Raw genomic sequence first — 63,544 nt, forward strand, 5'->3', positions numbered from 1 at the left:
GGCTGGGCAACGTCAATTCTGTTGACTTTCAAACAAAACAGAGAGCTAGCTCGCTACTTTCTCCCCTTCCCTCCCGTGCTGCTCCCGTGCAATTGAAACTCTCCTAAACGCACATCTCGTCTGTGATTTGCTGGAACAGTTTGTTATGTTTCCATGGGCTAGGTTTGCCCAGGTTGTTTTTGTTGCCGTTCTTGGAGCCTGGGCTGTCCACAGAGATCGGGTTTTTTTTACAGTGTATTCAGGACACAGACAGCTAGCGGTTGGTTAGGTGATGTGACATAAAGTGTTTTAGCCTAAAAAACGCAGCATCGCTTAGAGCACCTTTAACTTCACAGCCACGGTTAAAATCCTTAAATTCACAGACGTGTCTTGGCTTTACTTTTCAGGCAAAAAACGTAACAGCCGCCAGACTTTGATGAGACGTGAAATATCCACTGGAATTTTCAGAGTATAGCCCTATTCAAATTTATAGTGTGGTTGAAGTTTTTCATGGATTTCAATGACATTCACAAGGTTGAGGAGTTCATGGCCTCTTATATATATATCACTCATTGATTTCAGTTGTCGGGAAATCACGGAGCATGGACTTTTCCATGGACCAACTGAAATCAATGAGTTCATGGCCTCTTTTATAAGCCCGCCCAGGCCTATGCACGGTGGGTCTGTCAGAAGTCGGGATGGGAGAATACGCGCAGTTCAGATGTGCATAACTGATAAAAAAAAACTTAAGGGCAGACGGGCGAATCGGGCCCTTATAGCCTAGGATAATTTATTTCAGAGACTCAAAATCATCTTTTTCATTGTTATTGTTTTTGAGTTAAGGCTCATACATTGTTTTTCAGCATAGACTCATAGACCCTGCTTAAGCAAATCAAAAAACACCACCAGGCTACTTGCAAAAGGAAACCGGGCAGACCAGTAATAACATTTTGTTTGAGTTTGAGTGAGAGTAACAGACAAAAAAAAGAAAACCCAGGTGCAATCATTAGGCTAATGTGTGTTGCTAATGTGCTGTTTTAAATATTCATGTTACAGATCTTTCCCGAGTCTCTCTATTTCATCAAGACAAAAATCCATGTCTCTTTGAGAGGTCTGTGGAGACACGACAATCATGCGGAAGAAGTTGACCTGTCCATTCAATGGTTGATATCCCACCATCATTGTTCCCTCCTTCACCATTTTTTCCTTTATGGCTGGGGCCACCTGCCAATAAAGATTTGTGGAGTTATTACCATTTGTTTTAACAGTTTTTATTCCAAACAGATGCAAAATACACAAGGGATGTTTTTATCTCTGTCACAACCCCATGAAAGGGCGTATGTGGGTTGTTTGCTTATACTGCCTGCATTCTCTTCCCCTCTGCTCTGTTTTCTTAACAATGCTAAATTGAAACAGTCCAACATTCATGTGAAACATGTTCTGTTATGTTTGCCAGTCTATATGTTCAAACATGTTATTTTTGTCCCATAGTGTTCCCTTACCTTGGACAGTCTGTCTTGGTAATCGTCACTGTTCTCCTTCCCCCTCAGACTGGGTGGTATGTACCAAAAGCAAGTATTCACAAATGTTGGCTGGACAAAAGCAACAGGTAGAATAAGACAATGTTCTTCACAAAGTGACACCAGACTTGTATTTCTAGTTACTGGGAGTTTCTGGCAGATAACAAACCATCTTCAATAGCCATCTTAGATAGATAGATAGATACTTTATTGATCCCCAAGGGGAAATTCAGGAATCTTCATCAACCTGATGTAAACAGATGTGGAAAAAATATGTGTTGTTTTAGGCAGCTCAAGACATTCACCTCACTCAACAGTTGAAATCCCTCTCTTTTCTTGATTGCCTCTGCAAGGAACCTGTTTAGAGGAAAATAAAGAAATGTGGTTACTAGCAGTAAGATACGACAAGTTTATCCATATAGTGCAGTTCATACACAAGAGTAATTCAAAGGGCTTTACATAAACAAAAGCAAAGAATAATAGTAAAAGCATACAAGGGCATAGTTCAAATAGTTTAGAATGAAGTAAATACTATTAATAAGAATATTCATCCGATTAACAGGAATTGCTTTTGATCAGTAGCAGGAAATCACCTGAGAATAGTTTGTTCTTAAACCTATTTGAAACTGGCTATATTTATCGTTGGGGCATTTTTGATGTCATTTTTGTTCAGGAAGTTGGTTCCAGAACTGAACCACATGGCTTCATCAAGTTTACTTCTAAAAATATTTCTTCTCTCGACATCTCTCTGCGTCACCTTGTGCCGACGAGCGTTTTGGTTTAGCCAAGTTGTTGATGTCATCAACCGCCATTGTTCCGTCTGTCCGGCTACTGAGCACTTATTAGAGGGTTAGATCAATGCCGGCAGAAAAAAGGTTAGGTGATGAGAGAGGCAAAAGTTTTCAGTTAAGACTTTGGCCCCAATCCAACTGAGTTATGTGCTATTTGGTCTGAAATATTCTCTGCAATTCCAGAAAAGGTTAAAATTGTGCATTTTGTTTAAATCCAGTTTCAAGGTGATTTGCCATTTAGTTCTGAGAGGCTGACTCACGTAAAATTAATAACAGAATGTAACAGTAAAATTAATAACAGAATAATAAAATAACAGAATGAAAAAGAATAGAAATCGCCAGAAAGGATAGGTCAAGCAGCAGGAGTATGAAAAGCGCCCTACTCGCCTGAGTAAGAGGAAGCATTTCATTTAATGTCTTACATTTATTTATGGCTACATAACGTTTTTGCTGTAGATCATTATTGTTATTATTATTGTTATTATTATCATTATTGTCATTATCATTATTTGAAAGCAATACAAGTGTTACATGAACTGGACCTTGTGAGGGAAAGGGCTCTCTCTACCCTCTCTGCAAGGCCTTTGGTGCCAACTGCTTTCCACATCAGCCATAGTTTCAGACAGTCCACCTTTCGACTACATTGGATGGTCTTGTCGCCTGTGTCCAAGCTCATGTCATAGAACTTATCTTTTTGAAACAAGTATGTGGCACTGGCACAATGACATTTTTGAAGCAGATTCTGTCACAGAGGGGTAAAATTATGCTCAAAAACGGCTGTTCAACTGATGAGTAAAACTTTAATGACTTATCAGGGCTCTCTTACCGCAGTGTCCCTAACAAGGAATGCAGAACACTGCAGACCTGTTGTCAGCATCTTATGTTGGTTCCAAGTCACTGAGTTGGCTCTTGAAACACACACACACACACACACACACACACACACACACACACACACACACACATACCAATAACAAAATTAAAAATACATATATTTCCAAAATGTGTTCCCCAAACGTCTAACAATAAAAAGCCAATACTATAATAAAAACCTGTAATTCTGTCTCTATTCACCTTTCAATTCCTTTCACGAGATGCTTATGTTTTTTGGAGAAGAGCACACTACCGCCAAGAGCAGCCTGTCAAGGGATTACAAGAACAAGATTATAATCACTGAATTTAGGGAAGTATGATACACCCAATGGAACTAATGAAAGGGACTTACATCCACATGCATCCATAGGCAATGCTTTTCACAGATGTCGGCAATAGTTTCCAGGGGATCAAAAGCTCCACGTATAGTTGTGCCTGATGTTGCAGACACAATGAAAGGGACTGCACCCTGAAATATATGTAGATATCATGGATGCAATCAGATCTAGGACTACTGATGATACATTCTCCATGCAACATTACAATGACAGTATTCACAGTATAATACATCTACCAAAACATTTGAATGAAGGAATAATTGGCTACTTGATTCTATGCCATGAGTAAAACTAAATGCAAACAGTTGGGAATAACGAAAGACAGCAGATAAGAAGGATAGATGATCTTTTCATCAGACCACACATCACTTGTTTGATCAAAATGATGATCATTTTGTGACTCAGTTGTACCTGTGATCTGGCGAGCATGATTTTTACTTCAAGGTCCTGTGGGTCCATGGAACCACTGGATATGAGTAAGGCAATGACAAATATTAGAGCACAAACTATAGCACATTGAGAGTAGAAACATGGTCTGCTCTTTTTAACAAAGCTGTCAAATATGTTTTGAAAGATGGTTGTATATATTGAGTCATTGGATAAAATAGGACATATATACAAGGACATGGTTACCTCTGATCTGTTTTCACATGAAAAACATTGTCAGTCCCTATGCCAAGGAATGCTGCTGCCTTCATCACAGAATAATGACACTACAGAATGTAAAAGATTAACAGAATACTATAATCCAAGATTTCCCAGTTTATCTAAATGCTTTAAATGTTACTGTTTGGGCCAAAGGTCTTTATAATAAAATTGTTGTTCTTACTTCTTGAGAGGTGAAGACAGCAAGCCGTGGCAGAGCCCAGAGTCCTTGCTGTTTCACTTGAGGAAAGGCATGGTAACGTGCCACATTCATGGCAACCATGTTGGACATAGAGCCACCTGGACAGAAGAGGCCGTCGCCACTGGGCCAGCCCACCATTGAGATGAGTTTGGTGAGAACCACGTGCTCCATCAGAACAAACACTGGGGCCATCTCATATGTAAATCTGTGCAGAGATTAGATCACACTGAACATAATGTATATATGTGGAAAACAAGCAATGATGAAAAAGAGTAGCATGGGAGAATGGTGAAATCTCATACAACTGTTTCTCAAACCCCAATGCAACTCTGATTCAAAATGTGTGAATCAGACCACTGGCAAGCCAAAGTAGAAAGTTAAACGCAAACTGTAACTCATGATGTCTACCCAGGCTTGGTAAAAAAAATAAACAAATGTCACACTAAAATTACTAGCTCATATTTTGTGTCCTCATTTTAAGTGAGGTACACTTAAGGTACACTTGACAAATACTCATAGTGAGGTATTTCTAATGTTGGCTTATGTTTCTTTGCAAAGAGGGGAACTGGTTGGTGCCTCAAGTGCAGATGACATAAGTTATAATTTCTTACTGGCTTGTATTGAGAGTTTCTGACAGGAGTCGACCAGCCAGGGCATGGTAGTCAAGGCCAGAAAATAGCTGATTGAAGAACCGTGGATGGTCTGAGACAGAGAAAAAAAGTAATTTCACATAATTTAAACTACACAAAATCCCAAGAGCGAAAACATGTACATTCCTGAAAAAATGTAGGCTGTCGCCGTTAATGCTTGGCATGGCAAATTATTGTTTAGGCTCTAATAAATAGCACAATAAGTGATAACTGGTTGATTAATTGATTAATAGTAGAGTCATTCCATGTGAAATGAGCCAATGTTGGAAAAGTTGCCGCTCACATTTTCTTTATTCACTGATATTGTGGGCCTTAATTTAGCCATTTTGGAAATTTTAGACTAGCTTATGGCTAACGACTAACTTTTAGCCCCATATGACTGTTTTAACCATTGATTTGTGTGACTTTTAAGAAAAAAAATGGGCTTGCACCTCATTCTGTTCTTCCATGATGATTATAAAGATTTAGGCCACATTTAGGCCATCATCATTTGACAGGTGTCTGACACATCAATGACACTGTACAGTTGATTTGACATAGAATTAGCCAGCTTGAATGACCCAGTGTGAATCATCAGATGAACCAATTCATACATTACTATTGTGTGAACTTTTTGGCTTCATAAAGCACTTACTTTTCAGTAAATAAGTTAATTGTGATATGCCTATATTGTTTAAAATACAATTAAGTGCACTCCTGAAAATATCTCCAATTTAGTAGTCAGTCTTAGCAAGTACTAAGGCGTTCAATTCAAAATAAAAGTCACTAACTGGTCTTGACGCTGTATTTGGCGACATCTCGGACTCTGGAGAGCAGCTGGTCATGTGACTCTCCACTGTCTCTCAGCTCCAAATCCAGCAGCTCCTCCAACTGCTCTGGATCATGCCAATCACACACCTGCAAGATTATCACCACACACACACACACACACACAAAAACATCACTGCATGTAATCAGGGTTCTCTACCTTGTAAGGACATACAGTCTATGCAGTTAAAAGTGAAGGGGGGTGAAATCAGTTTCTGCCATTCTATACTAGTGTAGTGCCCATTTATACATGCTATTCCTGTAAAAACCTGTAGCCCGATTACATACCCGCAGGTAGGCGTGCTTTAAAAATAGGATGATTTTAAATAGGATTACTGAATGGGTAATACTAAATATTTTAATATTATAAATGTGCAGTGAGCAGCAGAGTTTCCGCTTTAAAAAAATGGTGCCGGTCGAAGTGACCGGCAGAGGTTTCGTTTTCCGGACATTTTGATGATACTCCGGTCAAATACCCTATTATCGCTTCTTAATTAGTCAAGTTGAGGAAAACTGGAGACAGGCTATGTAGCTTAAAGCTGCAGTTGCCAAGTCTGACAGATTGAGGGGACAAAATGTTGAATGTTTACAACTCTCATGCCCCTCCCCCACTACCACCGAGCACCCTCTCATCGAGTTTGTGCTCGTCAGTGCACACCAGACTGTACCAGACTGTGAATGACAGTCAGATTTTACACAGCCCTGCTCTGATTGGACCAGAAGAACTGGGTGCTGTGGATTTTTGCAAAACAAATAACAGGCTCTAGGTGGAGGTAGAAGTGCGGGTTTTTTTCTAAAACCGGCTGATTTATGTTGTTCTGTCAGAGCATAGTGTCGGTTTCAGTGAATATGATAAAAAAAATCTTGCCAACTGCAGCTTTAAAGAATGATATTATCAGGCCGTATAGAATGCAACATGTTCCTTAGCCTAACTTAAACATGCTTAAAGGGGTGGTTCAGGATTTTGAACATAGGACTTCATTTCCAAGTTAGCAAGTGTGATATTTATCAGAGGAGACCGTTTTCTACACGTTTTATCCAGTCCTTCTAGTTGCAGAGTTTGCAGGTGCTAGGCTAGCGCAAGTCATCAGTATGTGTGTAGCCTGCCACTAAAAACAGTCTTACCCACTCCAAAGTACACCCGAGGCAAATTCCAGACAATCGAAGAAGCATGTTAGTGTGTACTTCACCTCACTGTGTGTTCACTGTGTGCTCTGTGTGTTCTGTGTGTTCACTAATTCACAGATGGGATAAATGCAGAGACCAAATTCCTTGTATACACAAGTACACTTGGACTAGAAACCTGATTTACATTTTACATGCTATATGGCGCAGGAATCATCATACCACCCGCCTGCATGTCTCGAATAATTGCCTTTTTATAAGCAGCCTACATATCTACATGAACACGTATCCAACATGTGCCCAGAATAGGTGCAACATGTACTTATTCTGTTGGAACATGATGGATATACTCAGTACCAGTGTTGTAATGTAACGGACTACAAATACTTTGTTACTGTACTTAAGTAGAAATTTCACATATCTGTACTTTACTTCGTTATTTAAATTTATGTCAACTTTCACTTTTACTCCACTACATTTTCTAGATAAAATGTATACTTTTACTCCGTTATATTTCCACTAAGCATCTTTGTTACTCGTTACTAAAACATAAAATTAGAAGAAATGTGTGCGACTGCAATAAGGGAGGTTTGGCGAATCACTGCTCCTAGATTGCATTATGCACACTCCATACGCTTTGCAGCTCTATTTCAGCGCTTGTTTGTTGCTAAAGGAGGAGGACGCGCAACTGAAACCGCCATGGAAGCACAAGCACCTACTGGAGGACCTCCCGACGATAGTGGTGAACAGGGTAGTGGTGAAGAGAACGTCATACACCCGTGGCCGTATTTGCAAGAAATGTTTCTGTACATTGGCAGCTTCTGTGAAGCTGAACACTCCGCTACCTGCCTCAGCCTGTGAAAGGCTGTTTAAAGGCTTGTCTTCAGTCAAGAAGAGTAAGACTGAATCAGGCCCACATGTCTTCAGTCCGGTGGGCAGCTTCACTTTTGGGCGGTCGAGGAAAAAAATATTGACATTTGTCCGTTAGTCTATCTTTTCTTAAAGTAGGACACGTTCCGCATTCTGTGCATGACACCAATGCAATGCCTCTGCATGGGTTGTAGCCTACGTGAAGGAGTTCTCCCCTCCCAAAAAGAGTTGGTTGGGTCCATATAGCCCGTCTTTTCCAAAAAGTTTTCTCAGATACGGATAGCTGAGCTGGCCCTACAGGTCAGGAAGGATAGATGGTAGACAGAGGCCAGGAGAGACTGAGCAGCAGATCAACCAGTCGACCACTGAAAATGATGAGCCCGAAATTAGTGATGAGGAGGCCATGACTACAGGGACAAGTAGAGGGGATAAATTAAAGTTATTTAATGTAAGAAAGAGCAAACATGATACACCTATATGCCTTGTTTGCTCAGAAGAGGGTGTAGTAAAGGAGTAGGCTAAATTACCAAACAACAATATAGCCTACCCATGCAAAAAACATGTAGCCTAAACATTAGTTCAATATGCCTCTTTGTGGAAGCGTGGGATAGGCTACAGTACTGGCCAAAAGTATTGGCACCCATGCTAAAGTTGACTGAAAAGAGGAATATAAAATCATCTTTTGGAAATTGATCTAAATGAGGAAATATCTAACCTTTAAGGACACCAATTTTCTTAGTGAATGAATAATGTATCATAAATAAATAAATGTTCTTCCTTAAAATACAGGGGTCATAAGTATTGGCACCCCTATGTTAAATTCCCATAGAGACAGGCAGATTTTTTTTTTTTTTAAAGGCCAGTTATTTCATGGATCCAGAATACTGTGCATCCTGATAAAGTTACCTTGGCCTTTGGAATTAAAATAGCCCCACATCATCACATACCCTTCACCATACTTAGAGATTGGCATGGGTGTTATTAGCCTATTAGCTGGTTTGATTTGCATTGAGCTCAATGAGCATCAAACCAGCTAATAGGCTAACTGAAATAACACCCATGTGAAAGCCAAAATAAAGTTCAAAATAAAAGTTAAAAATAAAACCGCTTGCTTTTTACTTTTACTTCAAATACTTAAGTACATTAAATATCAGAAAATTACTTTTGATACTTAAGTATAGTATATATCAGATACTTTAAGACTTTTACTTAAGTAATATTCTAAAAGGTAACTTTCACTTCTACCAAAGTCTTTTTCTAGTACGATACTTGTACTTTTACTCAAGTATTGCTTTCTAGTACTTTATACAACACTGCTCAGTACCCTCCAGAATTATTCGCACCTCTGCTAAGGTTGACTAAAAACCGGTATAAAAAACAATCTGTTGGTGATTTATTGTAATTTCATAATGAAAAAAAATAGGAAAAATCCAACCTTGAAGGGAAGCAAATTTATCTTGAGAAAAAGGAAAATCTCATAAAGAAATAAATATTTTTAACTAAAACACGTTGCTCACACATATTGGCACCCTTGTAATACCTTCTTAAGCCTTTGCCAATAAAACAGTCTTCACAAAATCACCCCAGATTGTCTAGATTCCTAGGTCCACACTTGTGCATTCTCCTCTTTGACTGAGATGGCAATGTCCGAAACATGATTTTGTGTTCAGCAAACAATATTTGTTTTGATACATTTGAATAAATGTTAGTTCCCAACAGTTGGTGGGTATGGAAGCATATGTGTAGCTTAATTCAAATGAGAATGCAATCTCCAATATGCAATTCAAAAATACATTACATTATCCAATTGCCAATTCATTATGTAATTTAATATTGCAATTTGCAATAATTTCCAACAAATTGTATTTTAATCTGCAAAGTGACAATGCAATCCTAAAATCAATTTAAATAATTTTGGTTAAAAAATAGAATAAACATGGATTGAATTGCATTCCATTTTGCCATGGTACTTCAGTCTCAAAATTCAAATGGCAATTCATTTTGCATTTCAATTTTCAATATTCAGTTTCATCATTTAACTGTCAATTCATTTTGCAATTTAATATTCAAAGTGCAATGTAGGATTGCATTTTGAAAACATATTTGGCAAAACTGACAATGCCAGCCTGAAAACAATTATTTTGCCATCGTTTTGAGGCATTTTATTCAAATGGAATAGAAATAGTGCCCCCCGTGATTGCATTGCACTTTGCCACGCTCTTTGTGTTGCAAAATTCAAATGGCAATTCGATCTGTAATCTGTCAAGTCACTCGTCAAGGCGGGAACTAGGCTACGTCCCGTCTGTGTTTACGTCTTACCCAGTTAGCGTTTGCAATGGAGGAGTTTGCAGCTGCACTAAGGTCTCTGGCTGACAGACCCGGCTGTAGAGTACAGTGAAAGAGGGGGCATTTGCGATTTTCAAGGGGGCACAATTTTTAACGTGACCCTTGCTGAGGCCTAGTGTCTGCGAGACCCAGCTGTGTTCTTACATTATTGCTGTTACATTTGCTGCTCTTATTTTTTCATTATTATATGTGCCCTCTTATTTACTTATTTACTTACTTTTTGTTTTACTTGAATGTTATGTTTGTCTGTGGACTTAAATTGGTAAAATATGTCTTGTCTTCACCGTGGGATAGTGAGCTCTTTGTATGTCTGGAACATGTGAAGAAATTGACAATAAAGCTGACTTTGACTTTGACTTTGACTTTTATACAGTCTATGGGCTAGCCAGACCACGGAGGGGAGTCTCCGTTGTGTGTGTGTGTGTGTGTGTGTGTGTGTGTGTGTGTGTGAGCAGGGCAAGGAGAAGCTGTGTGAGTTTTAGCCTAACTAACGACAATGGACGACAGAGTGGGCGATCTAGCCCTACTTGTCCTGTGAACTCCAAAGAGCTCCCCAATCTCCTTATAGGAGAGGTAACCCTCTATTCCCTCCAGTGGTATATCCACAGAAGGTCTCCCCACCGGCTAGCACCCATTAGCTGTAAGGCCTCAGAAATCTTTGAACGGACCAGGTTGACATCAAATCGGACAAGTAGGGCCCACTCTGTTGTCCATTTTCAGTAATCTGTCCGTTGAGTCAGACTCGTTGACACGGTGGTGTTCTACATAATCAGCCAGAGACCTTAGTGCAGCTGCAAACTCCTCCATTGCAAACACTAACTGGGTAAGACGTAAACACGGAAGTGACGTAGCCTAGTTCCCGCCTTGATGAGTGACTTGACAGATTACAGATCGAATTGCCATTTGAATTTTGCAACACAAAGAGCGTGGCAAAGTGCAACGCAATCACGGGGGGCGCTATTTCTTTTTCATTTGAATAAAATGCCTCAAAACGATGGCAAAACATTATGTTTTCCAATCCTACATTGCACTTTGAATATTAAATTGCAAAACGAATTGACAGTTAAATGATGAAACTGAATATTGAAAATTGAAATGCAAAATGAATTGCCATTTGAATTTTGAGACTTAAGTACCATGGCAAAATGGAATGCAATTCAATCCATGTTTATTCTATTTTTTAACCAAAATTATTCAAATTGATTTTAGGATTGCATTGTCACTTTGCAGATTAAAATACAATTTGTTGGAAATTATTGCAAATTGCAATATTAAATTACATAATGAATTGGCAATTGCATGATGTAATGTCTTTTTGAATTGCATATTGGAGATTGCATTCTCATTTGAATTAAGCTACACATATGCTTCCATAGGTGGGAGCCCAACAGTATTGTTTCAGGAGCACAGAAGACTTTGATTTGAGTTAGCTTGGCATGGTAGTAACATGTTATGGCCCAGTGCTGATGAAAGTGGGTTATGTTCATTCTCCAGGTTAATAAATTGATTATTACAAAAATGTTATAGCTTTTATAGCACAATCTGAAAGACTTAATAGAGTGGTGCAAGACCACATACCTTCTCATTCACATCTGTGGCTTTACAAATAGCCTCCTCGAAGATAACTTTAAAGCCTCACTTAGAAAGTGCTGGCCCTTTGCATGGCTGAAGTCTGAAATATCTGCATCATGGCCATTAATTCCATTCATCTTCTGCTCTGGGTGCTTATGGAATGGAGAGAATGAGACAATTCACTGTAATTTACTGTAAATAACATTAATTGATTCACCACAATGTATGAACTATAAATAGACAAATGAACTGATAATGTGTAAAATGTCACATAAGTAAGATATTTTAAATGCCCAAGGAACCGCAGGCAACAGCCATTTGTAAAACAATATACATCCTCTATATGGAAATATTATAAACAAAACGATCAATGCCCTAGACATGCAAAAGTTGCTAGATAGTGACCAAGGTTGATTAAGTTCAAAGACAGCTAGAAGGTTATGAGCTGACTATCAATTCAGAGAACTTTTATTATATCTTATTCGTCATCAAGCACTCTGAACATCATTCATTGCACAAAAATATTCAACCAATTATATAACATTATAACCTTGCATTAACACATAGAAAGTGTTTAGTTGTAGCCCAAGATAATTGGTCAATATCCTATATGACAGAGATTAATTTATTTCCACTGTCTTAATTAAAAGATCCTCACCTGTCAATGTGTTGTGTAGTCAGCTGCTGGTGGTCCACCTGGTATAAAGGTATTAGAGCAGTGATAGATGGTGATCGATTCCAAATATAAATAGAGAACAGGGTAAAAAGGGTAAAAAACGTTTTGCTTTCAAGCATTCAATTGGGTTGAGATTCTTGGGGGAGTGACAAAATCTCCTGACAGTATCTCCTGTCTATGTCATGATATGTCATGTCTTATGCTGTCCAATAGCTTGGATTATTGCCCATGAGAAATGTCCTCACCAACCCTATGTTTTTTGCATTAAAAAGCCTATTAAGCACCTTTCAAAATCAAAATTCTGAGTGGAATCCTTAAATGACTGTGCAGTGTAGGGCAATCCAAGAGATGAGATCCTAGGATAGGTTAGTTAATTGGTAACTCTTTAGACAGTTCGCCTGCAGAGCAGAGACTATAGATCATTTATTGTGATTCAAGTTAATCTTGGCATCTGTAGGTACTCTACAGTAAAGGGAACTATCAAAGTAAAATGTGATCAACTTTTTTAAAACACTTTGTTCAATCATATTGTAAAGTCCCTAGACTATTTGAAGGTAGAGTCCACTTTTTGTGGAAAGTTTCTTCATGTTTGAACTTGATGTCCAATAAAATGACACCCTTACCCTCTAGTTGAGCTTGATGTACAATAGCCTACTTGTCTAGTTGAGCTTGATCCCCCTGTCCAATGACACCCTTACCCTTGGGCTACCCTCTGCTCCTAAAACATCATGTTGATTGGCTAGAATAGTTTATGGCTCAATCCAGTCTCTGTGCCATATACATGGGTGATCCATACACAATATAAAAGCTTACACTTATGCGTTGCTGGTGTTTTCCAGTGGGTTGGTGAATTTAAGTTACTGCCAAGAGTTCAAGGAGACTAGGACCCAACTCCCTCCACCACATCCACACATTATAATCACCACTATTAATGCTATCACACATCAGCAAAAAGCAAGATGGAAAGACTGTGATGTCATTTTTTTTCCCCATTGTAGGCCTATTGTTAGTTTGACTGCTCTTCACTGAGTTTTACATAAGAGTTGTGTAGGCTACAGCTGCATTCAAATTCTCAGATATCTGTTTCTGCGGCCTGGCATTACAGATGTAGCTTTCTAGGTTATACTCCAAGAGCTGTTAAAGGAGAACTCCTGGCAATTTTAACACGGAGCTCAGTTCACAGAATGCTGTCGGTCGGAAAAAACGTGGGGGGAAAACGGTGCTGTCTGACGCGAGTTGGCCGGCTAGCGGATATAGCAGCCAAAGTGAAGCTGTGGATATGTAGCCTACTGTGGCTGTGCCTGTGCCTGCTAACAGACACAACATGTCATGACAACATGATCAGGGTCCTTACATGACACCACTGCGCGTGTTAAACCCAATAATTGTGAACAGTAAAAATCCTGTGTTTATAAATTAGTCTGAGCTGTCGACCTACCTGTTTCTATAACGATAGTCCCGGTCCTGGATTACGATTGGTTGAATCGCGTTTGACGCGTTATAAAATCCAACACAAACATACACCTGACTTTGACCGCATTTCGTCCAACACGTAAGCTTAGGCCTACTGCATATTGTCACGGATGTGTATGGGTACAATAATGATGGTCAGAACAAAAGATTATTGCAGAACATCACTATCGGGACAGCAGAACTGAAAATGTTGTATCCCACTGATCATATTAAATTAGTAGGAGGTGACTGGAATATGACACCAGATGAATGGGTTGATAAGTGGCCTCCTGGCTTGGTTACATTGTAGGCTAATGTAGGCACGGCGCCAGGATTCCAGTTTTGGATGGGCCAGACCAATTATGGGTGGGCCTTAAAAAAAAACTGGCTGTGCTTTAGCGCATCTCTCGAATAGACCTCTCGAAGGCCTATAGGCTGTAAAAGTGGGAATCTAATATTTCCCCCAAACATAGTTTAGTTCTGTTTGTATAACATGAGGTCGAATATTTCATTTGTTTTAGGGTTTCAACAATACAGCTCAATCACACTACCCGACAGTTTCAATCAATATGCAGGGCAGTTGAAAACATTCGGGGCTTAGCCCATAGAGTCTAAACGGTTTTCATAATTCCCATTTTGCCTGACTTGCTGCTCACTTTTCATTAATTAATCCACTGACTCAAGCCTCATTTGCACCACATTGATTGAATATTACGGACAATGATATTTTCACAATTAGAGGATGTAATGACATTAGCTATCTTGACATTTTCTGTTTGCTATTAGAAACGAAGTATAGCCACCTAGCATCGTGGCTTTTAAATAGCAATATGCATTATGGTTTGTTATGCTTAGTTTAGGGAGAACGGAACATTGAAGACTCACTAATTCGAACTAAACAAAGTAGCCACCACTGTTTGGCCAGCTCCAGACTGTGGGCTAGAGGCTATAGAACCTGAACTTGATAACAAACCTGAACTTGTAGGCTAGCCTAAATGACCAGAACAGGATAACTCCACCACCACCTTGTCATCGATGACTTCATGATTTCCTTGTAACGTATACCACATATCAAATGCAAACAATGACATGCCCAACCTCGCGCGCGCACGTAGTCTACGTTCCAAATTATGTGTTATGTAAGGTAACGTTCATGTTAAATCTGCTGCATGAAGAAGAGTGAGTTCACCCGTGTTTGCTAAATGCGTAGGGTAGATGAGTACAGTTGAGACACTTTTTGCCCACACAAAATCAAACAAAAAATAGATACTGAAAAGAAGTGATTTTCCACACAACATTCCACATGCCATTTCCTTAGCTTGTAGACTAAAATATTATCAATCAATAATACCCATAAGTAGTTTATATTTTCCACAATTAGCTCATAAACATAAGGTGCATTTTTTGTCTTGACTGTTTCTCAACTGTACTCTATTACAGTTGAGACACCCATCTTTAATGATGTATAGTTAACTAACCGTTAGTTAGAAAGTTGAATAAATAAAAACCTAGCAATTGCAAAGTGTTTGTAGTTCAAATTCATTCATTTCATTTAAATTAGCGTTGGTTAAAAGGAATACATCATGAACAAAATGTGACACAGGAACAGATAGCCTAACACAATCCAATGTGTGTCTCAATTGTCCCCTGCTGACCACCTCACACATTTCTCTAGATTTTGCAACGACCTTACATAACACAATGCCATAAAATATGCCAGTTTTTAGGACACAGAATAATGTTTGTAATGATACCAGTTACGTTTAACAGTAACATAAGTGTAATGAGCTATTCATTGTCGAAGGTGCATGGTGAAGTGACATTCTTACTTTGGAAAAAAAAAAAATTTGCCGATATCCTTGGATGGGAGATACTTGGATGGGAGATGATCAAAGAGGGCACTAATACGCATGTGCATAGCAAAAATCACAACTTGGGCTTGCTGTGCAAGCAAGATATTTAAGGTGTCTCAACTGTACACATGTCTCAACTGTACTCAGTCTACATACATCTCATCTCAAAGTTTCAATGCGCGATCGGAATAATGCACTGTAAAAAATGGCTGTGAAATCTACAGTTATTTACTGTGGATTTCACAGTACCATTACAGTATATGATTTTTACTGTAGACTGTTGTAAAATTTACAGTAAACCCGTGTCCACATGACAAAATCACAGTAGTCTGAGTTACCGTACAAATCACAGTAGTCAAAGCATTACTGTAAAAATACTAAATACTAAAGTAAACTACTGTATTTTCCTTCTTTATCTTATCTTACACTCTTAAAAACATATTGGTTAAAAATAACTTTAGCCCCAAACATAGCAACATGTAGGCTTACCCTTTCTGGAACATTTATGTAGGCCTACCTTTTACAAATAATTCACAAAAAGGCCTAAACAGTAATGTGTCACTCAAATGTTGTTGGGGGAGGGGATTTTGGAGCAACCGTTACTTTTTTCTTCAAGTCAACTTCAGTCCTCACTCACTCACCAAGTGATGCAGCAACTTTCAACAGAGGAGCTTCTGGAGTGTGAGAGAAAACACGTTTGTAGGATGGAATAATCTTTGTGGAAGAGGAGGCACAGCTATTCAGAGGTATCAGATAAGGTTTAGTTTAAATGTAAGGAAATTCGGGTGGTAAATACTGTTAACTGAGCCAAATTATTAGCTAAAAGCTGTCGCTAACGTTAGCAACCTAGCCTAAGCTACCCACAAATTCTGATACTTCTGTACTCTTTAACATGCCTTCAATAATGCATGACTGTCATGATAGAGATAGAAATTAAGGAGGAGGAATCAGTTGTGTGTACCGATCTGTTCCCGTGTTATTTTTAAGTTTGTAGAACCCAACTAGCTAACACTAACGTTAGCCTATTATTTAGCTTCTAACTATAGCCAGAGACAGTTGATAAAGCTAAAGGATCTTTGCCATAGCCTAGCACTTTTAGCCATAACTAGTTAGTCCTAATTGAAAGTCCCCTTAGTGCAGATTAAAGAATCCTGTAAGCATTAACGTTAATATCTAAAAAAATAAATAAAAAATAGTTGAGCTGCCTATGTTGACCAGTTTGTCATGCAGAGAAACTTAGCTTGTCAGAGGTCTGTTTGTATAATACAGCTGTATTCATAAATCCAGTGGTGGACATTACTTGAGTACATTTACTCAATTACTGTACTTTCTGTAAACTTTTTTATGTATCTGTACTTGATTTGAGTATTTCAATTTTGTTAAACTTTTTACTTTTACTCCAGTACATTTCAAGGCCAAATATCTTACTTTTTACTCCACTACATTTTGTGACAGCTGAAGTTCCTTGTTGACCCCAATAATAATTCACAATATTGATGTTAATATAACAAACCTCTTGATGCCATCGAGCAAATGATAGACAATGATGGACAATCTGACATTATCAAACACAAAAGGGAACATCTTGATTTGGTCTGAAAGTGTAAAGCATTCAACAAAGAAAAATGTGGTTACTTTGAAGAATCTAAGATAAGATATCACATTAGTTTGTTTTACAATAATTATTAGCTGATTTTGTCCTTGAATGGAGGAGAAAGGCTCAATGAATGCCTATGTCTGTGCCGAATAATTTCAACAAAAGTAAATGCAACTGTATTCGTCAAAATACATTTCAGGACTTTTACTTTTGATACTTAAGTACATTTGAAGGCAAGTACTTTTGTACTTCCACTCAAGTGGAAATGTAAAAGGAGGACTTTTACTGGAGTAACATTTGACCATGTGTATCTCTACTTTCACTCAAGTACAGGATTTGTGTACTTCGTCCACCACTGCATAAATCTAACATTAATGTTTAACCTTCTCACAGGGTTCCCTCCAATGCAGAATATGGGCAGAATAAGTGCTAACAATGAAGTACCTGTCCAGAAGGATCTAACAGCTATGTAAGTTTACACACCTTTTTTGTAGTATAGTGTAGTATTCTTTTTTAATAATATTAAGCATAAGTACACATAAGTATTGCATTTATTAAATTAGGGTGCGTTCGTAAATTGGCACTCTGAGCGCTCTGAGCACACTCTGAAACTTTTTAACCGTTCGTAAATTCTGGGCACTCCAGATGAAGGGACAGAGTGGCAGAGTGTGTCGTCACACAGTAGATTGCAGGCTAGTGCTAGAATGCTTTCACATTACAAGCTAACTGTTGTTATTTAGTAGGTTAAAACAATTGCTTACACAGTCCTCATCATCACTGTCAAGAACTCTTGCATTAATGGAAGCTTGAGTTCTGAATGACACATAAACCCTGTTCCACAAGTGCTATAGTGATGTCCATATTGTAAACCATACTGTCTGTAATCCTAAGTAAATTCACAGGGAGTTAGAACGCTCATCTTTTTCGAACTTCAGAGCGTTATTTTATTTTCAGTGTCAGATTGAATTTCACGAACGCAGCCTTAGTCTTGAGTGTGATCAGGGCTCTACAGTGCGCCCATTTCACTCGCACATGCGAGTAAAAATGATGCCGTGCGAGTGCAAAAAAATATTTAGGCGCACTGGTGCGAATGACTTCTAACCATGTCAATGTTTGTCTACAAAATACACCGCAACATCGAGAAACATTACAGGTGCAAACCATAGAATCACGTCGCGAATGCAGCATAAAAACCTCCCATCACCTCCCATCAACGTTAGCAGTTTCGCGTTGTGACTCGCTAGTAGTCGCTTCTATAAAAGCGCAGAAAAAGCGGAAAGTTAGACAAGCTAGCCAAGATGCAAAGATTGAAGAAATTAGTTCTTCTATCCACCGAATTAATTGGATATAGGAGGAACAGGATGAGATTCTGATAATGCAGTGAGAGAATGAAAGGTAACCTAACATGCCTTTTAGCCCAGTTGACGTATTGGCTGCAATATGCAAAATATAGCTGTAGCGAACGAACCGGCACAAAACCCGTAATACTCCCATTTTATTCAAAGGTAGAACGCTACTGACAACTCCAGGCTTCTACGCATGTATGTTTGTTTACACCGAATACAAGCTGAAGTGCAAAACGAAAGTAGGCCTAACGTTTGCCTACTGCCCCCATCAATGCAGACATTTCAAATAAAAACTAAAAGTATAAAACATACATCCTTGATTAGCCTATGTTGGGTTTTGTGGAAGAGAAAATGGACTGTTTTAGTAGTAGTAGTAGTCTATTAGGCAGTATGCAGTCAGATAGGTCACCATGGGCATATTTGGATTAGCTATAGATTCACAAATAAATAAATTAGCCTACATTTGGCAGGATACTTGATATACAGACTAAATGCAAATATGGCAATGCATTATATTATTTTACATTAACAAAATGTAGGAAAATAGACTGAAAATAAAGTAGGCACTGATCTTTAAAATCCTGTTTCCTGTAGCCTAAATGTTGTCAGTCATTCTTAATATTCGCAATTGGTGCACTGGCATGTTTAACTGTTAGCTGCAGTATAATGTTAGATTATGTGTAAGTTAAGTACAGAACTGACTGTGCTCCCAAATTTTTGTCTGTGCTCCTAAATTTTTTAACTTGGGCGCACAAGTTATCCTGAAATTGTTTTTTAGTGTAGAGCCCTGGTGATGTTACATGCGCTCCAGTCCATATGGTCCCACCATGCCAAATGCAGCTCTTGCTTTTCCTATTCTCCTCTTTACATCTCCTTCTGATCCGCCATCACTCGCTACCTCGCTTCCCAGGTAAATGAAGGAGTTCACTTCCTCTAGTGGTTGGTGGGTAACCATCAAGCTGGATAGCATCTTTGCATTGGCCTTGAGCACTTTGGTCTTTTGTGTGCTAATGTAGAGACCTGTCTCAGCAGCCTTCTGTTCTTCCTCTCTCAATTTATCTTGCATTTTTGGTGGTTTTGGGACAGTAATGTCAAATCATCTGCAAAGTCTAGGTTGTCCAGTTGTGTAAACAGGGTCCATTGGGCACCTGTTGTCAGTGGCTGACAATGATCCAGTCGACCACTAACAGTGTTGGGCAAGTTACTTCAAAATCGTAATATATTATGTATTACTTATTACTGTCATTTCAAAGTAATTCATTACATTATAATATTACTGTCTCTGAATTGTAATGCATTACACTACTATTGTATTACTTTTAAGTTACTTTTACCAAAATATCTAGAAATATGGATTTGGAATTCTAAATGCAGTTTATTATGCTCAATGCAGCTCATTGCACTTCTAATGGAGGGTGATGTGGTACAACATGAGCTAGGCTTAAGGCTAACAACAGTAGAATGCAATAGGTGCAGTGATGGCTCATGATGCAATACAAGGAACAATCATAGCCAGAATTTTGTTAAAAGAAGACAAAAGGTCAAAGTCTGGTCAATTGTGATAGAAATGCTGTAACTTCAGGCTTAGGCCTACTCATTAAAATCAACAGAGAGCCCACTACCTGTATATTGTAACCCAAAACTTAAAGACATGTCAGGATAGGCTACACAGTTCAGCTACTGGCCATTTCGGTGCCCTAACTGGTGAAATACAGTATTAACCTAAGTATGTCATCATATGGCCAAATATAAAGATGTAATCCGCCTGTTCCCAGGGATGGGTAGTATTTCTGAAACATGTAATATGTGTTTCAAATGCAAAATAGTATTTTGTCATTTGTATTTTATTGGGTTGAAGGAAAGGGCTCTGTATTTTGTATCAAAATACTTTATTGGTGTGTATTTTGTATTTTAAAAATACTGCAAAATACTATATGTGAAAACACAAAAAAAGTAGATACTACACACAGGTGTAATGAATAATTGGTAATTAGGCAACAATGGTTTATGTTTATCACAATCAGCTAATGTGAGAACAGCTGTGTTCAACAACACTTACAGCTTTTCAGTATTGCTGAAGCATCAGCTCTGGTCTGAAGCACTGGTGTGAAGTGGTACATGAAGTAAAGATGAGCAAGTTTACCTGTGCAAGTTCACATAAGGACACTGACAAAGGCAACCATGTCCCATTGTCTCCATGCCAATCTTTAACAGAAAAATGTCAGATATCTCAACCACAATGACATCAATAGATGGTAAGGTGTTGAGTGTGTTTGAATTCCCTTCTAGATGACTAAATATAAATGTAAATTCTTGAATTATTCTTCTTAGCTCTGATCACACTACATGAACTTGCATACGGTATACGACAGGGGCCAAATTGTATTGTTTTTTACTATATAGTTTTAATAGGCTAAATGTTTGGGATAGAAAAAGCTTTTTTTGCAGTGCTTCCATACTTCCTTGAAAAAAGTATTTTGAGTATTTTCTAAATACAAAAATACAGTATTTTATTTTGATACATAATATGGTTAGGTCTACTGTATTTTGTAGTTTATTTTGATACATTAAAAATGAGGGTATTAGGTATTTTATTTAGAAATACATTCTGATGTATTTTTGCCCATCCCTGCCTGTTCCCAGCATTAGCACAACACTTTGCGATGATTAGCTTGTCACCTGTGACGATATATACTAGTGACTGACCTATCTGGGTATGTTTGGAGATGCCTGACGAAACCAGACATTGTTGAATCGGCATAATTACAGTGCATGAAAATGCACTGTTCTGTTATCCGAAGTCTTCTTCTTCTTCTTCTTCTCATTCTTCCCACCAAATTTCTGCGTCTAATTCAGCTTTAACCGTTTAATGTAGAAACTTCGTTCAACGTTTGTAACGTAGGTCTTGAAAAGGACACGTGGGGAATGTATTTTTCACTTTTGTAAACTTTATACTTTTTGAGATATTAATAAAAAACAAGCTTATTTTTCCCCATAGACTTAACATGGGCTGATGACATCACAATGGGCTAATTAACTTGATTTGCACCTGTATCAACTTCCAGCTGCTCACTACTAGGACCCATCAAAGGGCCAGTTAAACTGATTGCACCTGTATCAACTGCTTTCTGCTTAACTAGGCCAACTCTCTGTGTCTCTCCATTCTACAAGGATATAAGGCATATTCCATCCAACTCTCTATCCATTCATCCTCTTCAAACCATTCACTCATCCACCCATTAAACTATACATCAACATCCATTAAACAATCTGCCTATCAACATCCATTCAACTTTCTGTCTATCAACATCCATTACACTATCTAAATTTAACTTTTAAACTATATACTCTGTCTCAGGCTTTAAGCATACAATCTGGCTCTCCTAAAACTACAGATTCTGTTCCTATTTCCTCTGCCCACAACTGTTTCAAAATAAATGTCCTCACTACAATAATTCACTATTAAATAATTTAACTATTTAAACTACTCAACTATTTAACTCTTTAGACATTTCAACTGTCAGTTGTTATCAACTATGACTCCTGCCAACTGTTTCCAAATAAAAGTTTGTTTTGCATTTTATGTTAATATACAGTATGTTTATATTTTCATGCACTGGTAATTTCCTCGAAATTACATTTTCTAGTTTATCCTGGTGCCACGCACCTTGCATGTAGCTGTCTCGAGACCGATTTCTGCTTTCTCGGACTCGACTCTGACTTGTTCCTTCAAAGACTCGGTCTTGACTCGGTCTCGGACCACAGTGGGAGGAGAAGGACTCGTAATTTCAGACCGAGTCCTCGAGACCAGCGCATTTTTTTTTATGTTCATATTAAAAAAAAATGAAAATGAAATTTCACCGCGGCGCCCCGCCTTTTGCCCCTTGCGTTGGCCTTGGTGCCCCCTTCTTTCAATATTCTGCTTTGCGTCCGTTTAATAGCAATTTTTATTTGGCCTATAGCCTGTCAAAATAATCTTAGCATCACAGCGCAAACTAATTCAGTCTTACACAGTGGAGAAAAATGACAGCATGGCAAGACAGAAAGTCGTCCAAACTCACCCATTCTTCTCAGTTGAAATACTCGCAATCATTAAGCCTACTCATCACACAGACACATGTATCACATCACATGAAAGAGCTTTTTCTCAGCTTTTAAACGATGTTAACCGCTAATTGCTGTGGTGAACGGTTCGCAAGAAAAGTAAATAATATAATTAAATTTAATCATAACGTCTACATAAGGTGCTATACCCATCTCCCCTACCCATTCATCTCGGTGGAATACTTCACGAACCCTTAGTTCAACACATGACAAACCATATATCAGAATAAACAGCAGACCTTACCAGAAATAAAGCAGTCCCCTGTACAGTAAGCCGTTCCAGAGTATTCCGGTTAAATTAAAAATGTAATCTGCAGCAAGGTCTACATTCATGTCTCCAACTTTGGTCTTTAGGTTTCAAAGTGTCGTTCTTCATGATTTCATAACAGGCCAAATACAAAATAAATGTTACAAATATTGCCTAGATATAGGTAAATATTAGAATCAGAGGATATACAGCTGAGTAAGAGTTTGTGAAAGGAGTCTTAATGATCAAAAAATGCTAAGCATGCATCTAGGCTATTTGAGTTTCTTAAAGCTGAGCTGTGCTTAAATTGTTCAATACATGATTCCATAACAGGCCAAATATAAAATAAATATAAATATTAAATATAGCCTAGACATCTAAATATTAGATGATCAGATGATTTACAGTTCTATGTAATATGTCATGTTTCATGTTTTTGTAATGTTTCATACAGTGATGCAGGTCTACTGCTGTGAATAGGCTAAATACAACTTTGATTATTTTTATAGCCCACTACTGTATAGTTAACTTTGGCCTTTGTGCCCCCCACCAAATATGCCCAACTGAAGGCCAAGTGGCCTTGCCCCTAAAATGGTGAAATTCCAAGCCTGGGCCTAACTGTTGATTATTAATTGGGGTGATATTAAATCATGAATATGAAAACTGAAAACTGAAAACTGGTCTTGGTCTCGACTCCTAAAGGACTCGGTCTCGACTCGGACTTGCTTCCTCAAAGACTCGGTCTTGACTCGGACTCGACTGTATTTGAAAACCAACGGACTCGGTCTCGACCCTTCAAAGACTCGGTCTTGTCTCGGACTCGGCATAGGCGGTCTCGTAAGTTCGTTTTTGTGTGTGTGTGTGTGTGTGTGTTTATGTGTTTGTGTGCGTGTTTGTGCGTGTTTTGTGGGTGCATGTATGTGTGTGTGCATGTGTAGTGTGCTATTCAACTACTTTCTTGACAAGTGCTTCACAGGAGAGGCGGAATCTCACTGGCACCACCAATGTGTAGCACCCATCTGAGTGATGCACAACAGCCATTATGTGCCAGAATGTTCACCACACACTAGTTTCATGCAGGTGGAGAGTGAAGGAGTGAATGAACCAATTACACACTGGGAAGATGATTACAAGGCCAAATTGAATGAACCAGGTTGGGAATTTAGCTAGCAAATCAGGGAACCACCTACTCTTTGCGATAAGTGCTATGAGATCTTTAACAACCATGGTGAGTCAGGACCTCAATTTAACATTCATGCAAAGAAAAACAGGCCACAGGGAAGAGTGCCACCTATTGGCCAGCCACCAACACCACTTCTAGCAGGAACCTACTATTCCATGGAGGTCTCTTATCCAAGTACTAACTAAGCCTGCTTAGCTTCAGTAATTCAGCAAAGTCATGGTATCTGCTGGTCTGGCTGCTGGCTAAAAACAAAAGGTGAAAGGCATATATGATTCTAACTGTCTCACTGAATTGCATTATGCACACTCAATTCTCACTGGTATCTGCTAGAAAACAAGTACCAAAACATGATTAGTTCATAGATTTCACATGTAAAATACATTTTATACAACCCCACCCGCATCTTGCCTGTTCATAATTGGCCCCCCATGAACGGAATTCCAAAAAACTTGGTGTGCATTCAGAGGGTGTCATAATGATCCTACACTTCCAATTTCGTGCAGTTTTGACCATGTCAGGTCAGAGATACCTGTGATTACAACATCTGATTTTTGCTTTTTCATTTTTAACTAGGTGGACGCTATACATGAAATGAGTGGTTATGGGATGGGTTGACATGGCCCCTTAAGACTAACATACAAAAAAAAGGTGGTCCTCCTAGGCCCTACAATTCTCGAGATATTCAGAGAAAACTGTGTCCACCCTACCCTCCTTTCGAGGGTCCAGTCCGGCGGGGGGGCGACGGATCAAAACGAAAAACAATGGTCCCATGTTATCCTTGTGGGGCTACATGCCCACCAAGTTTCGTGCACCCCGGTCATTCAGTGTCCCGGGAATCCTTGACGTAAAATTACACATGCGGGGAAAAAAACGGAAGAAAAAACTATACCTAACTATACTAAACCTATATGACAACCGCTTCGCTGCACGGCGGTCATAATAAGTGCCCCTTACACGACAACCAAAATCAATGGCCAGCTTCAGACCGTCGAGCCAGGCCAGGCTAAGGTAATTTGGAGGCCACCTGGTGATAGTTGTCCAGGTCTACAAGGCTCATATCCCTGAGACCTTTGTGTTCAGACTATCAGGCTATAGAGTGGTGAAGTCCCGCCCCTTCCGTTTTCCTCCATGGGACCTATCTTTCAAAAAAATTTGAACGGCAGTCTATGGCGAAAAAGAAATTATTTTCTGGTCCAGGTTGACTTGTGCCTTGAATTACCCATATGATGTTTGTCAATTTTAAAGACAATTTTTCATGTAAAGACATTTGCAGTTTGTTTCGTAACTATTGAATTACAACATTGTGAAAGATCGTAATTCCAACGACTACAAACCCATCAGTCGTGCTAGTGACGTTAGCTCATTCACAGCCACACTAGATTGTACAAGCATACCAGCAACAGGTCTTAATTGGGCTTTCTTTGCCAAAGAAAATACCATGAGTCAGAGGATTAACACATCAGGTAAGTTGTATTCGTCCATAGACTGTACATTACATACTGTTAAGTGACATAGCAGGCAGCAAGATGCAACCGTTATCGTTTCATTACGTTGGTGACGTACATCGTTCGAGACGAGAGATGTAGTCCACTGAGTGGATTCGCACAAAACCAACATAACTTTTGAAGTCTATCGAACAACAGTACTTTCTTGACGTGAAAAATTATCTTTTAAATTCACACACATCATATGTGAAATTTGTGGCACAATTCAAACGACCAAAAAATAATTGTTATCTCTTCATTAACTCCCGTTCATAACTTTTTGAAAGATAGGTCCCATGGACCGGAAGTAGAAGGGGCGGGACTTCACCACTCTATTTAGGATTAGCCTACACCTCGACACGCCCTCGCTTGTGAAAATGTCACCAATACCGCCCATTTTCAAACAGGACATTAGCAGAAAATCACGTATCCCATGCTATCTAAAGTCACCTATTTCCGCACATGCCGTATTATTTTTCCCCCTTTCACATGTATGTGTCACTTAATATTAATTTCTATACAAACAAGACGCGGATTCCTAAAGAAATGCAAGCACCTACACCAAGTGTATCTAAATTAGGTATGTACCAAAAAGGACATTTTACCGTGACTCGAAGAGCTGTAAACAGTGTTGTAAGGCTGCGTGTACAAATCCACTTGGAGCTCCAGTGGAAATTTGATTTCGCAACAAGAATTCTCGGTCTAACCCTTGATGAGTATGAGTGGGTGGAAATAGGGCACCCACCAGCCCAGCACCAAACTCCCAGCACAGTAAACAAAATAGGATTTTGAAGGCAGTAAATGCTCCCGTTAAGAACCAAACCAGATTTTGTTCAAGTCTACACACCTATGGCTACTGGAAAATGTTTATCAAATGTTATTTTGAAGTATTAAAAAACATCTTTATTTTAGAATTTCATAAGTTCACTTTTTACTGTGCTACATGGCGACCTCTGGACAGAGTTATGGTACGTGTCCATTATCGTAGCAAAGCCCACCACACCGCACATAGCCCATTGATTTCCTATGGAGAGCGGCAAGGCGCTGTTAACTTATCCACAATGCACCTCGGGAAGGCGGCGCAGCCATTCGAGCAGAAGCGGTGCGTCGAGAAGTTGGGCTCTGCCAAAGTCCTTTTGGGCAAGTCCCTCCACTCGGCGGCCATATGACAACGCTTTTTGGGCACTCGTCGGGCATCCATTTCGGCAGAAATGCGCGTGCGCAAGGCTTCACGACACCAATCTTGCTCCAGCGGCGAGATCACAACACATGATTGGCACGATGTCTTCACAACACACCATATGATTGGCTCAATGTATTCATATCACACCACATGATTGGCTCAATGTATCCACATGTCAATGTTTTGCCGAGGAAAGGGTGGGATATGTGTAGACAATGGCCATATTGGCGTGACAAACTAGCCCTATGCATTTCTATGGAGTATTTTTTGAGTGCTGTGTCTCCACATTATAAAGTCTCTGGCTCTGCTGAACACTTTGGAAAGGCGGCACAGCCATTCGCGCAGAAGCGGTGCGTCGAGAAGTTGGGCTCTGCTGAACTTTAAGTATAAGTATAAGTATATATACTTTTTTGATCCCGTGAGGGAAATTTGGTCTCTGCATTTAACCCAATCGGTGAATTAGTGAAACACAAACAGCACACAGTGTACACACAGTGAGGTGAAGCACACACTAATCCCGGGCGCAGTGAGCTGCCTGCTACAACGGGCGGAGGGGAGCAGTGAGGGGTTAGGTGCCTTGCTCAAGGGCACTTCAGCCGCGGCCCACTGGTCGAGGCTCGAACCGGCAACCCTCCGGTTACAAGTCTAGAGTGCTAACCAGTGGGCCACGGCTGCCCACTTTATGCAAATTAGAGCAGTTAACATGAGGCGGTTTGCCATTGAAAGTACATCTTCGGTAAAGAATTCCTCTTCTTTGCTCTAGTCTACCGGTCCGGAAAAATAGCCTGCCAGAAATATTTGTTCTGCTTGATAATCGTCTTGGATTGGCACCTGGGAATGACAAGGACCGCCCCAGTGATTAGGCCCTACTTTGTTTTTCCAACAGGGAGTGTTCATGTGCTTTGCCGTCAGAATGTGTGATAAACACAGATGCCACAACAAAGGTTTAAACATACGCTCACTAATCCTAAATAAACAACTTTATTTGCTTAAAAATAAAGATATGCAGCTTAGATAGATAGATAGATAGATAGATAGATACTTTATTGATCCCCAAGGGCAAATTCAAGCTTTCAAGTGACAAAAACAAGTCCCAAGTTCACATTAAAACAAGCACAGTAAACAAAATAGGATTTTGAAGGCAGTAAATGCTCCCGTTAAGAACCAAAACAGATTTTGTTCAAGTCTACACACCTATGGCTACTGGAAAATGTAAGGTTCATTTATCACATTAAAACTGTTTGAAAGGCCACATGGACTACAAAGGAACTACAACGTAACGTCAAAAGTGATGACGAGCCCCTAACTGGGCAACTCTGTTAGCAAAATCTAGCCCCAGTTTCTGACTCACACATTACGTGATGTGAATGATGCAGAATGATGACGTTTTCACTGGGAAAAAGGTTTTTCCGATGCCCATGAATGCTAGGTTACCGTACACACCGCCGCCGACTTGAGCTGCAAAAGATTCAGGAAGTCATTCATTTTCAATGGAAGCCGGCTTCTCTCAGCTGCTAGAAGCTACAAATCTGTCGGCGTTGTGTTTTGGGCGTCTTGAGCGTCAAGCAGAAAGTTGAAAGTCAGTCAACTTTATGCTAATGAGCTATGACGCAGTTCAGCGGCAAACAACAAGCAACGTAGAATGTTACCACGTCAGAGTGGGCAAACTGTCAAAAGCTTCTCCGTACTTTTTGAAAAGCGTCCTTGACAGGGCGACCAAGTCGGTGGCAGTATGTACATACAGTTAAGTGCAGACGGACGAATCGGGCCCTTATAGCCTAGGCTAATTTATTTCAGAAAGTCAAAATCATCTTTTTCATTTTTATTGTTTCTGAGTTGAGGCTCATAATTTTTTTTCAGCATAGACTCATAGGCCCTGCTTAAGCAAATCAAAAAACACCACCAGGCTACTTATAAATGAAACATAATAGCAGTAGTAGTAGTAGTAATAGTAATTACTGGGGCCTAGTAATAACATTTTGTTTTAGTTTGAGTGAGAGTAACAGGCAAAAAAAGAAAACCCAGGTGCAATCATTAGGCTAATGTGTGTTGCTAATGTGCTGTTTTAAATATTCATGTTACAGATCTTTCCCGAGTCTCTCTATTTCATCAAGACAAAAGTCCATGTCTCTTTGAGAGGTCTGTGGAGAGATGACAATCATGCGGAAGAAGTTGACCTGTCCATTCAATGGTTGATATCCCACCATCATTGTTCCCTCCTTCACCATTTGTTCCTTTATGGTTGGGGCCACCTGCCAATAAAGATTTGTGGCGTTATTACCACTTGTTTTTATTCCAAACAGATAAAAAATACACAAGGGATGTTTTTATCTCTGTCACAACCCGATGAAAGGGCTTATGTGGGTTGTTTGCTTATACTGCCTGCATTCTCTTCCCCTCGGACTGTTTCAATTTAGCATTGTTAAAAGAAAACAGCAAACATAATGTGAAACATGTTCTGTTATGTTTGCCAGTCTATATGTTCAAACATGTTATTTTTGTCCCATGATGTCACCTTACCTTTGACAGTCTGTCTTGGTAATCGGCACTGTTCTCCTTCCCCCTCAGACTGGGTGGTATGTACCAAAAGCAAGTATTCACAAATGTTGGCTGCTCACCAGTGGCCGATAAAAGCAATAGGTAGAATAAGACAATGTTTATCACAAAGTGACACCAAACTTGTATTTCTAGTTATTGGGAGTTTCTGGCAGATAACAAACTGGGGCACGTTTCACAAAACCATAGTTGCTAAGAAAGTTAACTTTGTTGGTTGCAATGCAATTTCCCATTGCCAACCAACTAAGTTGCTAACAGGTTAGCAACTATGGTTTTGGGAAACGCACCCCTGATAGCCATCTTCAACAACCTGATGTAAAAAGATGTGGAAAAAACAAGTGTTGTTTTGGGCAGGTCAAGACATTCACCTCACTCAACAGTTGAAATCCCTCTCTTTTCTTGATTGCCTCTGCAAGGTACCTGTTTAGAGGAAAATAAAGAAATGTGGTTACTAGCAGTAAGACAAGGCACGTTTATCCATATAGTGCAGTTCATACACAGGAGTAATTCAAAGGGCTTTAAATAAACAAAAGCAAAGAAGAATAGTAAATAAAAGCATACAAGGGCAATAGTTAAAATAGTTTAGAATGAAGTAAATACTATTAATAAGACTATAAACAAAAACACAAGACACAAAGAAGAAGAATTAAAAGACAGAGTCCATCCGATTAATAGGAAGTGCCTTTGATCACCTGAGAACATTATTCTTAAAGGGATACCAGGCAAGCCTGATGCTTTTTCTCTATGAAGCTCCCCCTGCCGTCTGTATGTGTCGATATGTGTGCGAGCCCTCGCTCGGTCTGAAGCTCTTTTCCTTTTCTTTGCATCTTCCGTCAAGAGTTTTCGCTGCTTATTCGCTGGCTCTGCCATTATACACACGTTTGCAACAATCGCTAGCGTTTCGTTAGCCTGCCTCTGTGCTGGGGATGCAGGATGTAAACTGATCTTGCTTCTCGCGATGTCTGAGACTTTGTGAGACTGAAGGTCGGCGGGTAGGATACACCCGAACTTGCAAGTGGGATATTCTTCCTACAGGCAGGGGGTAGGGCGAGAGCCTTCATTAAGCCCGCAATGAGTCATTTAACCATATACCGACCTACGAAGATAATTAATTAAAGGCACACTATGCAGGTTTTTTAGCTTAATATGCAAGTTTTTAGCTTAATTTACCTTCATTTAACAGCTTCAGAGTCATTGGAATGGTTATATGACTTTTTTCGGGTTGAATGGTGGCTGTCTCGCTTCCCCCTAGCGCCTGTGAGCGGAAAAACCACCGACAGCCTCAGTGTCAGGAAGTATAACTAGTGTAACAAATTGCTTTACTGCATTCAAATACACATACACGCCAGGCACCGGCTAGAAAAAGGTAGCGATGGAGTTTCTCAGACATTCATCATGACGGAGCCAGCGAAAAAAAAGCAAAAACCGAGAAAACAGTAAGATAATTGCCAATACTGCATAGTTTAACACGAAAACGTTGCCTGGTGTCCCTTTAAACCAATTTGAAACTGAGTTGCTGGGGCATTTTTGATGTCATCATGAAGTTGGTTCCAGAACTGAACCGCATAGCTTCATCATGTTTACTTCTAACAGCAGGTTTTACCAAAAAGATATTTCTTCTGACACCTGAGAGGTCTGGAAGGTTTGTACTGCTGAAGCATGTCTGATAGGTAATTAGGTGTTGTTCCATTAAGTGATTTACATATGCAATGATCTGGGGCCGTATTCACAAAGCCTTTTATCTTACCACTAGGAGTACTCCTAAATCGCACTAAAAGATTTTAGCTAGGAGTTTTCTCTTAAAAGTTATTCACAAAAGCCTTTTCAGACCTACTCTTAGTAAGGAAAAATGACAACTCCTAAACTAAGAGTGAGTCTTCGTTGCTATGGATGACGTCATTACTCATGCACAAGCTTGACTGAAGTGACCACCTTGATTGGCTGATGATTGTAACACGGGAATGATTCCCAACACCTCCTTTACGATGATGAGTGACAGGTCTGAGAATGCATGCGCTACACAAGGATGGAAGATGATGAATAACTGAATAAAAAGGCCTAGCCTACAGTATATGAATAAAGAGTAAGGCAAAACAAATGGCCTAGTAGCCTCATGAAACATACGGATTGATGCAGTATCTTTGCAACATTATTAAATTAATCTGTCACCATATGCCTACGTTTGCAAAGAGGAGAACATTTTAATTTGATTCACAATGAAACATTACATTTAATTTACATGTTGACAATGAGTAGTTTAGGTTGTTGTTGGTTGCGTTATTGCATCCCTTTTGGGCCTACAATGAAAAATTGTTCCCTCACGATTGGAAGCTCCTGTAGCCGCATTTCAAAACATTGCAACGTGAAATGCCACAAAAAGCTGTTTGTGAATAGGTCTTAGTGAGTTAGGAGTCCTCTCGACTTCTTTTAAGCTGTCCCAGACTTAGGTGCTACTTTTAGGTCTAAAATGCTTTGTGAATTACTTTTAGTGAAAAAAAATTAGGAGTCCTAAAGTTAGGAGTGACACGCCCATTATTTTTAGGAGTTGCTCCTAAATTTGCCACTTAAGAGCTACATTTAGCCTTGAAATTCGTTGTGAAGGTTTGTACTGCTGAAGCATGTCTGATAGGTAATTAGGTGTTGTTCCATTAAGTGATTTACATATGCAATGATCTGGGGCCGTATTCACAAAGCCTTTTATCTTACCACTAGGAGTACTCCTAAATCGCACTAAAAGATTTTAGCTAGGAGTTTTCTCTTAAAAGTTATTCACAAAGCCTTTCAGACCTACTCTTAGTAAGGAAAAATGACAACTCCTAAACTAAGAGTGAGTCTTAGCTGCTATGGATGACGCCATTACTCATGCACAAGCTTGACTGAAGTGACCACCTTGATTGGCTGATGATTGTAACGCGGGAATGATTCCAAACACCTCCTTTTAATGATGATGACAGGTGACAGGTCTGAGAATGCATGCGCTACACAAGGATGGAAGAAGATGAAATAACTGAATAAAAAAGGCCTAGCCTACAGTATATGAATAAAGAGTAAGACAAAACAAATGGCCTAGTAGCCTAATGAAACATAATGGATTGATGCAGTATCTTTGCAACATTATTAAATTAATCTGTCACCATATGCCTATGCCCACGTTTGCAAAGAGGAGAACATTTTAATTTGATTCACAATGAAACATTACATTTAATTTACATGTTGACAATGAGTAGTTTTGGTTGTTGTTGGTTTGCGTTATTGCATCCCTTTTTGGGCCTACAATGAAAAATTGTTCCCTTTGTGATTGAAGTTCCTGTAGCCGCGATTTCAAAACATTGCAACGTGAAATGCCACAAAAGCTGTTTGTGAATAGGTCTTAGTGAGTTAGAGTCCTCTCGACTTCTTTAAGCTGTCCCAGACTTAGGTGCTACTTTTAGGTCTAAAATGCTTTGTGAATTACTTTTAGTGAAAAAAAAAAATAGGAGTCCTAAAGTTAGGAAGTGACAGGCCATTATTTTAGGAGTTGCTCCTAAATTCAACCAGTTAAGAGCTACATTTTAGCCTTGAAATTCTTTGTGAAGGTTTGTACTATGAAGCATGTCTGATAGGTAATTAGGGTGTTGTTCCATTAAGTGATTTACATATGCAATGATCTGGGGCCGTATTCACAAAGCCTTTTTATCTTACCACTAGAGGCCTCCTAAATCGCACTAAAAGATTTTTAGCTAGGAGTTTTCTCTTAAAAGTTATTCACAAAGCCTTTCAGACCTACTCTTAGTAAGGAAAAAATGACAACTCCTAAACTAAGAGTGAGTCTTAGATTATATGGATGACCCTTCATTACTCATGCACGAAGCGACTTGAAGTGGCCAGCTTGATTGGCTGATGATTGTAACGCCGAATTCCAAACACCTCCTTACGATGATGAGTGACAGGTGACAGGTCTGAGAATGCGCAAGCCACACAAGTAGTGCGAAGGACGGAAGATGATGAAGAACTAAATAAAAAGGCCCAGCCTAAATAAATAAAGATAAAGACAAAACAAATAGCCTAGTAGCCTAATGAAACATGTGGATTGATGCAGTATCTTTGCAACATTATTAAATTAACCTGTCACCATAGCCTATGCCCACGTTTGCAAAGAGGAGAACATTTTAATTTGATTCACAATGAAACGTTACATTTAATTTACATGTTCACAATGGTAGTTTTGGTTGTTGTTGGTGGCGTTATTGCATCCCCTTTTTTGCCTACAATGCAAAATTGTTCCCTCATGATTAGGAGCTCCTGTAGCCACATGCATTTCAAAACATTCGCGATGTGAAAATGCCACAAAAAGGGTTTGTGAATAGGTCTTAGTGAGTTAGGAGTCCTCTGGACTTCTTTTAAGCTGTCCCAGACTTAGGTGCTACTTTTAGGTCTAAAATGCTTTGTGAATTACTTTTTAGTAAAAATTAGGAGTCCTAAAGTTAGGGTGACCGCCCATTATTTTTAGCCCTAAATTAAGCCAAGGAGCTACTTTTAGGCAAATTCTTTGTGAATACCCCCATCTCCATATGACTGCTGAGGTCCTGGGGAGTTTGACACAGAATGGTTTGCTTCATTCCCACAATGTCCATGGCAGGCCAGTCAGCCAAGTTGTTGATGTCATCAACTTGTTCCATCTGTACGGCACTGAGCACTTATTAGAGGGTCAATTTTAAGGCTAAAAGTAGCTCCTATGGGCGAATTTAGGAGCAACTCCTAAAAAATAATGGGTGTCCTCCTAACTTTAGGACTCCTAATTTTTTCACTAAAAGTAATTCACGGCGCATTTTAGACCTAAAGTAGCACCTAAGTCTGGGACAGCCTAAAAGAAGTCGAGAGGACTCTGAACTCACTAAGACCTATTCACAAACAGCTTTTTGTGTCATTTCACGCTATGATGTTTTGAAATGGGTATCTTGCAACAGGAGCTTCCAATCGCGAAGGGAACAATTTTGCATTGTAGGCATAAAAGGGATGCTATAACGCCACCAACAAACAACCAAAACTACATTGTCAACATGTAAATTAAATGTAACGTTTCATTGTGAATCAAATTAAAATGTTCTCCCTTTGCAAACGTAGGCATATGGTGACAGATTAATTTAATAATGTTGCAAAGATAGCCTAGCCTACTGCATCAATCCGTGGGCCTATGTTTTATTAGGCTACTAGGCTATTTGTTTTGCCTTACTTTTATTCATTTAGGCTAGGCCTTTTATTCAGTTATTCATCATCTTCCGTCCTTCGCAGACTACTTGTGTAGCGACGATTCTCAGACCTGTCACCTGTCACTCATCATCGTAAGGAGCGCTTGGAATCATTCCAGCGTTACAATCATCAGCCAATCAAGGTGGTCACTTCAGTCGAAGCTCATGCATGAGTAATGACGCCATCCATAGCAACGAAGACTCACTCTTAGTTTAGAACTGTCATTTTTCCTTACTAAGAGTAGGTCTGAAAGGCTTTGTGAATAACTTTTAAGAGAAAACTCCTAGCTAAAATCTTTTAGTGCGATTTAGGAGTACTCCTAGTGGCAAGATAAAAGGCTTTGTGAATACGGCCCCAGATCAATGCCGGCAGAAAAAAGGTTAGGTGATGAAGAGAGAGGCAAAAGTTTTCAGTTAAGACTTTGGCCCCAATCCAACTGAGTTATGTGCTATTTGGTCTGAAATATTCTCTGCAATTCCAGAAAAGGTTAAAATTGTGCATTTTGTTTTAATCCAGCTTCAAGGTGATTTGCCATTTAGTTCTGAGAGGCTAACTCACGTAAAGTTTCAAAACTAACCACTAAAGTTAACTAAGTTTGTAAGTAAAATAACAGAATGAAAAAGAATAGAAATCGCCAGAAATGATAGGTCAAGCAGCAGGAGTATGAAAAGTGCCCTACTCGCCTGAGTAAGAGGACATATTTGATTTAATGTCTTAGATTTATTTATGGCTACATAACGTTTTTGCTGTAGATAATGAGTTTGATTAACAATTTAATTTAAACATAATATAAGGGATCATTATTGTTATTATTATTGTTATTATTATCATTATTGTCATTATCATTATTTGAAAGCAATACAAGTGTTACATGAACTGGACCTTGTCAGGGAAAGGGCTCTCTCTACCCTCTCTGCAAGGCCTTTGGTGCCAACTGCTTTCCACATCAGCCATAGTTTCAGACAGTCCACCTTTCGACCACACTGGATAGTCTTGTCGCCTGTGTCCAAGCTCATGTCATAGAACTTATCTTGTTGAAACAAGTATGTGGCACTGGCACAATGACATTTTTGAAGCAGATTCTGTCACAGAGGGGTAAAATGATGCTCAAAAACGTCTGTTCAACTGACAAGTAAAACTTTGAATGACTTATCAGGGCTCTCTTACCGCAGTGTCCCTAACAAGGAATGCAGAACACTGCAGACCTGTTGTCAGCATCTTATGTTGGTTCCAAGTCACTGAGTTGGCTCTTGAAACACACACACATACACACCAATAACAAAATTACAAATTGAAATATTTCCAAAATGTGTTCCCCAAATTTATAACAGTAAAAAGCAAATACTATAATAAAAACCTATTTTTCTCTATTCACCTTTCAATTCCTTTCACAAGATGCTTATGTTTTTTCGAGAAGAGCACACTACCGCCATGAGCAGCCTGTCAAGGGATAACAAGAATAAGATTATAACCACTGAATTTATGGAAGTATGATACAGCCAATGGAATTAATGAAAGGGACTTACATCCACATGCATCCATAGGCAATGCTTTTCACAGATGTCGGCTATAGTTTCCAGGGGATCAAAAGCTCCACGTATAGTTGTGCCTGATGTTGCAGTCACAAAGAAAGGGACTGCGCCCTGAAATATATGTAGATAGGACTACTGATGATACATTCTCTATGCAACATTACAATTACTTTACATTTGGCTGACACATTTTTTATTTTTAACCAAAGCGACTAACAACATGGTAAACAGTTTAAGTTTTAAAGCAATTCTCTCAACAATTTTAGGACAATTTAAAAACGGTAGAATACAGTAACAATAAGTGCATCAGTGAGTGCTGTTTTTAAACAGTTGAGTGTCAGTTCAAGACAGGTGGTAAGTGCTAGGATCAGCAAGACTTGTTATAAGTAGTGCTATAAGGAGATGTTCACAGTATTCACAGTATAATATATCTATCAAAACATTTGAATGAATGAATAATTGGCTATTCTATGCCATGAGTAAAACCAAATGCAGCCGTGGCCTGCTGGTTAGCGCTTTGGACTTGTAACCGGAGGTTTGCCGGTTCGAACCCCAACCAGTAGGAACGGCTGAAGTGCCCTTGAGCAAGGCACCTAACCCCTCACTGCTCCCCGAGCGCTGCTGTAGCAGGCAGCTCACTGTGTCGGGATTAGTGTGTGCTTCACCTCACTGTGTGTTCACTGTGTGCTGAGTGTGTTTCAAGGATTGGGATAAATGCAGAGACCAAATTTATCTCATGGGATCAAAAGAGTATATATACTTATATAGACACACATCACTTGTTTGATCAAAATGATGATCATTTTGTGACTCAGTAGTACCAGAGACTTTCTAATGAGGAGACACAGCACTGAAAAAATCCTTCATAGAAATGTATGCGTTAGTTTGTAACAGCTATGGCAGTTGTCTACACATATCCCACCACTTCCGTGGCAAATCGACATGTGAATACATTGAGCTAATCATTTGGTGTGTTGTGAAGACATCGTGCCAATCATGTGTTGTGATCTCGCCGCTGGAGCAAGATTGGTGTCATGAATCCTTGCGCACGCGCATTTCTGCCGAAATAGATGCCCGATAAGTGCCCAAAAAGCATTGCAATATGGCCGCCGAGTGAAGGGACTTCCCTAAAAGGACTTTGGTAGTACCTGTGATCTGGCGAGCATGATTTTTACTTCAAGGTCTTGTGGGTCCATGGAACCACTGGATATGAGTAAGGCAATAACAAATATTAGAGCACAATCTATATCACATTGAGAGTAGAAACATGGTCTGCTCTATTTAACAAAGCTGTCAAATATGTTTTGAAAGATGGTTGAATATATATTGAGTCATTGGATAAAATAGGACATATATACAAGGACATGTTTACCTCTGATCTGTTTTCACATGAAAAACATTGTCAGTCCCTATGCCAAGGAATGCTGCTGCCTTCATCACAGAATAATGACACTAGAGAATATAAAATATTAACAGAATACTATAAATAATAAAGATTTCCCAGTTTATCTAAATGCTTTAAATCAGGGGTGTCAAACATAAGGCCCGGGGGCCAGATCAGGCCCGCCAGCAGGATTCATGCCCCCAGATGTTTTTTGGTAGGAAGAGAACATTAGAGAAAAAAAAGATATTCACATCCAGCTGTCTTCAACAATGTGTAATAAGCAATATCTCTATGATATGATACATTGACACCATCCTTAAGAAGGAAGTAGCTGAAAAAAACTGACATGGAAGTAGGGTATTTTAAGAGAAAAAGAGCAGTATATGACAGCAGTACATGATTTGTACTAGTTTGCTCATAAGTGGGTCTAGTAAAGAAGTATAACATCTAACAACACTCCTATACCCATGCAGAGAGATGATGATAACCACAACAGTGACGACCCTCGTGACGTCTCATTCCAACAAGACCGGCCCACTGCCTGATATGAGTTTGACACCCCTGCTTTAAATGTTACTGTTTGGGCCAAAGGTCTTTATAATAAAATTGTTGTTCTTACTTCTTGAGAGGTGAAGACAGCAAGCCGTGGCAGAGCCCAGAGTCCTTGCTGTTTCATTTGAGGAAAGGCATGGTAACGTGCCACATTCATGGCAACCATGTTGGACATAGAGCCACCTGGACAGAAGAGGCCGTCGCCACTGGGCCAGCCCACCATTGAGATGAGTTTGGTGAGAACCACATGCTCCATCAGAACAAACACTGGGGCCACCTCATATGTGTATCTGTGCAGAGATTAGATCACACTGAACATAATGTATATATGTGGAAAACAAGCAATGATGAAAAGAGTAGCATGGGAGAATGGTGAAATCTCATACAACTGTTTCTCAAACCCCAATGCAACTCTGATTCAAAATGTGTGAATCAGACCACTGGCAAGCCAAAGTAAAAAGTTACGCAACCCAAACTGTAACTCATGACTACCTAGGCTTGGTAAAAAAATAAACAAATGTCACATTAAAATTACTAGATCATCTTTTGTGTCCTCATTTTAAGTGAGGTTCACTTAAGGTACACTTGACAAATACTCATAGTGAGGTATTTCTAATGTTGGCTTATGTTTCTTTGCAAAGAGGGGAACTGGGTTGGTGTCTCAAGTGCAGGTGACATAGTTATAATTTCTTACTGGCTTGTATTGAGAGTTTCTGACAGGAGTCGACCAGCCAGGGCATGGTAGTCAAGTCCAGAAAATAGCTGATTAAAGAACCGTGGATGGTCTGAGACAGAGAAGAAAAGTAATTTCACATCCTTTAAACTACACAAAATCCCAAGAGCTAATTAATAACAGCGAAAACATGTACATTCATGAAAAAAAATGTAGGCTGTCTCAGTGAATGCTTGGCATGGCAAATTATTGGCAAATTATTGTATAGATCAGCGGTCCCCAACCACCGGGCCGCGGGACATTCCTAACCGGGCCGTAGCCTACGACAAGAGTTTAAAAAAAAATGCATGCAAACTAAAAACTAAATTTAATTCGCAATAATGTCACATTCGCAATAATACCCACTGACGATGGTGAGCCAGATACCTCAAAGAAAAAGAAGGGGTCATTCAATACGAAATATGACGAGTCATATTTAAAATAAGGTTTCGCAGAGACCGGTGACTCGCATGCATCAAGTCCTTTATGTGTGGTATTTGGCGATAAGTTGTCAAACGAAGCAATGAAACCATCAAAGCTAATTCGAAATCAAGAGTCCAAGCATCCTACACTTAAAGACAAACCCCTTGAGTTCTTTGAGCGTAAGAAACGCGAGCAAGAAGGACAAAAAACTAGTGCGTAAAGCAGTGGTCCCCAAACTTTTTCTTCCGAGGGCCAGCTCACTATGCCTGGCTCTAAGAGAGGGCCAGAGACTCGGAGTATATCAACCATAAATAGCTTAGTGCTGTGAACAACAGCAGTCTACCTTAGTTGAATATTCCATTACATTTAATCATAGGCTACTGCAATTTAATACCATTGCTAGCTGTGTTTATGTTGCCATATCAGTGTAAAATGTAGCTCAAATGAAATAATACTAATAAAAACATTGCTTGTTAAGAACAAGCAATATCCTACAAATAATGTAAAGTTATCAAACTATGAGCGTTTTATGAAGTGCTGGCAAACACATCTGAAATGACCACCATTCTAACTTTCACTCACCTGATGAGAACTTTGAACTCTGTATGAACATTTGAATGTGTGAATAAAAAATAGAAATAATCATCCCATAAAGTCCCAGAAATATGACTTGAATAGAAGTTAGTTATTAACGAATAATTGATAAACTTTTAGAATACTTTGAGCACTGATTCAGTCAGCATAGGCCTCTTACATTGTTTGCAGGTAGGCCTACATTTCATTCCGTTTTCGATGGCAAACGCGAAACAGCGCCAAAACAACCACCAGTGGACAAAAAGAGTATTACATGTGTACTGTTAAGACTCACCGTTAGCTGCATATTTTAGTGATGAGGGCTGGGTGTCAAAACTCGATTACCTGTGTGACATATTCGGGTTGCTTAATGACCTCAACCTGTCACTGCAGGGGAGAATGACGACTGTCTTTAAACTGGCAGATAAAGTCGCTGCATTTAAAGCCAAGCTTGATTTGTGGGTACGACGAGTGGATCGGGGTGTATTTGATATGTTCCAAACAGTAGTGGGGGTTTTGGGAGAGACTGAGACAGGGCTCTTTCTCTCGCAGCTGGTGCGCGATCACATTGTTGCGCTTTCAAATGAGTTTGAGCGTTACTTCCCATACTCCAAAGATCCACGGCAAACCAATGAGTGGGTCCGCAACCCATTTGTCAATATCCCGAATAGTTCTAACTTGTCAGCGCAGGAGGAAGAGCAGTTGATCGAAATTGCAAATGACGGTGGTCTTAAGAGTGTGTAGGCTATGAGGAAAACTCTCTGGCGGGTTTTTGGACGAAAACCAAAGCAGAATATCCCGAGATAGCCGTAAAAGCGCTGAAAACGTTGCTACCATTTCCCACCACGTATCTATGCGAGGCCAGGTTTTTGGCAATGACTGCAACTAAGACCAAATTGGGCAATCGACTGGACATTTCAAACACACTGAGGGTGTCACTGTCTTCCATCACCCCCAGATGGAACCTTCTTGTTGCAGAGAAACAAGCACAGGGCTCCCACTGATTATATTCGTAATGCACGTTTAGTTCCCATGTTTTGTTACCATATTTTGTTAAGCATGTTCACACATGATAGATGTAGCTTCAAGTTGTTCAATTTTCATAGTTCATATTGTTCAATTTTCACTTCTTCAAGTTCACGTTTTTCACATTTTTAAGAGTTCGTTACCTTCACTGTTCATACATAACTGGAGCTAGTTATTTTCAAGTAATGCATGCACAACACGGAACATGGAACCCCCGAACCCCCCCACCAGTCCGTGAAAAAAAATTGGGAATCAAACCGGTCTATGGTACATAAAAGGTTGGGGACCCCTGGTATTGACAATAAATAGCGCAATAAGTGATAACTGATTGATTAATTGATTAATAGTAGAGTCATTCCATGTGAAATGAGCCAATGTTGGAAACGTTCCCGCTTATGGAGTGAGGATTGTCTCAAAATGATTTTTATATATATATATATATATATATATATATATATATATATATATATATATATATATATATATATATATATACATACATAGATACATAGATACATATGTATATATATATATATATATATATATATATATATATATATATATATATACACACACATAAGGATATATATACATATACATACATTTAGAAATATCCAAATACAAAATAAAAGTATAAAAATGTGACATATAAATAAATAAACAAATTTATATAAATAAACGTGTCTTTGTAAATATATTTTCGAGATTTGAAAATAAATATGCTTGACTTTGTATGTGGAATCTGCATTTGTGAATCTCCTTTTTGCTTTCATGTCAATGACGTCATTTTGAGACATTCCTACCAAAGATTCTATAGTTAACTTTATCAACCGTCTCTGTTCCTACTGCACATCAAAATCCACAAATAAATATTATGACATATGACTAGCAGGATTAACCGTATATTATGTCTATGGGATTAACGACATGGAAGACACTGGATTAAATGGATGGGTACGTAATAACAACTAACCAGAACGATTTATTATCGGTTTCGATGTGTAGTGCCGTTTTTAATTTCATAGACTGTATAAATAAATCCATTTAGCAATATTGACATTAATGACAGTCTGTCAGATTACAGATTCTCAGCTGAGCTGGCTCTACGTTGTTAACCTAGAAGCTATGTTAACATCTGTAACGTAAGATCTGCAACATCTGTAAAACAGCGAACACGAAAACAGCCTGTCACTTGAGTTGCAAGACACAATAACTAAAGGAAAAAGTATATTTTATTTTAAGGGGGCCCTAAATCGGATTTTAAGGGAAATCTTAACTTAATGTGTTTTGTGCAGGCACCAACAAAGCTGAAGAGGCACCAGCTGTTTAGCTAGCTGTTAACGTTAGCAGCTGTACGCTAACTAAATGGACTTATTTATACAGTCTATGAACTAGGGAAAACAGCGTAAGAAAGATTCAGTCAGGCCTACTATCAGTTGATAACAGACATGTTGTACAACACTGCCATCTGCTGGTTGTTCAGTGGAGGGTGTCTTTAGCCTGGCTAGGGTGTCTTCGCATTCAAATCTAGATTCTAGTGGTATTTATTTGTGGATCTTGTTGTGCCAAGAATGTCTCAAAATTACGTCATCGACATAAAAGTAAAAAGGATATTCACAAATGCAGATTCCACATACAAAGTCAAGCATATTTATTTTCAAATCTTGAAAATATATTTACAAAGACACGTTTATTTATATAAATTTGTTTATTTATTTGTACGTCACATTTTTATATTTGTATTTTGTATTTGGATATTTATAAATGTATATATATATATATATATCCTTTTATATATATTTAAATCATTTTGAGACAATCCTCACTCCATACCCGCTCGACCCACTCACATTTTCTTTATTCACTGATATTGTGGGCCTTAATTTAGAGTACACCTACTCCAATTTCAGAAATGTAACCGTAGGCCATTTTGAAAATTTCAGACTAGCTTATCTCTGATGATTTTTGGCATGTAAACAGTCAACATAGTTTACATTGTCATTTCAAAATATTCTTTTACCATTCCAAATGTTATATCATATATTATAAGTTTTCAGCCCCATAGCACCTGACCCACATGACTGTTTTAGCCACTGATTTTTTTTTTTTTTTTATGTCCTTTTTCAAACTTGGACACATCCTGAGGGGACAGTAAAAGAGAAACACTTCTAAGCAGTCTACAGAGTGGCAAACTATTGCAACAGATATGCGCACAGGGCTTGCACCTCATTCTGTTCTTCCATGATGATTATAAAGATTTCATTATCATCATTTGACAGGTATGACAGATGTCAGGTGTCTGACACATGAATGACACTGTACAGTTGATTTGACATAGAATGAGCCAGCTTGAATGACCAAGTGTGAATCATCAAATGAACCTATCAGTTCATAAATTACTGCTGTGTGAACTTTTTGGCTTCATAAAGCACTTACTTTTTTTGAGCAAATAAGTTCATTGTGATGTGCCTATATTGTGCACTCCTGAAAAGATCTCCAATTTAGTAGTCAAAGTACTAAGGCGTTCAATTAAAAATAAAAGTCACTAACTGGTCTTGACGCTGTATTTGGCGACATCTCGGACTCTGGACAGCAGCTGGTCATGTGACTCTCCACTGTCTCTCAGCTCCAAATCCAGCAGCTCCTCCAACTGCTCTGGATCATGCCAATCACACACCTGCAAGATTATCACCACACACACACACACACACACACACACACCTTGTAAGGACATTTATACAGTCTATGCAGTTAAAAATGAAAAGGGGTAAGCATTTGGTAATGAATGCTGAATATTATAATCAGTGATGCCAGTACTTAGCATCACTGATTATAATATTAGTAACGCGTAACGCGATACTTAGTAACGCGTAAGTCTATTTTGACCACTTTTTTCGGTAATGAGTAATTTAACGCGCTACTATTTACAAACCAGTAATCAGATTAAAGTTACTTATTTAAATCGCTGTGCGTTACTATTTTTGTAATTTTCCTTGGTAAAAAGATATATTCTTTGCTTTCTTCTTGTCTCGGGGATTAACGTCATGTAGGCTATGCCAACCTTTTCAGCATGAGGACAACTTCGCAAAACCACATGGCGACACAAACGTAAACAACAATGGAGGGAGGAGAGAGATGCACGTTTTATCTATACAGTCATTATTTTGAGTTTGTGTCAGCTAAACATGACAACATTAAGGTACGTTGTACATTCTGTGCTGGCGACAAAGTGCTGTCTAGCTAGACATCCCAAGTCTCCTGAAGTTTTGGGAGTCTCCCACATATTGATATCCTGACGCCCGCAAATTACATAAAATCTCCCGGAACCTAGAACGAACAAGAGCACGCAAGCCAGACCGGATGTCAAATCGCGTGTGCATCTTACGGAGAGGGAGAGAGAGAGGAGTGGTGCGTGTGTGCCTGCAAGCGCATCCAAGACAGAGCATCCTGGTCTGTTTTGCTAAATCAAGCAATCAGTTTTCAGTGTAGGTGGGCTTATATCTCTTTTCTCCTGAACCTAATTAATCAGTTCAGTTAGTGTATCTAGGAACAGGAGCGTCATGGCAGAGTCAGTGCCCCTCAAATAGGAACATTTAAGACCCATTTCACATTAGACTACACAAAAGTGTACCCAATTGTCTCATAAGAGTAAAACATAATGATAGTATTGCACACTGCACTGTTTGTAACAGTGACTTTAGCATTGCTCACGGAGGGTTTTATGATTGCAAAAGACTTGTTGAGGTGAGTTTAACAAGTGTAATTTCATTTGCATATTACTCAGGCCTATACTAGATGGCTAGTTGCCAAGGCTACATGAAAAGGCCAAACTACCAAAATCTACATATTTTACTATCACATTTTCTATCAATAGGCCTTCCTTATTTGGTGTACTGACTAGACATTATTGAACAAACATCTGCATTTCAGTATCTAAGTAGGTTAGGTTGGGATGTCTGCTATACATTGTTGGTATTACTGTTAAAATGCACTTCCAGTATAGTGAGTATTGGCAAAACCGGTTATCATTTTTATGTTGAGGCGGTGGGGGTGTTGTCGGCAGCTGCTGAAAGTAACTAATAAAGTAACTTGTAATCTAACTTAGTTACTTTTAAAATTAAGTAATCAGTAAAGTAACTAAGTTACTTTTTAAAGGAGTAATCAGTAATCAGATTACTTTTTCAAGGTAACTGTGGCAACACTGATTATAATATAATAAATGTACAGTGAGCAGAATTTAAGCATGGCTGCATGTCACATCTTTTGCAGATCAAAATGACATACGCCTAACAGCTGTTTTGAGTCCAGGCTATATGTTTAGCCTGTTGAAGAACTTGATGAAAGAGAAGACAAACCATTTTGTGGAATGTTGCATCATCATCATGAAATTTGTAACAATCAGCACACTTTCATGCAGCCAATAAACGGTTTCGAATCAGTTTATTGGGAATAAACCGAATATGCATGTGTCTTGTACACTGCAAAAAATGATATCTTACCAAGTGTACCTTATAATAATGGCAGGTTCAAACACACCTGGCTCCACAGGAAACAAACAAGCTCCCCAAGAGCCTTTCGTGCAACTAGTCCATTGAGCACATTAGTGCCTCATCCAAGCTATAAACAGCCAAATGTTCCCAACAATTGGTGGGAGTCTCACAGTATTGTTCCAGGAGCACAGAAGGCAAGGTTATAATTTGATTTGTGTTAGCTTAGCATAACATTTTATGGCCCAGTTCTGTTGAAGGGTTATGTTAATTCTTTAGGTTAATAAATAGATTTTTACAAAAATGTTATAGCTTTTATAGCACAATCTCAAGGAAGGTAGCTTTTTCATACCTTCTCATTCACATCTGTGGCTTTACAAATAGCCTCCTCGAAGATAACTTTGAAAGCCTCAATTAGAAAGTGCTGGCCCTTTGCATGGCTGAAGTCTGAAATATCTGCATCATGGCCATTAATTCCATTCATCTTCTGCTCTGGATGCTTATGGAAAGGAGAGAATGAGACAATTCACTGTAATTTACTGTAAATAACATTAATTGATTCACCACAATGTATGAAATAGACAAATAAACTGATAATGTGTAAAATGTCACATAAGTAAGATATTTCAAATGCTCAAGGACCTGCAGGCAACAGCTATTTTTAAAATAATATCCTCCATATGGAAATATAAAACAAAACTATCATTGCCCTAGTATGCAAAAGTTGCATAGTGACCAAGGTTAGTAGGTTATAACCAGACTATCAATTCTGAGAACTCTTAGTATATCTTATTCGTCATCAAGCACTCTGAACATCATTCATTGCACAAAAATATTCAACCTAACATTATAAACTTGCATTAACACAGAAAGTGTTTAGTTGTAGCCCATGATATTCAATATATATGGTAGGCTACAGATTAATTTATTTCCACTGTCTTAATTAAAAGATCCTAACCTGTCAACGTGTTGTGTAGCCAGCTGCCGCTTGTCCACCTGGTATAAAGGTATTAGAGCAATGATAGATGGTGATCGATTCCAAATATAAATAGAGAACAGGGTCAAAAAGAGTTTTACTTTCAAGCATGCAATTGACCTGTCGCTAAGCGCCACCCTTAGAACGCAGATGAGCCAATGACAGTCCAGCCTCAACGGGACTCGGACATCAGCTCGGACAACTCCATAGGAAACAACAGGGAGGAGGCATACAATTACAAATGAATGGTTATTTATGGAGTTTATTAACTTAAAAAACCCCGACGGATAACCATGGTCAAACGTTTTGCAGGGGGACGTGTAATACTGATAGCCGGTACCCCGAGAGGCTAGAAAACGGGTATATTTTCATCAACAGTTACTCGCCACAACTGCTTGTCACCTTGTATGTATTCTAAAGTTTTGAATACACCCTCCATAGCATAATTAAGTCCCTTTTGATAGCTTCTGGAGGAAAGTAAATCCTTTTTCGACCAAAACGTCCTCAAAGCCTGCTTTCATATACTGTCAGCTGCCATTGTCCACAATGTATTTCTAATCAAGTCTGGGTTGTTTGTCCGAGTTTTCACACGGTAACAATGGGGGGCGGGGTTAGCGACAGGTCAATTGGGTTGAAATTCTTGGGGGTGTGACAAATCCCCTGATATTATGATGCAATGTCTTGAGAAACTTCTTCATCCCTGTGTTTTTCCATTAAGAAGCCCATTAAGTAGGGCCCTATATGATTTCCGCTATGCGGAAAACGCGGCGGATTCACTGAATGCTACACATGAAAACGGAATTCTCTTATAAACATGGAATTGCATGGACAAATCAAATATTTGCGTAGTTTACATAAAAACAAAAAGCATATACGAAGGTATCTACCTAACCCGTGGCCGAAAGACATTGTTAAACGTAATCATATCTCGAATATTCCGTGCGTTTGTTGATTGGACGTGACTTGCAAAAGTTAGACAGAAATGGGCAGATTCGCAAGATTCGTGAAGCGGTTTTTTTTACTTGCGTAGTTTACATGAAAACAAAAAGCATATAAGAAGGTATCTGCCTAACCCGTGGCCGAAATACATTGTTAAACGTAATCATATCATATTTCGATATTCCCGTGCGTTTGTTAATTGGTGCGTGACAAAGAAAATAAGCGATCAGTGGCTCTCGGCAACGGTGGCTAAAAATGAAACTGCTTGACTGCTAGATAACGGTGCTGAACAATACCCCAATGACTAGGCTACGAGTCTGAAAACAACTACAGTAGTTTGCATTGACGTGACTCGCAAAAGTTAGACAGAAATTGGCAGATTCGCGTTTTGCGGTTCAATAAATCATACGAGAAACGTTTTCATTGCATAGCCTAATAGAGAGCTCTATCTTACCGTAGTAAGGTAGACAACAAGCTACAACCCGGTTTTCATCCGAAAGAACCGTGTACATATGTGAATAAATAAAACGCATCCCTGTGAGCATTCTGCTTTCAGCCGAGCGTCTAGGGACCATCTACAAAGTGCAAAACCGAAAGTGGATACAAATACATTTAATAGCTCACTGTTATTGAGCCTAGTGCTTTCAAAATCATAGCACACAGCTATCGCTTCCCTAGCAACACACTACACTTGCCAATTACGGGAATAACGGACTCACCCTATTTATAATATATTTTTATTGGGGGTAAAATTCAATAGCTTCACTGTCATTGAGCCTAGTGCTTCCAAAATCACAACGCACATCTAAGGCCTCACTAGCAACATACTACACCAGCTAATTATGGAAAAACAGACTCACCCTATTTATAATCTATTTTAATGGTTGAAAAATTCAATAGCTTCACTGTTATTGAGCTTACTCCTTCCAAAATCACAACACACATCTAGGGCCTCCCTAGCAATATACTACACCTGCTAATTAGGGAAAAATTGACTCGCCCTATTTATAATATATTTTTAATGGGGGTAAAATCCAATAGCTTCACTGTTATTAAGCCTACTGCTTCCAAAATCACAACACACATCTAGGGCCTCCCAAGCAACATACTACAGCAGCTAATAATGAAAAAAAATGGACTCGCCCTATTTATAATATATTTTTAATCGGGGACATTTTCAATAGCTTCACTGTTATTGAGCCTACTCCTTCAAAAATCACAACACACGTCTAGGGCCTCCCAAACAACATACTACTCCTGCTAATTAGGGAAAAGTTACTTGCCCTATTTATAACATAATTTAATGGGGATTCAATAGCTTCGCTGTTATTGAGCCTATTACTTCCAAAATCACTCCACACATCTAGGGCCTCCCAAGCAACATACTACAGCAGCTAATTATAGAAAAATGGACTCACCCTATTTATAATATATTTTTTATTTGAAAAATGTAAATAGCTTGACTATTTTTGAGTCTCGCACTTCCAAAGTCACTCCAGACATCTAGAGTCTCCCTATCTGCTACACCTACTATGGGAAATTCTTGATCAGCCTATCTTTCATTTATCTTTATTGAAGAAAAAGTCAAGGCAAGCGGCAAGGCCATCCAGGGAGAAAGACAGACCTGTCATGTTAGAGCTGGGCTGTCACAATAGAGACTGTAGATGTGTGTAGCACAACCGTAGGGAGACCCTTGATGTGTACAAGGATTGTGGAAGCGCTAGACTCAATAACAGTGAAGCCATTGACATTTTCCTCTGAAATAAATCATGAAAATTAGACCAAGCCAGATATTGCCATACTACGAGGTGTAGTATGTTCCTAGGGAGACCCTAGATTTGTGGAGTGATTTTTGAGGCACTATATTCAATAAGAGAGAAGGTATTGAATTTATTCTCCAATACAAAATCATTAAAAATAGGCTGAGCATAATTTCCCAAAACAAGCAGGTGTAGTCTGTTGATGGGGAGTCCCTAGACGTGTGAAGGATTTTGGAAGCACTGGGCTTAATAAGAATGAAGCTATTGAATTTTTTCTGAAATAAAAATATATTATAAATAGGCTGAGCATAATTTCCCAAAACAAGCAGGTGTAGTATGTTAATAGGGAGGCCCTAAATGTGTGTTGTGATTTTGGAAGCACTAGGCTCAATAACAGTGAAGCTATTACATTTTTTACCAAATAAAAACATATTATAAATAGGCTAAGCCAGCTTTTCCAAAATTAGCAGGTGTAGTATGTTAACCCTTAGACCCCTTTCTTTGAGAAGAAGTGGGGCTTTCCAAAGAGACTACGCACTTGTCTGTACGATCAAGTATGAAAATGTAAAAAAATCATGAAATTAAATAAAATTGCATCATATTTAAAGTCTATACTTCTCGGCGTTCACCTGCACACCCATTACTCTCGTTTGAATTACTCGCGAACCCGTGATCGCATAGATATGGCAAGCATATCAGATGAAAGAGGAGAAACAGGGCTATCCATTGGTACCATGGATATCGATCTTTCTGGCTTATAAAAACAGACGAAGTGATTGCAAAATATTAACGTCATGTACACAAACCAATGCTGCACACCCATTACTCTCGGAGTAATTACTCGCGGACCCGTGATCGCATAGATATGGCAAGCATATCAGAAGAAAGAGGAGACACAGAGCTATCATTTGATACCAAATACATCCTTCTGGGTTATAAAACAGACGAAGTGACAGCAAAATAATAACTTCATATAGCTGGACTTACCCCACGTTTTTGTCTGTTTTTGTGGCAAAGCATGTTTATAATCCAACGCTATCGTGTGTTTCTCTATGGCAAAACATGTTCATAATCCGGTTTTGAGATCCTAGCAAATTCCTGCATGGCATCCAATTCAAGGCTCACATTGCATCCCAATTTGTTCAACAAAGAAACACCTTTGCCTTTACTTTGTTCAAGGCAATGCAGTAAAAAGTTGAGAATCATCATGAGTGCATACACCATAGTCACACATGCTAACAGGCAAACTTGGGTCAAGTCAGGTCAGATCAGTTAAATTGTCACAGATATGGGCGCAGAATGGTCATTTTTCATCACTAAATAAAAAATGGCATTTATTTCCGTAAAATCACACACCACATATTTCTGTAAATTGCTCAGCCCCAGAGTATCCCTCCAACATGGCAATTATATTGCCCGTTTCAGGACAGTCTGCCCTACACACACATGGAATGCATGTAGAGCTCTGAGCTTGCTGTGGTGAGATACAGGTCAAAATATAAGAATTTTTATAATATGATTTTTATATTTTAATTCTTTAAAAATCAAAATAAAATCAATGCTAGTACTAATACATTAAATGATGGCAGATCTGGATAGCCTAGACTCTGCTGAAAAAAACAATATATAATATGTGTGTGTGGCACTTACAATGACCAGAATAAATCCTTATGAATAAAGGTAGTGAAAATGCCCTAAAAACAGCTTAGGGTTCTAAGGGTTAATAGGAAGGCCCTAGATGTGTGTTGTGATTTTGGAAGCACTAGGCTCAATGAGACTGAAGCTGTTGAATTTTATCCCCAATAAAAATATATTATAATTAGGCTGAACATAATTTACCATAATTTTTCCATAATTAGCTGGTGTAGTATGTTGCTAGTGTGGCCTTAGATGTGTGTCGTGATTTTGGAAGCACTAGGATCAATAACAGTGAAGCTGTTGAATTTACCCCCAATAAAAATATATTATAAATAGGGTGAGTCAGTTTTCCCGTAATTGGCAGGTGTAGTGTGTTGCTAGTGAAGCACTAGCTGTGTGCTATGATTTTGGAAGCACTAGGCACAATAACAGTGATGTATTTTGTGATGTAGTTTGTATCCACTTTCGGTTTTGCACTTTGTAGACGGTCCCTAGACGCTCAGCTGAAAGCAGAATGCTCACAGGGATGCGTTTTATTTATTAGTAGGCCTACATATGTACATGGTTCTTTCGGATTAAAACGGGTTGTAGCTTGTTGTCTACCCTACTACGGTTAGATAGAGCTCTCTATTGTGCAATGAAAACATTGCTCCTATGATTTATTGAACCGCAAAACGCGAATCTTGCGAATCTGCCCATTTCTGTCTAACTTTACCGAAGTTCGCAAAGACACATGTATCGACCATAGAATCAAAAGGGCAATTTAAGAACAAAATCCACTGCGGGCAAATCCCTCCAGTGACAATGACAAAATCAGTATATGAAAGACGTGAGCTCGTGGAAGATTGTAGCAATGTGTGCAGAAGCTGACACAGGCCTACCGCTATGTCAGTTTCTTGAAACATTGCAAGCAGTCCCATTCCCAGACGAGAATGTCAGCAGCTTCAGGCAGACGCGCAGACACACCTGCTGTGGGTCTTGACCATTTAAAAAGTGCTGCAAGAGATTCTCACTGACGAGAGAGCACAACATCAAGCGCCTTACCATCATGTAGCCATACTTCAATGGAGATGTGTGCTAAAGATGGTAGGCTAAATGCTAAATGAAAATGTTGAGCTACAAAGTGCCCTTTTATTGGGATCTAAACTTGTAGCCTATGGACATGTAGTTGAAGTTATGTAGGTCTTAACTTGTTTTTGCGATAGAGAGATTTGTTGAATGTTTGGCTAAATGTTGGAAAATTGGCTTTGCTGAATATTTAAGCAGTCTTCACCCATAAAAACTCAGACAGACAAAATTCAGCTTTTTAAAGTAAAAAAAAACAAACATCCGAAACAACTAAATTTAAATCCGAAAAAACGGAATTTGAGACTAAATAAAAACGGAATTTGGAAAATAATAAAAAACAGATTTCATAGGGCCCTATTAAATTACCACCTTACCTAAGCACTTCTCCTTTGGGTCAACATTCTGAGAAGAAAGAATGCTTTATGCCTGTGCAGTGTAGGGCAATCCAGCAGATGAGATTCTAGGATAAGTTAGTTAATCGGTAACACTTTACTTAGACAGTTCGACTACAGAGACTTTATAGATAATTTATTATGACTGCTGCGCAGGAAAGCGCATGTTTAGTCAGAGTTTTTTTTTCCTTCCCTATTTTTTTTTCTTCAGTGATTTTGTGTCAATGATTCCCGGGACACTGAAGAATCATTATGACACCCTCTGAATGCATGCCAAGTTTCATGGCATTCCGTTCATGGGGGGCTATATAATAATTATGACCGCCGCTAGCGAAGCAGTCATATAGGGATTGTCAAAGTTTTTTTTTTTTTTGTCATCTACTTCCTGCACTTTTCCTAAATAACTACCTGAACCGTGGCACCGAGGATGAAGACATTTTTATGGTATGTTGGTCTCAAGGGCCCACATCAACCTAGCCCATAATCACTGCATGGGAATGCAATATCATTCTGCTTTAAAGCAACACCAAAGAGTTTTTTATACCTTAAAATAATTTAATAATAAAACTGATAATTTCAGTGGTTCATCAACTCGTAACAGGGTGAACGGCACTTCTGCATTCGCTTCGCAGCCCTCTACCGCCTATAACCGCACTATGTAAGTTTGCCAGATCGGGTAGCGGGTTTGTAGTTCGATGGAATGAGACATGAGAAACTACAAATTTGACTTGCATGATGTCGCAATACATCGTACTTTCATAAAATCATGCAACATATTCTACCTTGTCTATGGACATCGTTATTTGCAAAGCCTTTGCTGGATAAACAAATAGCGTGCGTGCGACAGAGGAAAAGTTTGGTGTTGCTTTAATCGCCCCTCTCTTCAGTTAAGATGTTCAGAACTGCACCAAATTTTATGTGTATGATTAACCTGACATTCTCTGGGGGTATGCCAAGTTTCGTAGAATTTCATCCATGGGGGTCTGAAAAAATGTACATTTAGTGACTGTACACTCATTGGCCTGTAGATGGTGGTGCACACATATACACACACACACACACACACACACACACAGGCACGCACATACCATCAGTATCGGCAATTAGAACGGCCGATATATAATTACAAATTCAGTAGGATTAAAGGAAAACCAAATATTCATAATAATTTGGCTGCATTTCCAGTATTGGCGTCACGTAGTTGTTTGTCCACCAGATGGCGCACTGTTGCAGTGAGACGTAGGGCTCTATCGTGCGTCCCAGCGCAATTTACTTTGTATACTCGCGCTTTTGTCTTTCCTATTTTGCAGTCAGCGCATATTGGAATTTTCCCTCCACAGGTACGTGCCTGTAAATTAGGGAATTCGATTAAGCCCACCGGGCGGTTCAGCTTAAAAGACGGGGCATGTTCGGCAAACGTTCACTGTTGATATTTTGCAGTTTCAGAAAACAATTCCGCCACAGACCAGGAACTCCCTGGTCTAAAGTCTGTGGCGCAAATGCAGATGCTATTTTGAATGAATGAATGTGTTGCACACCAATCTACAGACACCCCCGTGATAATATTTGTCCATTTCCCGGTTTTGTTCGTGCATTGGTGACCTAAAAAATTAGTAGCCTACAACATCTACATGCAATATATTTACAACAACGCCTAATTATGACCTATTAATTTGGACAACTTTATACAGCCCTATAAAGGCCAAAGTTACCTTTAGTTTTGTTCCAATTTACCGTTATGTATGGCTTTAAACATCGGCGTCGCGCTTTAACATCAGCCTAAGCATTATTCCAGCTCGCTAAGGTTTTAAGCACCAGAATTTTGCCTACTTTGTTGTAGCCCATCTGAAATAACTCCAAGCTTTATGTTCCCTCCATCCTTTTGTTATTTTCAAAAAACGTTTTATATCCATGATGGCCTTAAAATCTTGAGTTAGTGAATTAGCTTAAATCAGCTTTTATGAGCTGTTAACCAAATAGTACAAGAAAGCAGCAAGTATGGCTACAATTTCTGTAGTTGCTGCACCCATTCATTCTCTCTCCTGCTCAAACGAATGTTGTGCGTGCATTAAGTTGATGATAAAGTGTTTACAAACTCTACTTAACAGAAAATATTGTAAATAGCCTACTGTCATGCAGTTAATGGGATATACTGTGCAGAGTTGAAAGTTAGGTCAACTTGGAAACTGTTTCTCACAGGCCGCCTGTGCTGCGCAACGCACACTTTGCTCCACTCATCTATACAACATAGTTCCCATTTCGGTAAACCATACATAATTTCAAAGAAAAATATTACCACTTTCGAGGGAAATCAGTGTGGTGTCCATTAAGATGTGAAATCTAAGCGTTACACATTTTCACGAATCACGGATGTGTTGATGACATAAATTAGGAAATATTAGATGACTTAAGGAGACGTGATGTTGAATTGCATGCCGATGCCATTTAACCCAAATGCCCCAGCGGCAGCATCGGAGAGAAGAGATTAACTGACAGAAGATATGCATTGTCTATAGAGAGGTAATGTTAGATTACATTGTACATAGCAAAAATATCACCATGCATTCATAATCTAAGTGATTCAGTGAGAGTGATCCCAAAACATCGGAAAGTATGTCTTTGTGACAATTCTGTATTACATTTTGTCAAGAGGAAAAATCAATAGCTGACAGTTCCTAACTGAACAGTAAAATTATAGCGCTGTGAACGCTCCTGGCTAAGCCTGGCAAATGCGCCACCATAATAGCAATCAGCTATGGAACAAAGCGTGCCTGTTGTTAAAGGGAATGTGAGATGGCGCCCTGATTGGTTTATTGCACGTTACGCCCAAACCACACCCATGATTAATGTAGCTACTTCAGACCACCCCATTTTAGATTTGCCTGGGGCGCAACAGTCAAATATCCCCCCGTAAAATAGCATCAGCCCAAGATCCGCCACAAAGTGACTTGCGTTTTTGCAAAGACACTTCCGTTTCAGACCGTTAAAATATAGCCCGTAATTTTGTTGGAAGTTAATCTAAAGTGGGTTGGAAAGACACTACGCTTCCTATCACTGCAAAAATGAATTCTAACCAAGTGTTATTGATCTTATATTAAGATTAAAAAATCTATTTGGTATTGTTTTTAGAATGAAGAGACTTACCTAGCGCCCTCTCAAAAGATCATTTTGACTTAATTTAAGAAGACTTTAACTTATTTTAAGGAGTCTTATCAAGACAAATTTGCTCAACACACTGGCAGACAAATTTGCTTATTTTTAGGACAAATTTGCTTAACGCACTGGCAGACAAATTTGCTTGTTTTCAAGATGAGATGTCTTAAAAGTCAAATGATTTCACAAGAAAGCGCTAGGTAAGTCTCTTTATACTGAAAACAATACCAACAATTTTTTTTATCTTGATATAAGATGAATAACACTTGGTTAGTTTTTGTTAGATAAGCAGTTTTTGCAGTGAAGGACAAGACTGTAGTTTACCGCAGAGAACGTCTAATAAGGGTAGGATGATTTCGGCATGACATGTAATTCCCATTTCTTCTTGAAGCCGAAATAAATCTGAGAATGTTTATCCGACATGCTTGGTTTTTACTGCAGGTAGGCTATGTTAATCTTAAATTATATCAATAGCCTAGGACGTAGGTAAAATAATGTTGCTGTTAGCATTGATTATCGATGTATTTGTAGAAAATCATAAATGCGGTTATAGGCTACCAAGCAAATTGATAACAGCACTAATTGTATCTTTCGACTTTCATCTCATTTGCTTATGACCATAACCTAGGCTATTAACAGGAGCTAAGTGAGTTAGCCACAACACGTTCCTCACGGATGGTTTTCTAATGGAAAATATATAGGCTACCTGAAAGATAACCTGTCTATGATGCATCCTAAACACCGGGCTGGGACATTTCTGCACAAAGTCTCAAAAAGCATCTGAGTCAACGTTCATTCCCAAACACCCATATACGTCAATCCTCTATTTTCAAAGGTGATTCAAGTAAGGAAGAGCATGGCTCAAAGTAAAGTAACTAGGACTGAAACTACATAAATTCGTCAAAGTGAATAATTTGTGTCAACTCGCCGCAATGTAGATTTATTAACGCACCCATGATGATCTACATCTCCATTTAAACCAAATGTTTTCGAGCGCACGTTGAGAGATGTATCCAGGGCAGGGCTGCACCTACACATGTTGCACGTGCTACAAAAATCATTCTTTGCGATGGATGATTTAGCAACGTTACACCGGTCCGATACAGTTTTGCCTATGGCTATACCGTGAGACTGAGACGCTTTTTGTTTGTTCGAAGTGTGTGTTTAGGGTGTGAGAGGGGAGTCGATGTGCTTTGATTCCAACTTGGTAGTTGTAGTCTATGCGCTTAAAAAACACGTGTGTGTGAAGTATCCAAACAATGATAACGCTTTCATTATGGCTGCTTTAGCCACAGACCTTGAACTACTGTACAATGGGTTGGGTTCCATTTAGAAATGTCCACTTCATTCGCGCTTTCCGTGATTCACACAGCTGCGTGAAATGTATTACTACTGATATGCAAAACTATTAATTTTTTGCCAAGAGGTGGCAGCTTAAGTCCGCTTGATACTGTAAGCCATTGGTTCTCAAAGGAGATTTTATTTGGGTCGCCAGCCTATTGACAATTTATGTTGTGTAATAGGCCTAGCATAGGGCCTACCTTATATAGCTTATAGTTTGTTAACAGTCACGGTTTTGTCATAACTCCCTCTATGCATTTTTGCATTTAGAATAGCTCTGAAACCGGGGGGCGAACACATCGCAGGGGGGGCGCCAGTGCATGGATATCTCAATCGCAAAATTAAACAATATTTCTATCGGGCGCCTACCATGGACTAGGCTGGGTGAACTCAGCCTGATCTGCTGGCGATTCCTTTTCGATTTCTTAAAAGATTGAGCTTGGTCTGGCGAAAGCCAGACTAACCATGGACCTCACAGTTGCAAAATGCAAGGGAACATGAATCAGCATATTATTTGCACAAACAATAACGGACAGTAGCTCTTCAACTTGGCCCGTTAAAATGTGTATGAACAGTCTAGCAACGCATTTGATGAAGGCCCTTTTGGACGTGTCAGTTATTTGCACCACTGGGTAAAACGGCATTTTGTTTAGACTATTGGTATTTAATTTGTGCATTGACAATAAAGCTGAATATCATATGAACTAGATGACTAAACTTATGCATATGTAGAAGAAGAAACATTCACAAAAATCCATGACATGACCTCTCTTCTTGATAGCTGTTGAAAACTGCATGGAACTGACAGGGATTGTTTTGTTCAATAATAAATAAATAAATACATTATGCTGCTACCTTCAGCTTTTCCCAAATACAATGTAGCCTACAGGTGTACCTTTCATCAGTCCAGTTGCAATGGATGGACTGTGATGAACTGCCCTACTTGTGATTGTTTAGAGATTTTAAAGGTTTTATAACAATGCTACAAATTTTTTGGCCAGTGCTACAAATCTATTCACCTTTGCAGCGCCAGTAGACTACTTTGTGTGCGACCCGCAAACACACATTCCAAACAAGTATACACAAAAGTTTCAAGAGTGGGGGATGGAGTAGAAGATGGAGACAAATTCATTAATATGATTTATTTTCGCGGAATGGATGTACAGGACTGAGCGGCGGTCATATTTTGTACCGCTATGCGGTTCATCTAGTTAATTTATGTGTAGCCTACATTTAGTGACTGTACACCAACTGGCCTGTAGATGGCCGGACAGTTTTCTGTGAATATCTTGAGAACCATAGGGCCTAGGATGACCAATTTTTTAATATGTTGGCCTCCAGGGGCCATGTCAACCCATCCGCTGCGCGTCGGGGAGTTCTTTGCCTCTCGCCCTCGTCCATTAATTCCGTATAACAGGACACCTCGGCAGCCGTTATCCCTTACATATGTGTACCTTTAGTGATGGTAGACTATGCATGCACACACACACACACACGCATTCATGAACACATGCAAAGACAAACACATTAAGATACATGCACACAAATGTAGGCACACACACACACACACACAAGTACGCACATGCATGCACACACACATAAATACACACACACACACACAAAGACAGACACGCAGACACACACATACATACACACACAGTAGACATATGGCATATGCACGCACATGCATACACACGCACGCACAGACTCACACAGACAAGCGCACACACACACACACACACACACATAAACACAAACACGTACATACACGCATGCACAAACATACCCACAAGCACACACACAGACCTAAACACATCCACACACGCACACACACATAAAAACACACACATGCAGGCACATGCACATACACACACACCCCATTACAGCCACACACACACACACTCACAAGCGAACATACACACACACATGGACAGACAGATATAAAACACAGACACATGCAGGCAAGCAGACACAAATTATTATGCAAATTACATTTTTCTCAGATTTTCATAAATAGTTGACACAAATGACAGTCTGTATATATAATTATGACCACCACGCAGCGAAATGGCGGTCATATAGGTTTAGTCAGATTTTTTTCTTTTTTGCATGGCCAATTTTCTTTGTTAGTACTTGGATAAGAAACCTCCTTGGAAGAGTAGGTTCCTGCTGGAAGTGGTGTTGGTGGCTGGCCAGTAGGTGGCACTCTTCCCTGTGGCCAAAAGCCACCAAACAAATATCAATCCCAATGACAGGGACACTGTACTGCAGGAGATGTTTTCCTTTGCATGAATGTTAAATTGAGGTCCTGACTCACCATGGTTGTTAAAGATCCCATGGCACTTATCGCAAAGAGAAGGTGGTTCCCTGATTTGCTTTATTTATGTACACATACATAAAGACACACACACACACACACACACACATACATGCACACACATGACACGCACAAACACGCACACAAACACACATACACCACACACCCTCACACACCTACATACACAAACACACACGCACACACACACACACACAAAAACACACACAAAACACATAAACACAAAAACAACCACACACTCTGCACACACTCAATTACAAACACACAAAAAGGAACAAAGTTGGAAATGAACACAATTTGACAATCGTGACTTATTTTTGTGAAAAAAATGTGCTGGACTGGGCGGCGGTCATATTTTGTACCGCCCTGCGGTACATCTAGTTTTCAAGTCATCAACCGTCATAATTAAAATTTTATTGAACAAACCTCCCAATGATAACAGTATTTTTTTTTTTTTTTTTCAAAAACAAAACTCAAAATGCACTGTTCCAAATTATTATGCACAGTTTGAGTATGAGTCTCAAGACATATAGGTTGTAAAGAACTAAAAATGGCAATTTGTTGAATTTGCAGCATTAGGAGGTCATATAAAATTAAATCAAAAGTTATTTCAATCAAAAACATCTTAACACTGTTTTGGAAGCTTTGGCCCAGAGTGCCAGCAATCTAGATCATTGTTGACGATTTCTGTAGAGCCACAGTGTATTCTGTTATAACTATGGACACATACTATGGCTCGTTTGAAAGGTGAGACATTAAGCTCTCAGTGGGTACAAACCGTTTATTTCTACATGCCTCTGTTCCTGAGAAATCCCAAGCTAAACAGTGGCTAGTTTTCAAAATCCCTGTTTTCTTTCTAGAAATGGAGATACAGTGCATATAAAAAGTCTTCAGCCCCATGCTAAAGTTGACTAAAAAGAGGGAAAAAAAAAATCGGTAACACTTTACGGTAAGGGTACATGAATTATCATGAATTAATGCATGAATTATGCATTACTTTATTCCTTTATATCTGATGAATTATCAGGAATTCATGAGTTCATAGTCTCTCATTCATGACCTCATGCATGAACACATCAACTAAAGCATTAGGTACGATGGCTACATCATTATGGTTTATGATTTATTAAGCATGATCATCATGATTAAATGAATGTAAGCTTAATAGCCTGTGAGTACATCATGTTTGTGGCCCCTCAACTAAAGTGTTAACAATGGCATGTGTTTAGATAGCTGCACAAGTTGTTCTCAAATCAGAATTTGATCAGTGATGACCACATTTTTGGCAGAAAAAGAAATCATCATGATCATTCTTAATAAATCATAAATCATAATGATGTGCCCACCATACTTAATGCTTTAGTTGATGTGTTGTTCATGTATGAGGTCACAAATAACAGAATATGAACTCATACATTAAATCATGAATTAATTAATGCATGAATTCATGATAATTCATGTACCCTTACCGTAAAGTGTTACCAAAAAAAAATCTTTTGGAAATGGATCTTAATTTCTTAATTACAAAAATGAGGGAAAATCCAACCTTTAAGGACACCAATTTTCTTTGTGAATGAATAATGTATCCTTCATTAAAATACAGGGTTATGTATATATTTAATATGAATGTGCGATTTTCTAGGCTGATTTGACATTATACCATTCAGTCTTATTAAACTAACCAATTCTGCTGCAGCTCAACCTTGTTGAGAAGTTAGCCCTCACGGGGACTATTTTTTAAGGTGCTGCATGATATCATTGTGCTGTTGCCCATGGTGTTCCTTGATTATTATGCTAGAATGAGAGTATAGTTCCATGTCAAATCAGCCTAGAAAATTGCCACGTTTCATTTTCCATTGGTCTTATTAAACTTTCTAACTTGAGAGGAGACAAGTTTTAAATAGGAAAATTACCGGAAATCTTAGTCACTTTTAAACGTGATGCTAGCAGGCGAGATGCTAATGGTCTAATATGATTCAATGATCTATGCTAGGCTGTAGCTAAAAGTGGTATCACCAGACTCTAGGGCTGGAACGATTCATCGAGTTACTCGAATAATTCGATTACAAAAATTACTCGAGGCAAAAACCCTGCCTTGAAGCCTCGTTAAATTCCTATGACGCGCACTATACGCGCAGGGATCTGATTGTTCCACACGGACCATTGTTCAGGAAGCACACCACTAGCGCGTGAATCGTGATGCATTCTGAATTTAGCTGGCGCGATGGCAGAGTCAAGATGGCCATAAATTAGCCTAGAAATCTAGACGCGCCCCTATAGTGGCAGCAAATTACATTTGCGGCCAGGGCTAGTCTAGCAACTCTCCATTGTCTTGTGAGCTCCAGAAATCGAAACTCAATCAGGCCAATGAAATCGTGTATAGAGTCGTTAGGTGGGCTTAACATAATGATTGATGGCAGAGTTGCAACGGTTTGGCTTCAATTCCCTGCTACTTGAAAACAAATAAGATGGATGTTGCTGTTGGCGAACAGTAGGGTTTAATATTTTTCCCGAAAATGAGATGTATCAAATCCCGGGAAAAGACGACACATTTCCCGGGAATCAGCTGTTTTTTGTAGTTGTTGTTTTTAGCCCAAGTAATGTATGATATCACTCAAATATGCGTTCCCAAATCGCAAACTGACATTTTTATATTATTTGTATCATTATTAGGCCAAAAGAACACAGTTTATGTCCATCGACAAAGTTTGCAATTATCATTTCTGCTGCGTGCGTGATAGGCCTATCTGCCGCAGCACTAACTATGAAATGCCAAGTGGATTGTCTAGGCAACCCTTATAAAACCAATATATTACAGAACTCCATTATAAAAACTGATGAAATCTCCTAAAGTAAACCATGGAATGATTCCTAAACCATTCTGATAAACGAAATCCATGATGTGGCTATTGAGATTTGTTAACGGCTGCAAACGGGAATAATCACTCGAAGTTAACCAAATCTTTCTTTATTAAGGCAGGACAGGCATATTTATCTTTTAAACATCACAAAGTTCAAATAAATGAAATAACCCCCCAGAACACCTGACAATCCGGTCACACAACATGCACTTTGCGTTTTCATTTTCAAGTCTTTTAAAATGCTCCCATACAAAGCTGGCAGTAGACATCCTTAGGCGGTAGATACTGCTGCGTAGGCTACTGAATGCAACATTACCGTAAAACAACAATAGACGCACTCCAATAGGAGCGCACTGGAATTTTTTTTTACTTTCATTTCCCATTTCCCGGGAATCGGGAAATAGTTTTGATCAGATTTCCCGGGAATCCCGTCTCCCGGGATTAAACCCTAGCGAACAGTGTGACACGAGTTAAGCTTTTATTAAGTTGGCAAAACTAGCCAACTAGCCAACTAGCTCCGCTGGTGGGAAATGCATGGGACTCATATCGCTGCCGCTGTCCTATTGCGTGCAAAGGGAATGTGAAAGACAACTGATTATCCCGCCCCTCGGACTGAGCACTGCGAACGGTGAGTACCCAGACCCTACATTTTAATGTGGGTCTGGCTCGTCAGGCTAGCCATAAATGGCAGAGAATGTCTAATTTTTTTAAGTAAAGTTTTGGGATCATTACATACTCAAAAAGGAAAAGAACAAGCATCTGAACTGAAAACATCCACTCCATGCTGTTTCACCAAGCGTCAATAAAGTAGGCTATCTATCAATCTATCTAGCCTATCTATCATCTATCTACGTAGCCTATAGCCTACATTGATGTTGGGTGATTTTAATCACATACTGTATTTGTAATGGCGATGTCGGATATAATGTTTAGCTTTGATGTTTTTAAGTAGTAAACTTATTCACGTTCAATTGCAAGACAGTATGCCTAAAAAAGAACCACTTCTTATACACACATGCATGCACCTTCATCTTCCCTCACGCGTGCGCACACACACACACAGGTTGCTAGGTTACCATAGCAAATAGGCTCACCCCAGAAATATTTTTTTTTAATGGTAAAATTATTTGTTAGTAGCCTAATGGTAAATGCTGCAGGTGTAGAAATCTACATAAACAGATATTTACTTTGATGTCAGGTCTAGATTACAGCATGAAACTTGTTGTGCATATTAATACATTAAATCGCTTTCCCTCTTCTCCCTCCCAGCACTTCACAACATAGTATGGACAGCTTTGTTCGCCCAGCTAAGTCACGAACAAGAGGCTGCAATTTTACAGAGAGCATTTTGAACATTATTATATTGTTGGCACTGGCTTAGTTTTGGAGCCAAATGTTGGAGTTAGAATAAATACCTCTGTGCCAATTGCTTGATCATTTTACAGACATTTCATTTTCGTTATGTATTATTTGTTTTGGTTGTTTAAAAATGCAAAAGAAAAATGATCCGATTAATCGATTAACCGATCGATAAAGTGCTAGATTAATTGATTACAAAAAGAATCGATAGCTGCAGCCCTACCAGACTCAGAGAACAGCTGGATGAACTGGAGAAAGGTAAAAATCAATTGTTTAACTCAAGGGGAGGTGGAAAACGAGTGTAATTCCCCAAATGGTGGAATATCCCTCTTTGCAGGATGTCAGAATAGCCTCCCAGAGCTGCTGATTGGATGTGAACTGCCTCCCACCCTCATAGATCTTTTG

At 39.1% G+C, this 63,544-nt stretch overlaps 2 protein-coding genes and 1 long non-coding RNA gene across 4 annotated transcripts; 1 reads left to right on the top strand and 2 right to left on the bottom strand.

The window, feature by feature from the left end:
* Positions 1-742: 742 nt before the first annotated feature.
* LOC125293165 (cysteine sulfinic acid decarboxylase-like) lies at positions 743-14,919 on the bottom strand. The gene is given in 16 exon segments (XM_048240891.1): positions 743-1,203; positions 1,482-1,571; positions 1,805-1,856; positions 2,833-3,032; positions 3,117-3,198; positions 3,365-3,429; positions 3,516-3,632; positions 3,913-3,967; positions 4,135-4,214; positions 4,331-4,553; positions 4,960-5,050; positions 5,769-5,895; positions 11,725-11,777; positions 11,780-11,870; positions 12,377-12,414; positions 14,820-14,919. Coding segments are annotated over 14 exon segments (1,485 nt in total). The 5' UTR covers positions 11,856-11,870; positions 12,377-12,414; positions 14,820-14,919; the 3' UTR covers positions 743-1,029.
* Positions 14,920-16,116: 1,197 nt separating this feature from the next.
* On the top strand, positions 16,117-29,120 carry LOC125293167. The gene is made up of 3 exons (XR_007193336.1): positions 16,117-16,445; positions 17,690-17,765; positions 28,928-29,120. It is a non-coding gene; the product is annotated as an uncharacterized LOC125293167 (long non-coding RNA).
* On the bottom strand, positions 28,141-46,452 carry LOC125293166 (cysteine sulfinic acid decarboxylase-like). Of its 2 annotated transcripts, XM_048240892.1 has the most exons (15): positions 46,414-46,430; positions 46,276-46,313; positions 45,670-45,816; positions 43,381-43,507; positions 38,791-38,881; positions 38,164-38,386; positions 37,533-37,612; positions 37,309-37,363; positions 36,155-36,271; positions 36,004-36,068; positions 35,796-35,877; positions 35,511-35,710; positions 29,768-29,819; positions 29,364-29,453; positions 28,141-29,095 (listed from the first exon to the last, which is right to left on the bottom strand). In XM_048240892.1, exons 3-15 carry the CDS (start codon positions 45,799-45,801, stop codon positions 28,922-28,924), a joined length of 1,488 nt encoding a protein of 495 aa, XP_048096849.1. In that variant the 5' UTR covers positions 45,802-45,816; positions 46,276-46,313; positions 46,414-46,430; the 3' UTR covers positions 28,141-28,921. The 2 variants fall into 2 exon arrangements, 1 of the variants encoding a protein (XP_048096849.1); XR_007193335.1 differs by lacking the exon at positions 35,511-35,710 and having other exon boundaries at positions 29,058-29,095; positions 46,276-46,452.
* Between the last annotated feature and the right edge of the window lie 17,092 nt (positions 46,453-63,544).

The sequence above is a fragment of the Alosa alosa genome, chromosome 4 (assembly GCF_017589495.1).
Source record: "Alosa alosa isolate M-15738 ecotype Scorff River chromosome 4, AALO_Geno_1.1, whole genome shotgun sequence".
Lineage (NCBI taxonomy): Eukaryota > Metazoa > Chordata > Actinopteri > Clupeiformes > Clupeidae > Alosa > Alosa alosa.

Bases quoted from the DNA above. Each gene is read 5' to 3' on its own strand.
- LOC125293166 (XM_048240892.1), bottom strand. From the start codon at position 45,801: ATGAATGGAATTAATGGCCATGATGCAGATATTTCAGACTTCAGCCAT. The intron at 37,613-38,163 runs GTAAGAACAACA...TATATTCTCTAG, and splicing joins CTGTCTTCACCTCTCAAGAA to TGTCATTATTCTGTGATGAA. The intron at 35,711-35,795 runs GTAAGAGAGCCC...CCTCTGTGACAG, and splicing joins TCCTTGTTAGGGACACTGCG to AATCTGCTTCAAAAATGTCA.